Source organism: Amphibalanus amphitrite, unplaced genomic scaffold, assembly GCF_019059575.1.
Source record: "Amphibalanus amphitrite isolate SeventyFive unplaced genomic scaffold, NRLGWU_Aamphi_draft 000244F_arrow, whole genome shotgun sequence".
NCBI lineage: Eukaryota > Metazoa > Arthropoda > Thecostraca > Balanomorpha > Balanidae > Amphibalanus > Amphibalanus amphitrite.
In genome coordinates this window covers 460,674-528,145 of record NW_024881739.1, presented here as the reverse complement: position 1 = coordinate 528,145, position 67,472 = coordinate 460,674, and the positions used below count along the sequence as shown (strand labels likewise).

Sequence of the window (67,472 nt, the reverse complement as noted above, 5' to 3'; positions counted from 1 at the left end):
GCACCCGTTACTTACCTCTATTTTAGAATTAAACCATCGCATTGCCGAGGATGGAATGAGGTGCATTCTTATATGGGTACCGGGACATAGCGGTATAGCTGGAAATGTGCGAGCTGACTATTGGGCCGGGAAAGCACATGACAAACCAGAGGTTACACCGGTCGCAGTTGGTTATCGTGAATATGTCCCAGAGGTCCGACGGCGCGTTCGAGACCAATTTGCTACCTTATGGCAAGAGTTTCGGCCCACTCACCTTAAGACGATTAAGCCTACCATAGGAAGGTGGACGTCCGGCGCTCGTGACAGTCGCCAAGAAGAAGTAGTGCTGTGTCGCCTGAGACTTGGCCATACACTCCTTACGCACTCGCATGTCATGGATCGTGCTCCACCACCGTTATGTACACCTTGTCGATGCATTATCGATGTCAAACATCTCCTAATTGATTGCCCTCAATATCGCACGACACGCCAACGTTTGCGACGAACATGTGGAGATGCTGGTCTCCCGTTCACAATTGCGACTCTGCTGGGTGATACAGAACCTAATGTATTGGACGCAGTGTTTCTTTTCTTGCGCGATTGTGAGCTGCTTGACAAACTGTAAATGCGGCGGGTTCTATTGATATACCGGAATTGACAGTACTTCTAACAACTGTGTAATGTTTGATTGGCGGCTACTTACTTGCCGCCCCCACTGATGATGTTACTTTTGCCTGTTTTTGTGTGGTGATTCTAGGCTTTGGAAACTTTCTTTCGGTGTGTTTTGATTACTGATTCGTCTCTGTGGAGGTCTAATGTGAACGGTACGGGAGGTCTAAGTGAAACAACAGTGCACTCTGAGCACATGTCCTCTGTGGTTCGTGTTTTCTATTCTCTCTTTTATTTTAGTATATGGTAGTATATATAGCTAGCTCGTAGAGTGGTCTGAATTTCTCTCGCTCTCTCTTTCTCTGATTACCTGGTAACACTCTGACTAGAAGAGTATTGATCTTTCTTTCATCATTTTGTAGATTGCTGCCCAATCAAACTAACACTAACACTGCTACTCAGGTCTGTTCCTTCTGGCTTAATCCTTCCCCGGCAATTTCCTCCCCTGGCATTTGTCCTTCCCTAGGTTTTTTCCTTTTCCGGCTACCCACAACCCTGCTTAGTTACCGCTTAGTACCTACCAACCCCGACACTACATCGTGGAAGATCGGACAGTTGAATGCAAGAAACGAAGAAGTTGGACGCTAGGGCCTGACGGCTGCGCGCCCTAACCCACAAAGAAGAAGAAGTATAGGCACAGTGTATATAAATAGGTATAGGAAGGGCCCGGAAGGGCACTAAGACCTTGCCATAAAACATAATAAAGGACAATATTTGATGTTTATTATTTACACTAGTTGCCAAGGCCCATACCAATACAGGTCATACAGAGATCTTCAGGCCATTCAGAGCAAGGTCGTTTATACCTACTTTGACTTTAGGGAACAGCATTTCATTCTTGATTTTGAACGGTAGGTAGGTACCTATCTTTGCATAATAAATGCAATAAATAGGTAGGTTATGCTGGTTTCTTGCTTCAAAACTTGGTACACGTAGGTGCCTACCTACTCGACCACTTTTCTGCTGGGTTAATTTAATGGCAGACCTTTTTTTGGTTTTACTAAATATTTCCATATTAATTTGAAATAATTAACACAGGACCAGAAGACCAGGTTTCTGCATTGGGCTGTTGTACCTTTTGACGTCGCTTTCATTTTTGCGGAGACAGAGGGACGAACAACAATGAACAAGCGGCTGCCCTGCCCTCAAACGCTCGCTCGCCGACCGGCTGTTCAGTGTTCACTGTGCGGTCTCGCATCAACGGCGCGATTCAAGTGCGCGACAACTGGTCCGAGTCACTATTTATCCTCGGGAGCACGTCGCCGCTCCCTATCCCCGGAGAGGACCGAGAGGACACCGTTTCGGTGCACCAGATGACGGTAGGTCACTGGGGCCGCTCGCTCCAGTATGTGCACCGAATCGGCTGTCTCCACTCTGCGGCGTGCCAGCAGCGCCTCGCGGCGCTCTGCGCCCTGTGCCGAGAAGAGGCTGATGTGCCGGAGCAGTGCTGCTCCGGTGTCCGGCCCTCGCTGGCTCCCGCCAGCCTCGAACACACCGCTCCGCCGATTTTTTGTGGCCCCGGAACTTACGACTCCGGCCTTGATTCACAGCACGACGCTACAGTGCGCTAAGCGTATTGAGGTATTGGGTAAAACACTTACTCGGACGCTCAAACAAGGGAGAGCGTCCAAGGCCCCGGAATGCTCTGTCTGGTTGTATAGCCTTGATTGGTAGATGTGCACATGGGCTTTATATAAAAGTGGCTTATTTTTGGCACAAATAGGCACCCAATTTTTGACGCAAATCATGCAGACTTTTTAGCGCAAAATCGCTTGCGCTGAATTTCGGCGCAAGAGGGTCTCACCGCTCACGGGCGTCCGGCGTAGTGTATGGATGGTTTCCACTCTGGTATAGTGCTTCTCCTTGGCTGCAAACACAAGTGTGATGCCTGCTTCACGACTACCCTTTTTGTGCATTAGATTATCATAATTATTATTTTGTTGCTACCTACTACAGAGTACAGGTAGCTACCTACTTGCAAACCATTCCTAATTATCAGAATATGGCTCATGTATCCATGCGGTACCTACCTGTTTGTTTGTTATAAACGACAACAACATATGCCTCACACACCATGTTATAATTATTGTTTTCTTTTCAGATAGTGGTGTGGTAAGCTTCAGACATGTCTGAATCACAAGATTCTGTAGAAGGAAGTGGAAGAATGAAGGTATGATGGAAGTTGTAGATGGACTAAGTGCTTCTTAGTCACCAAAATGTTTTTTTTTTTACCTTAATGTAACTCAATTTTTACGTATCTTGCCATGCGTAACTGCAACCTGCAGCAAGATAGGTACTATGCTGATGCATCTCTTGCTCTGTTTGCCAGGGAGTGACCGTAGTGAAGCCAATCGTATATGGGAACCTGGCTCGACCCTTTGGAAAGAAGCGGGAGGAGGATGGCCACACGCACCAGTGGACCGTTTACGCCAAACCGTACAAGTATGTTGCATTACAAAACTGGTACTGATATGCTCTTAGCTTTGTTTTTTTAGGGGGTGAAGTTTCATGGTAGCAACTAGCAATCTTTCATGGTGAGTGAATGCAATAAGCTATCATTTAAACAACTGCTTACCCCCTACTTAGTACCTATCTTTTTTGTCATCAGCTCATTTACATACCTACTGACACGACACACATCTCCTGCAGCAACGAAGACATGTCTGTGTACGTGAAGAAGGTGCAGTTCAAGCTGCACGACAGCTACCCTAATGCCACCCGGGTGGTCTCCAAACCGCCGTACGAGGTCACCGAGACCGGCTGGGGGGAGTTCGAGGTCGTCATCAAAATCTACTTCGAGGACCCTAATGAGCGGCCGGTGAGTGTATGCTGCTCTTTATAACACTTGGTAACTCTTCAACAATAGATGTATACGGTAACTCAGCTGACCGTAATTTATCGTCCTGTCATAAGGCGTCCTGACCCTGTCATGTTATCGTCCGCGAGTTGCGCTTTACCAACTTTATCGTTGGCTTGGGTGTTTAATCTACAGTTCTGGCTTTGATTGAAAGTTGAAGAAAATGTTGAATATTTTCTTTTCTTTTTACAAACAGTCCTCATTTATAATATGTCCGCCGCTCATGGCATGGGGACAGACCGGAGGCTGACACCGCCCCCCCCCCCCCCGGGCAGGTGACGCTGTACCACGTGCTGAAGCTGTTCCCCTCGAGCGGCGCCCCTGCGCCCGTCGTCATGGGTCCGCTGAAGACGCTGGTCTGCGAGTACTACGACGAAATGATCTTCCAGGAGCCGTCGCTGATGATGCAGCAGCTGCTGACGTCCACTCGGCAGATCACCCTCGGCCCGTACAAACACGAGACAGACTGTGAGTCATGGTACAAACACGAGACGGACTGTGAGTGGTACAAACACGAGACGGACTGTGAATGGTACAAACACGAGACACTGTGGGTGGTGCAAACAAACATGATACAGATCACCCGCGGCCCGTACAAACACGAATACGAACAGGAGTGGCCCAAACACGTGGCACAGGCACGAGACACTGTGAGACGTGAGTGGTACGAAATTCGGGGGATTGGGGTACAGACTCGAGACGCACTGAGCACTACGGATGCAGTGCGAGTCACCGAGCGGTGCATACAAACATGGGTTGGACCGGCATGAGGGATGCAAGCATATGGGACAGTCTGACAATGGAACACACAAATACAAAAGAGAAGCTGTGCAAACACCATCTGCTATTTGGTTGTGCCTCTCATTCCTAATCACCGTCTCTGAACGGCGTTTTTGTGTGAACATTCGTCGCCCTCTGGTGCGTGCGCCTCGTGACACGCCCTCTCCCCGTTTTCCAGTTGAGGAGAAGCGGCAGAAGACTGAGGCAGCCATTAACTCTGCTCGAGACAAAGTAAAACGAGAGATTGACGACCTCAGGGACAAGCTAAAGCTGGCCAAAGAGACGATCGCGCGCTTCCGGTCGGAGATCGAGAAGTCACAGGCGATGCACTGATAGTGGTGATACTTGTGCTCTATTCAGCATCCACTTACCCTGCAACCTTCTCCAGAGAAAGTAATCCAATTGACTTTCTGGGAGGTGGGAGGCAAGGGAAAGAGAGGGTAGGAGATGTGTGGGGCCGTGTAGCGCGGTGCCGCTATCTTGACTGTCTCCCCTTGCTCATCATGTCATTTGTATATATTCATTTTTTTGTAATATATCACTTATTTTTGGCGCTGATCTTGGGCATGGTAGGTGGTGGTGAAGCTGTTTCACCCAACTATACGCTGCATGGGGACAGTCCAAGCATTGTCGGGATTGTGACGCGACCATTTCTCCGTCGTCGCATTGTGACTATTGTACGCGACGTAAACATTTTGCGGAACACGGTCCACACTCCACACTACATATTTATCCATGCCTTGTAGATAGGTAAGGTTACATGCGAACGCGTACGTAGATTCTGAGCAGGCGGAACTTCCTCACGTTAAACGGAGGTTGAAATATTTATCTCTTTGGGCACCATACCTCCCATGCATGTTTACGCATCTTCTTATGATTAAATCCAATCCTTTCATAACACACAGTTAAACAACCTGAATGTATTTGATTGAAAGCCACGTATCACTGCATTTATAAAAATAACCACAAAAAGGCATACTCGCCTACTTTTGTTCATCAAACGATGAACCGCGATCCGATAAGGATATATGTACACATTGTTAAAATATTCCTCAATAGTACGTTTACACTGCATCAGGTAAGACGTGGACGGACAACCAGGAATGGTAAAATATGTATCATCTGCGATACAACACAAGTATAAGGCAAATATACCCTTCATATGAGGCAACACGGCACGCATCGTGAAACAAAAACAACGATTGCTGGTAACACGTATTGTTCGATGATTTACAGCACATTATATTGGAAGATGTGGGATATAAAACGCCATCTTATTTCACAACGTTCAGTTCACAAGTTTTAAATATTTATAAAATTACTGCACTACTCTAATCATTCCTGTTGCAGTATCATCAGGCACTAGCGTAAATGGGGCCTGAATGTCAACGGTCGCAGGTAGGTCTGTTTTGATTCATGTTTGGCAATATTCTAACATGATAGGTAAATAATTAGCAACAACGAACTAAGTAGATTAATTGCCAAGTCCTTGCAAATGGTTCTGATCAACGTTATTATGCAGTATAAAGCGAAGTTTGGGTGACAAATAATTTATCGTAACTTTAAACTAACTCAGCTCAAAGTACAGTACCGTAACACCAGCGTAACGTCTTAATTAAATACCTTAAACATGTCAACACCTTATCTAAACAACCGATTTGTTCGAAAAACAAAAATTGCACCTGGCCACGGTAACGCTCAGCCAAAATCCCCGACTGCGTCCATACCTCGCCAACTCCTACGCATCAGTAATATGTAATAAGAAAACATTCATACCTGAAACTTGGAAGACATATTCACCCTAATATATAAATATTGAACAAACTTGACACAATTGGCCTGCGTAAAAAAACCTTGTTGGTCCTCAGTAAGACAACGTCCATGAGCAATTAGCGTCGTTTTGCCTATCAGTGTCCGTCACCCCATCAACATCTGTCACAATCTTTCCCCGCCATCTGTCACCCATCTGTCCCTCATCTGTCATCCATCTGCCCCTCAGTCTGTCGGTGCTATCGGCCGGCCTACCGGCGATCGCCCGGCTGGTGAAACCTGTGCCGGGCGTCCACGATCATGCGGAACTGATCGGGGTGCATCTGGAGTTCGGTCAGCGCCAACTGGCCGTCCCCGTCCGCGTCAGCCAGACGTATGAGACGCGCCGCGTCCCGAGACGCGTGCTCCACGTGACGGGGATCGGCGAACACCTGAGCGAGGGGAGGGGAGTCAGCTGATGCGGTGGTGGTTCATCGAGCGAGGAAAGAGCACAGTATTAGATCGGAGCTTCTCCCTCCCGGCGGGACGATAGGACATTTCTTTGAAATATCTCGGCCGGCAGTGGCACACCTTTGAGAGACATTTCTCAGTAACCGTAGTGGGATTGATAACGATTAACTAGCATTCTTCCATGCATGGTAGCCCTATCTTTCCCACCACAAGGTACATTTTGACACACTTGAATGACCACCACGGGACGAACCCCGTGCTAAAACAGAGGTATCGAAAATGTTCAGCAAACAATTCACTCCCGTTAACCTCCTAACAGCTACAGGAAATCCCCACGCTGTTGACGCGCCCCCAATCATCAACCCACAAACTGCCCTCCCCCGGCGTCTCACCAGCAGCTCGTGCTGGTCCAGTTTCTGGTCCCCGTTGGTGTCGAGCCGGGCGTGCAGTGCGCGCATCTCCGTCTCCGAGCTGACGGGAAAGTTGGCCGCCTCCTCCTCTGACGGACGGTAGGCGGGGTCGGAGAGCTGTCCGAGCTCCGAGACCGACAGCGCTCCGTCACCGTCCTCGTCTGTACGAAACGAGAGGGGGAGAGGGGAGAGAGGGAGGGTTTTATTGACTTGAGCTTCCATGACATGCAATTAATGATTGACGAACAGAACTATGTGTAACATCCCGCGGCTCTCTTCTACGTTACGCCATGAACTAAAAAAAAAAAAAAAATAATAATAATCGGCTTACTTCATATAAACACAAACTGCTTATTCAAGTGCCACTCTATCCCATTCGCCCATCACCCGTCCCTCCCGATCGTTAGCTCTTCGTCCAGCCACCCCGTCATTTTCACCCACTCTCCCCGGCAATTCAACCGTCCTCCCCGTCGGTCTCACCGAGTGTGTCGATGAGCTCGGTGACCCGCGCCAGCAGGTGGGCGTGACTCGACTCCGGGTGGCGGAATGTCAGCAGTTCGTCGATCGTCAGCTTCTCCTCGTTGCCCAGCTCCAGAAACTCGGCCCGCTCGCTCATCAGCTGCTCTGAACGCGGATAAAGGGGAGGCGAGTGAGGCCACAGAGGAAATGGCAGCAGAAGCTACAAGGCAAACAGAACAATGAATTAATGCAGCGCCGTGGATGTCATTAAGGTGTATTGACAAATAAATGTTAGGTGCGGTAGAAACAATTTTCGCAATCCCCTTGCATTCTGTTGTCCGAATTCCTTGCATCCGGTTTTTTTGTACGTTTCTAATTACCTCTGTCAGAGCGGCTGAGATCCTCCTCTGTTTTGGCGCCTCGGGATGACAGGAAAAGAGCGTCGTATTCCTCCATGCTAATCCAGCCTGAGTAAAACAATGGGTACCAAGGTCAAGATCATTAGGGTTTCTAGAACACCGCACTTTCATAAATCTACCTGAAAGACTAACTACACAGTGGAGAACTAACAAATCTGTTCGCAAAGCTCCATCCATTCCATTGTTCAAGGCTAAAAGGAGCTCTTTGACCAGTTCAATTATGCACAAAATTATTGATTAACTCACTGAATCGATTAACTATCAATGTATAGCTGAATGACAAGCACTCACCATCCTTTGGGCTTTTGTCCAGAAGGAGGAATACTTTGAAGTTGGTTTTGACCCCAACTGTGATGTGTTCTGACACCTTCATCTGAATCCATTCTGACAGTTCATCTTTGTCAAGGTAGCCATTCTTGTTGTCATCTGCCCTGATCATGGAAATGGAAATACCTTCAGGTCACATGATTGACTGCAAATGCCAAATTGCCATGAAACATTGCAGACTAATTGGTACCAGATTATTTCACATACCTTGCTAGTTTTATATACCATTCCCAGTAGGTTCTCAGTAAGGTACTGCTGTCTAATATTTATGCTAATTTTGTTATTTTCCAGTAATTCTAAGCACCTTCAACATGAAAAGTAAAAAGGAAATCAGATAAATTGTAAAAAAAAAAAACACTCAGACCTATTTGCTGAATCCCATAACTCTAATTAGCCCAAAACATGGTATTCATGCACAACTGCTGAATAGGTACAAATCAATGTACTTACTTGCCAAAAGCCTGCTGGAGCTGCTGCTGTAAAGTCCCAACTTCTAACACACGTATCTTGTCAATTTCAGCATCACTCATGTACGTTGGCAGGGCTCTTATTTTAGTTTTCACATCACTTGCTGATCGGAAAAGCATTGAAGCCAAGAAAATTATGACATATATGAGGTACACAGCAAATACCAAGTATAAGGTTAAAATGATTTTATTCCTGCTGCTCCTTATTGACATGTTTATGCATGTTTTCATGGCTTCTTCTGAAAGTCTTGAACACTTGACGAGATGACTACTGTTGAGTGCTGAATTCAAACCTGGAAAAATAAAAATCATTATACCTTGCCTTACCTTAGTTAGTTGGACATTGAGATAAGGAGAATTAAAAACACAAGGGAGCATTCTAGACTTTTCAGTTGTCTTCCTCGCTACACCCTGATCACATACCATGTCTTACTGTCTCATCTTAGGAAACTAGTATATGCTACATGTCAATTACTGTTGTGAGGCGCACATTTCCAGACAGTTTATTTATGATTGTGCTCATAGGACATTCCAGCACTACTGTTTGGCGCGCCTTATGTTTCTGGGGTTCCGTAGTCCACTCCCTGCCTCAACTTCCTAAATTGCCATTCCCTCACAGTCGGACATTGGAACCCAACCAGGTAAGTAAACCAGGTAAGATCAACTCATACTGGTTTTACTCCGTGCCTACAAGCCTACAACACACATTACAGGTAAGCTCCTTTTTTAAATATCGATGACTACTAAGTATACTTTTATTCGATCACGGTATACAGAAATGAGAAATCTATTCATTGTATTGTTCGATATCACTTTGGTCTTGGTCTTTGACCTCGTAATCTAGAACTTTGATTCCACAGTACGTAGGTGGAGAACTTTTAACTTTATTTACTTATTCTCAAGAATTTTGACCTTGATGATTCTTGATCTTTGCTGGCTTACTTCTCAGTTCTTGCTTGATTGGCTTGACTCTTGGATAAAAATAAAAAGGTGAAAAGCAAGCTTCAGCTTCTAGAGAGCGCAAAAAGCAGTTGCGTCGTTATCGTCTGTAGGGCGTCGATCAAGCTAGCTAATCAAGAGCTAAAGCTAAGAAGATATAACATTAGTTGTCTTTCATAATCCTTCATAGGTTACTTTAATATTATTGAATACCACTCAGAAAATATTAAATCCATAGTTCGTAAATAATTTAACTTTTTTATTGGGATGAATACTTAATGTATACGCTGTATACAAAAATAGCGCGCTTCTTACATCCACTGCGCACCAAACACGCGTGTCGAAAAATGGTCTGCAAGAGTGCAAGGCCATTTGCAGGACTGTATGACCGTGGCAGGACTGCAGTTTGAAGTAATGTGTCATTGAGTAGAATCAATAAGAAAAATCATGTTGTACCACAATATCTGAAACTTCTATAGGATTTACGGTATGTAAAATGTGGCGCTGCAATGCCTTGTATGTTGCAACTTGCAGAATAAACAGGTACCGGGGATGGGCTTTAAGGTTAGGTTAGACCTGAATATTTTATTATTTTTGAAGTTTGTCATCAGGTAGCAAATATTTTTCACAATGGCAGTGTTGCAATGACGTTGTTTTTACTCAGGAGATGTCACTCCATCTGTGTGCTTAGTTATGTTTAGAAGGGTTGCAAACTGCAACAGATGGTTGGTGCACAATTTGATTTATGATGTGAAATAAGGTTTAAATATGCAAATTGTATATTTGAAAAGTGAATCAGCCTTTTTCTACACATTTACCCTGTAAACCTTTATTCCAGGTTACATAATCTTTTTTAAAAGCATGGATACAAATGACATCTTCTGGAAGCTGACTCGAGGTGTCCGCTTTGGAGGTAAAGTTCGCCAAGGGTATAGCAAAAGCTCAGATGGAGTGCCCAGTAAACTACTGCTGTCACCTGGAAGCACCATAGAAGCCACACAGGAGGAGAGCAGTAAAAAGCGAAAGCTATCTACATCATCGGATGAAGATGAAGAGCAAGATTGCACTGTCAAGCAGAGCAGAAAAGCTGCAAAGGCTGGAAAGCAGCCTCCATCAGTGGTTGACCCACTAACTGCCACAGAACAGCTACGGAAGCAGCACCGACTGCACGTGCAGGGCTCTGACGTGCCAGCGCCGGCGGCCACTTTTGACGAGCTCAGCGGTCGACTGGGTGTGCGGACACAGATTGTGGACAACCTGCGGGCGGCTGGCTACTTCGAGCCGACGCCTGTGCAGATGCAGGCGGTGCCCGTGATGCTGGAGCGTCGCGAGCTGCTCGCCTGCGCGCCGACCGGCAGCGGAAAGACGGCCGCCTACCTGGTGCCGGTACTGCAGCACCTCCGCGAGCCGAGGAACGCCGGCTGCCGCGCTCTCATCCTGGCGCCCAGCCGAGAGCTGGCCAGGCAGATCGCCCTGGAGGCCTCGCGACTGGCCACCGGCACCGGTCTGCGCGTGCGCTGTCTGGACAAGGCGAAGCGCGCCGCCGACGGCACGCCGCGGCCCGTCTCGCAGAAGTACGATCTGCTGGTAAGCACGCCGAACCGTCTGATCTACCTGCTTGACGCCGAGCCTCCGCTGGTCAGTCTCCGCACCGTCGAGTGGCTGGTCGTCGACGAGTCAGACAAGCTGTTCGAGGCGGGCGAGCGTGGCTTCCGGGAGCAGCTGGGGCGCATCTACTCGGCGTGCGACTCGGCCCAGGTGCGGCGAGCGCTCTTCTCGGCCACCTTCGCCCACGATGTGGACCAGTGGTGTCGCCTGAACTTGGACAACGTCGTCACCGTGTCGGTCGGCCAAAAGAACACCGCCAGCGACGTCGTGGAGCAGGAGCTGGTGTTCGTCGGCAGTGAGTCGGGCAAGCTGTACGCCTTCCGCAACATCATGCAGAAGGGACTGACAACTCCGTGCATCATCTTCGTGCAGACCAAGGAGCGGGCGAAGGAGCTGTTCCGCGAGCTGATCTACGACGGTGTGATGGTGGATGTGATTCACGCAGACCGGACGCAGCTGCAGAGAGACAACGTGGTCAAGGCGTTCCGCGCCGGCCGCGTGTGGGTGCTCATCTGCACGGAGCTGATGGGCCGCGGTATCGACTTCAAGGGCGTCAACCTTGTGATCAACTACGACATGCCGCCGAGCACCACTAGCTACATCCACCGGATTGGCCGCACAGGTCGCGCCGGCCGGCCCGGCAAGGCCGTGTCCTTCTTCACCACCAAAGACGTGCCAAACATGCGTCAGATCGCGCACCTGGTGAAAAACTCTGGCTGCGAGGTGCCCGACTACCTGTTGCAGGTGCCGCGCAAGAGCAAGAAGGACCGCCGCGAGCTAGCTGTTCACCCGATTCGACGTGAGACCATCGATACCACGCCCAAGTATGATCGCGACAGGATAGCTCGCATCAAGGCGCTGAAAAAAGCACAGGACAAGCAGAAGCCCTCCTCTACTGAAAATGGAGGCCAGGGAGGCGGTGTTGTGACAGTCAAGCAGAAGAAAAAGGGAAAGAAGCTCAAGGGAAGCGTGAAGGTCGGAATGAAAAAGAGCAAGATAGGTAAGAAAGGGAAGGCAAAAGTGATTGGCAGTGGAAGCATGTCTGCTGATGGAAAGTGTTCGGGGAAATCGAAGAAGGGGAATAGATTGAAAGCAAATAAGACGGCGAAGGTAACTGACTAGGGCTGTTCAGTGTCCGGTGCATCGTCTTTTCATACAATACATCTACTTGAATCACCCGTGTCTGTAGCTACCTCTGGTAGATACCCTCGTAAAATACAACTCTCGCGATTTGATTGATGGCTGAGGATCGCTGCAGAGAAGGCCGGATGATGGGAATATGGTTTTCGCTGTATATATAGTTTTCGCCTTGGTTTTCGCCTTCGAGAAGAGAAGTATAAGAAGGTACACTATTATGAACTGGTTAGAGTCTTTGGATATTTATCATAGCTCAGTTTGCCTGGTGGCTATTGTTCCATTACATGGATCAAGGCAATTGCAACTTGCCAGGCCAGTAGCGGCGGAACACCTTCAGGGGCAGGGCCTCGTCTAACATGTTAACTGGGGGGGCAATTGCCTCCCCAGTGGAGCGGATTGCCCCCCCAGTGGCCAACATTTGCCCCCCCAGTCAAAACGTTAACTTCTCACAAAATTACCTTCTCCGCAATACGTTTTTGTTAGGAATCTTACATGGATTTAACGAGAAACATTAAATGATTTGTTCAATAACTGTTCAGTGTTCATGGCTACGGGAAAAGATAGGGGTTTGTGATTTTCAGAGCTGTGCCCTGTTTCACGGCACGCCGCTTCACTCCGCTTCAGCGCGCTTCACTGAAGCGGCGAGTTAAACGGAACCTCCGATGCTAAGGTAAGACGTCATCACTAAACGCCAGCACGCTGTATTATATTGCTTGCAGTAGGTATTGTTTCGCATTGAAATCAGAAATATGGCTGTTACATTTTATGTTTGTATTCCACGACATATCTCAATGCGAAGCAATCCTACAAGCAATATAATACAACACGCTGTTGTTTTGTGATGAGGTCATACCTTAGCATCGGAGGTTCCGTTTACCTCACCGCTTCAGTGAAGCGCGCTGAAGCGAAGTGAAGGGGCGTGCCGTGAAACAGGGCCCAGAGAGCGCCGAGTAGCAAATCATAAAATGGCAGCTGGCCAGCAACCCAGCTCGTGTTTGCCTCCCCCCCCCCCCACACACACAAACATACAAACTCAATGAAACGCCCAACACGGATAGTACCTATGTTTATCACTGTCTGGTGGGTCAATGTGAAGGGGTAGCACACTAATGTTAACCCTCGCCGGTATTGGCGTTTTTCCAGTCGCGAACGTATAAGGGGGGGGGGGTCCGTTGGACCCCCTTGCCGTTTCGCCCCTGATCGAGCTAGAACTTCGCGGAACAAACGACCGTGTTGCCCGTGACGAGAGGAAAACGATGATACCCAATTTCAAGATCCTTAGTCATCAGTTGACCTTCCAGGTCAGGTCAATGACCCAAAAGTCGGGGAAATCGGGACCTGTTAGAACGTCGTAAAGGGTGGCTGTTATGGTTTTTTTCGGGGTGCTGATCACGAATACCATGTTAGTTATGATAATAGATAATGTCTCCATGCATTAAGGCCAGGTCGGGTCAGATCAGGTCAGATCAACCAGTAAGGATTTTGCCGGGTATTCGGGTATTCGCAAACACCTCTGACAGCTTCGTAACATGTTGCGAAGGCACCAAAACTTCTTCGTAATTGTTCAAATGGCTGCTAAATTCGAAATCAGCTCCAAAAACTAGTCTAAAAGCGTGTTAAACTCGAAAAAGTGAACCGAGGCCATCAAAGGTCAATAACCTGACCTGACCTTTCGGAGACCTTGACACCCACCCTAATGCATGGAAGCAACATCATATTCCATGTTTAAACGCTTGAAACCACGAAAAGACTGCAAACGCTCGGCTAATGCGAGCCGACGTGGGCCGAATTGCGATTCCGGATAAACCTGGTCTCGAAAAGTAACTCACAGGTCAAAGGTCATTTGGGTCAGGGTCATGAAAGTTTCAGAGTTGGTGTGAACTTGATAAACGCGAGGGTACTGAAAGTTGTGTCGCGATCGGTCGCTTTTTGCGCGACTTATTTGCGAAAAACCGAGAGGAGTCCGTTCGACCCTCCCCCCCCCCCCACACCCTTCTGCTATGCATACGGGCGAGGGTTACGGTATGGCGCAGATCGCCTATTTTGGTTTTTGTTTTGTTTTCTTTTGTTAAAAAAAATCATGTTCTCAGGGCTGTGACGAAAAACAAGTGGCCTAAATCCGGTGAGAAAACAGGATTTGGGGGTACCCTAGGTTTGGCTCCTTCAGTCTCTGCCCCCCCAGTGAAAATTCCTTAGACGAGGCCCTGTTCAGGGGGGGGGGGGGGCACTGCCGACTTTTGGTCCCCCTCTTTCCATCAATCTTGCTTTCCATGCAACGCCCGTAGGGCTAACATCAAGGGAGGCTAACAACAAGGCTAACATCTAGGGCAACATCAAGGGAGGGCATCGTGTCTATGTACTCTGGGCATGGTGCCCCGGTGTCCCCCCCCCCCGTTCCGCCGCCTATGTGCCAGGCCCTATATGCTGGTAATTTCAAGATTCTTACAGACTTACAGATAGGTAATTTATACCCTGATGCCCTGGGTGTTGATTCCCAAAGCAAGACTGGTGGACCGGCGCTTTTAGTTTTTAATGACGTCATAAGAACGACAATTGTATCAGCCGTCTATTGCCGAGTTCTTAAACACATACGTTGGAACTGAGAACGCCCCGTTTCGATTCGTTTCCGTTGATGGGGTGGAAGAATTAGATCTCTAGAAAATTAGAAATGGTAATGCTCGGATGTTAATTCAACTACATCCATAACAGAAGCATTTTCAGAGCTCTTTTCTCCATCTACCTTGCCCTATCCCAAAGAAATAACAGTAAGTTGTGTCATTACTTTCTGTAGTGGGCTTGTGTCTCGCACCGATTTCGCCGCGATTTTTCTTGCTGTGAAATGAGGAAAAATAATATTTGTGTACTCGATGTAGGCTTATGTATATTGCACAGACTGTCAGATTCTGTACACAGGAGAGGTAAGTACCACTTCAGGGGGCTGTTCACGGGCCCTGTGTGTGGTAGGACTGCACACAGGCTCTAAGCTACGCCCACTGCCTTCCTATGTCATCCTTCCGTCACCGCACACAGTGGCCGCTGTGGTCGGTTGGGACCGGCCACCGCACGCAGCCATGCGATGTCATACCACCAACACATCCCCTACCTCCATGCCTGCTGGGCACACAGAACACACTGCACTCAGCAGTTTTGGTTTACAGTGCCTGTGAACAGCCTTCAGAGTTGCTACATTACTCAGCTGCTATTTTTAGATAAGGGCAGGCTGGGGATTGGGATAAGGCTCCTGAGTGTATAGCATGGCAATCTCCATGAGACATTGTCAGTGAGTGAGGACTGAGGCACTCATGGACTGGTTGATGGTGTGGTGCAGAACAGCTGACGGCATGGAGTGGTGTGGGCCCCAATGTGGCATAGCACTGGTGAACTGTTTTAAGTACAGGCTACAGCCCAGGTACATCATTGTCCAACAAAATGATGTATGGGGACTAAATGTGCTTGGCCAGGGGATAATTGACCTTTTATTGTGGCTTTTCATAACTCATACCAAAAGCACTAATATCTGCAATTTGTGGTAGAAGTCCAGGTCTTCCCATTATAGCCATCTTGACACCATTTTTCTTTTTTCAACCTTCTTATTTCTTATCTCCAAGCCTTCAACCTTGCAATTAATCTGGATATCCAACTCATTACACTCCGTTTTTATCTATGCACATAAGCAAACATTAAGCTTTGTATGAAGAGTCCTCTGCCCTTGCAAATCTCCATTCCAAATCCCAAAGTTTGTCCATTCCAAACCAACACACCTGAGCACTGCTCGTTTTCCTTGTTTATCAGTATGCATTGGTTTTCCTAGCTTTTCATTGGTGACATCTAATTTTGAACTGTTTTCACAAGCCTTTAGATGGTTGTTACCTAAATGTTTCCCATTTGAAGCTGAAATGTTTGCAGCCTGCTGATACATTCTCATATTGTAGATACTTAATCCATGGTACGCACTCCTCTCTCTCTGTTTCAGATGCATTTTATGCTCCTCTTCAGCAGACAAGGCAAGCTCAGGCTTCAAAAATGGTATTGTGCATACCCAGAGAAGCAGAAGAAGAAAACAACACGAGAGCTGATAGCAACAGTGCTTTCAAGAAAAGCAAAGATGTGCAGCTTTTTGGAGTGGAAAGACTTGAAGATTGTGTATAAGAGGTTTGTTTTTCTGCTTTTTCATGAAGGCATTGTTTGCAATTCATGTGTCACATGTCAAGTCTTGTCTCAATGAGTGTCACACCTCGTGGTAGCTACTTTTCTGTTGCTCTTTCCCAGATGTCTGACCCTGTTCTGACCTCTGCTCCATCGCCGTCTCGGCAGGTATGCGTCTCTGTACTTCTGCTGCGCTATCGACAGCGACGACAACGAGCTGCTTACGCTGGAGATTATACACCGATACGTGGAGCTGCTCGACAAGTACTTCGGCTCGGTATGACACAGCTCCGCTCGCACTCGCCGCACAGTGACGGTGTAGCTTTGGTTGTCGCCCGTGTGGTATCTGATGAGAATCGTCTTTTTACGTAAATGATGTATTTTCAACTTTTCAATGCCTTTTGCTTGCCGATTCCATCTGATTTTAAGTTGATGACTATTGCCAATGAGCGAGAGAAAGCAGTCAATTTGGTGCTACCCAGAGTTTCGAATGCAAAAAAAACCTGCCATGTCATTGCATGTGAAGACATTCGCGATTGACATCGCCCGATAAAAATCACAGCTGTATAGATAAGAGAACAGCTGGTGTATCGTATCACTACTTGTTGCTTCCTTTCGGAATCCGCTTCCGACAGGTATGCGAGCTGGACATTATCTTCAACTTCGAGAAGGCGTTCTTCATGCTGGACGAGCTGCTGCTCGGCGGCGAGATCCAGGAGACCAGCAAGAAGAACGTGCTGAAGGCCATCACGGCACAGGACCTGCTCCAGGAGGTCAGTCACGATGCTGATCCGTATGAGCTGTAGCGCTTGCTGCTGCCGCCGCCGCCGCATGAGCGCCGCCGTGTCAGCGATTGGTCGCCGCTCGCGGCGTGCTTTGCGCTGATTGGTCGTCGCGTGCCGTCGCTGCGATGTGATTGGTCAGTGTCGCCTGAAGCGCTCTGTGGTGTCTGTCCGTCCGTCCGATGGTTGGGAGATGAGCCGGGGCGGCTCGGTCCGACTGCAAGGCTTGTGCTGCAGTTACTGAGTCGGTAGCGTACTGGGACGAGGAGGAGTGACGTATGGGGTTATTTTGGCTGCTAGTTATCAGCCTGCATTGTTATGTTCGATTTGTTTGGTAGTAGTAGTTACCATGTATGTAGCTAGAATTTTTGGGTGTCGTGAGAAATGTGATTATTGAGCCATGCGATCAACACTACTTATATGATCACGGGTCCCCAGCGCTACCAGTAGCTGATTTTATTGGGCCCGTATCACAAAAGAAAATGGACTTATTAATGCATTTAGCTGTACTTCACAACACCATTCCGTTTATCTGAAGTTTGTGCGAGACATTCCCCTGGGAACAAAAGTTTTTTTGCAGTCTTTGAAGTTTATAAACTATTCTTTGTGCACTGACTCACAGAAATCCTTTGTGAGCAGTTAACGTCCATAAAATCTTGGAACTAATTTCTGTTCCGTCTAAGCTCCGAGCACGCTCGACACCAACTGTTATCTCTGTGGCATGCTGTGCTTCTGGTGCTTCCTGCATGTTCGCCGCTCGGGGCCCGCCGGTCCGGCCCGCGTCTGTGTCAGCTGCCGGTGCGGATCGCCGACCGGGATCGCGGCGGCTGAGCTGTCCCCGCGGAGCCGGGTCATTGTCGGGGGCATGTGGGGAGTTCCGCCGGCGGACGGGCCGCCGTCTGTGTGGTGCTGTCCGCGCCTCTGCCGCGCACGGAGGGGCGGGCCCAGACGCGGCAATGGAATCAGACCCGTCAGTGGCTACCCGTGACCCGAACAGCTAGAGCCCACAGGAGGCCGGGTGGATAGGAAAACTGACGGGGCTCGTTAGATATGGGTCATCGCAGGATGAACAAGACATCGCCGTTGACCTGTCGCTGATGGTCAAAGATTGCTGCAGCTCATGAGGTTCGATTTGTAAAGCGTCGCTTAGTCACAAAGTAGCTGAAAATTATAACAGGGTTAGTGACATGCTCAATGTTTGTGGGTGATGTTTTGTTAGGTGTTCAAGATGCACGAAAGTAGATAGCTAGATGGAAAGGCGATTATTGTTCAGAATCTCAAAATTTGGATGGATTTGCAGGAGTCAAGTTTCTGCGAACTCACTGTCATTAACAATGTCTTTATTTAGGCCTGCTAAGAAAAAACGTCTCGAAACCAGACCGTAATACTGTGCTCATGGATGAAAGATACATCTTTCATCCATGCTGCGGCATATTTCAGTTTCATAGTTTTCACCGATAAGTTCACTTTAGTTTCGTTTTTGTTTTTGTCCGTGCACACTGTGCGCCGTCCTCACCTGTGACGTGATCGCTCGCTGGCCGCCTGCGTCTGCGCACTGGCTGTCTCCCCTGTGACTGACCCCGGCGCGCGGGAGCGCGCCCCGCCCCGTCCCGCCCCGCCCCGCTCGGCGCGGCGCTCATGCTGCCCGTCTGTTTCTAGGACGAGGTCCTTGAGGACGCCCTGCGATCTGTCGGGCTGACTTAGGTACCGCACTCAGCGTAAGACCGAGCCCTCTCTATATGCATTCTCAGTTGGCTGTCGTTACTAGAGCTGCGCGCCGCGCCAATCGCTCGCCCGCTCTCTGTCTCTATCTCGCTCTCTCCGCTCGCTCGTTGGCTCGCTCGTTATGTATCTCTCTCCCTCTCTTTCTATTAGCCTGAGGCGGCACTCGCCGCCGCTCGCCCGCGTGTTGCCCGACTGTGTATCTGGCTGTTTCTGTCGGTTTCCGCCGCGAGTCCGCTCGCAGCGCGCTGCTCAGATTGGCTCTACTCTCCGTGTCGGTGCTGCTGCCGCGCCCTGCAGCTGCCGCTCGGCAGATCGCATGCGGGCGGGCCGGAAGGGAGGTGGTTCGGGGAATAGCGTACCTCCTTGAGCGATGTGGATCACCGGAAGTTCCTTACTGTCAGCGGTAGCCTCTGAGGCGATTGATGGATGCGTTTTTACTTTCCCTTCATGTGGAATGTGTCACGTTAGTCTTTTCTAAAATTGGTAAATGCGTGATAAATTTACTGCATTTCAGCATGATTTCTTAAATAAAACATTTACTATCATTTAAATGGCAAGTCACAGACTGCTTAGCAGTTCAACTAGATAGATCAGACCTGGGATAACCAGCGATCTATTTGATAAAGTGATTCAGTGTTCCGTTATTTTTGCTGTATCGGAAAATAGTACAGTCGTTAGTTATTCAGTTGTCCCACCGTCTCCAAATGTCTGCGAACCTCTCGGGTGTTATTGCCGCCTCTGCTTTCTAGTTTTTGCCCGCTAGAGTAGTTCCGCTCCGTGTCGATGGACGTCCCCGGCGTCGCGTAGTTGCTCGGCTGACCGTGGAGTAGTGTCCGGTGTGCGGGTGAACCGGGCGCGGGGCGGCGCGGCGGCCCGCTGAGCCCGGTCGGCGCGCGCTCTGTGCAGTGTGCACGCCCGTGACTGGCCGCGGCTCACTCGTCCCTCCCTCCCCGTGTCTGTGTGCCGCGCTCAGAGGAGTCACGTGGACCCGGCGGCCTTTGTGCGCCATATACCGTGTGAGTGCGGCCGAGGCGCGGCCGGCCCGCCCCCGTCGCCACGCGCACCGTCCGCCCCGCCCCGCGCACGGCCGGACCCCACCGCTTGCATGCACGGGGCCCTCGGGTCGCACGGGACACCCTGCTTAGCACACGGGGAGCTTGGGTACGTGTGGAAGGGGCGTTTGAGCAGATTTGTGTGAATCTGCGCAAACACTTCCTTCTGTCTCTGTACTTCGGTGGTCAAGATACTTGGTTTGGAGCCCGCATAATGCACAATGCTTCTTTTTATATGCCTTGATCACGTTTTGGTACTTCGGTTGCCTATATTGTTTGTCAAGTGGCCTACACATGCTAAGAAATAAGATGGTTTTGAAGTATTCTTGGCAAACTAAAGTTATTTCACCTATCTGGCTTCTGGTGGATGGGCAGTAATTTTGTGCTCGGCACATATTTTGATCATGAACTAAAAATTAAATATGCCGAATCGTTTGACCTGTTTTGTTGTTTCCTAGGAGGACGCGGCGGACAATATAATGAACGACTTAGGCATTATTTAGGCTCCTGCCGGGGGCTGTGTTTCGCAGTGTAATGTCTTCACGTTTTGTGAACGCTGATACGCGGGCGAACCCGTCTGTTCTTATTCCCGCACTGCGCACGAATACATTCCCTGCCGCTGCTGCTGTCTCGCCTAGTGCCGGCTTTTCTCTCTGTCGCGCCTGCTCTTCGCTGTGTGGACGTTCATTATTGAGTTGTTTTGGCCATCAATATCTACATGTAGTGTATCTTCTAATTGCATGGTATTCATATTAACTACCTGTTTTCCTTGGAATATAGCGCACGGATATGGACTCTGTTTTATTTACTGGTTGCAAGCTGTACTAATATGTTGTTATGCAGTACCTGTATATCAGCATGCATTTATCATGATAGGGTGCTATACAAGTGACACTTGGTGTTGAGACTTTACCTGCGTAGAAACAGGCTGTCTACAAACGAGCTGTGCCGTCTTCATACGAGCCAAAAATGCATGCCACGCTACTGTGTAAGTCTCAGCATAGAATTTCGTTTCGTAGTTTGTACCATTTTCTTCGATCTATCGTGGCGAGCAATAAAGCATGTCCAGTTTACCTTGTCTCTCGCTGTTTGCTGGCTGTTTTCGGGCGAACAACCTCATCTCGGGGGGCACTGGGCGGGATGGGGCGGGACGCGGTCGTGCAGAACACCAGTAGCCAGAAGTGGCGAGAGGGCAGTCGCCTGCCACGCCACTGACCTTTGACCTGTTCCTGCAGGAGGAGACGCCTCAGGGCTTCTTTGATGACCACGGGCTCGGCTAGCGGTCCGGTCGGCGGCGCGGGCCGCGTGGGTCGGGTCGGACGTGCGCCGGGGCGGTGGTGGCGGTCGTGCAGCGGTGCGCTGTGGCTGAGCGGACCGCCGAACGGTGTGCTGCTGTGCGGAGGCACTCGCGAGAGGCATTCCATGCGGCGTGTGGTGGCGTGGGTGTTTCAATCTGATCAAGTCTATCCGTGCGGCCATCTTTGATGGACTCTCGGCAGCCTCTGTTGTGATTTGATGTGCACTTGGTATATTCTCACTTTTTGTTTTCAGTTAAAGATATGCCCGTAGTGTTTGTAATCATGACAGTTTTTGTCCAGGACTGTGAAGTGGTGGCATGCTCTGTTGTTTATGGTTGAAAAGTGATTTTTGGGCTGCCATCGGTAATTCACTTCTCTAATGATTGTTTCACTAGGCGTAATGAATAATAAATAAACTGTATTATTGATGTCATAACGTGTCGTCTTTTAATTCAAACTGAGGGCATGTGTCAGATAGTTATTTCCGTGAGTCACGAATTCAGCGGAGTGCGGCTGTCAAGTCTTTTTTTGTCGCTGTTACTAAAATGCTCAATTTCGCCGCGTCATAGGGGAGCTGGCCGCCCACCATTGGAAGCACTAACCGCGAGGCTCTGTTGGCATGTGTATGTGTATGCTCGGAAAATGTCTGCATGGACATGCGGTCCTAAATGATGTACGGAGCCACGGTTCGAGTAGGTGGTTCGAGCACCGTGAGATCGGTGGGGACCGCCGACGAATTATCCCGCCAGTCTAGGCACGTTACACGTTTGCCTGGTGATAAAGCCGGCACCAGTCATCAGTGGTTGCACGGACACTGAACGCTCGGTGTGCAATCATTACAATCAAGGCCCTAAAAACAATCATAATCATCACAGGCACGGGTATTAGGACAGCACATGATGGCTGACGCCTGACGGAGCTTCGAATGGTACTATCATCACGGGCGGATTGTCAACAAACAAGTCAACACATCTTCAATGGGTCGACATATTCAGCATCTGCTGACTAGAATCCGGATACGAGTGAAAAGCAACACCCAATGCGAGATGGTGGACAAATCGATCACGAACCCGGGATTCATACAGGTCGGTAGGTACTAAAGAAAGCGATATTTGACCAGCCGAGATGCTAAATTCTCTAAACCATGGAGTGGTCTGGTTTACCGGCGGGCTTGAGCCGGGAGAGGGGGCGTAGACCGTGGCTTTGAACATTTGTGTTTGTGGCAGTGCAAGAAAAACATATCCATCAATTTTTACGGCTGCCCTCCTCCCCCTTGCTCCGGGCTGTCACAGCCAGGCCAGTGCAGTGGTCTCCGCTTTGGGGACAATTGGAGACTGGAGAGACAAGGTAGAGAAGAGAGAGATAGAAGCTAGAGACCACGGTGACTCTAGAGACAAGATAGAGTACTGGAAAGAAAGCGCCCAGTGTAATCAACCGCTGTTCATACTTGTACTGAAGGGCTGGACTCTATACACAAAGCAAAGCCTATACCTACTGGTGTCCGAATACCGTGAACTGGTGCTGAAGTTTAATGGGGGAACGCAAATCTGCCTTTTACTATTTCCATTTTATACATGCCGATACATACACTTCGTTTTAGTGGCGACTTCTAAATTGAGGATGACCGGATTATTTCCACTTCATATTCTTCTCCAAAATTTCTGATCCTAACTGACGTCACAAAAAGCGAGCTGCTATTGGAGCAAACTGCGATGATTTTGAGCTGGATCTGTAAATAATGCTAGAATTTTGTTTTGAATTTAGAAGACTATCATGACAACTCTTTGGATTATTCATGTTTGATGTTTTTCTTTTTAGATAAAAATCAAGCTTACTTTATAACCGCACCGCAGGTGTCTCCGTTTGCTTGCCATGAACTCTCACAATTCTTAGACGTCATTTTTCCTGTAGGGGGTTGACTTCGACTGTGCGCTTTTGGCTTTGGCCTTGGCTTTTATCAGCTGACGAGGCACCTAGCGAGAGGAGAGAGTAGTGTTGGTGTGTGGGAGGCAAAACAAAAGTTTATCGGAGTTGTTTTGGGGGCCTTTGTCCTCGGGTGGCTCATAATTCGCGCATTCTGCCTATTCGGGTTGTTTGTGGATATTTTTGTATTTTGCCGTTATCTTGTAATCTTCTAGGTCCTGCCCGTTCAGCATTTTATCACACGACCTCGAAACTATCGAGCTCAAACTTCGGCTTGAGGAGTCTTAGTTCAGAATCCCTTCATAAATTTGGAAGCATTGGTATTAGGTGAGTTTAGTTGTTTTTTCATCTCAAACTTAAAAGGTGCTAGTTTCAGGGGGTAATGGGCTCACTCCGACTCTTTGAGCATTATCACCAAATTATCACCAGTATTGGTATAACAGTCGGGGAAACTATGGTAAAATCTGCTATTTTTAGCAGTCTGCTATTTTTAGCAGAAATCTGCTAAAAATGGGTACGCATGTGACGTCATCGTACCCAAATATAGCAGATTTGGGTACGGCCCCATTCAAAAGCAGATCTGCACCCTAATTGAAGCAAATGCGCATCAAATGCCTGGCAGATTCATGATGAGAATAGTGCTGAGAGTGATCTCTGCTATTTTTGTTCAGATCCGACTATTTTCAAATTCATTATTTGAAAATAGTCGGATTTGAACAAAAATATCAGAGGACATTCTCAGCACTGTTCTAATCATAGGGGTGTTCACGGGCACCGCACACTGCTGCGTGCGGTGTGTGCGGTGCGTCCAGCAGGCGTGGGGGTAGGGGATGGGTAGGCGGTTCTGACGTCACGGCTGCGTGCGGTGGACGGTCCGCTGTGGCCAGTCCCGACCGGCCACAGCGATCGCTGTGTGCGGTGACGGAAGGCTGACGTAGGGACGAAGTGGGCGGAGCTCCGAGGCTGTGTGCGGTCCGACCGCACACAGGGTCCGTGAACAGCCCTCATGAATCTGCCAGGCATTTGATGCGCATTTGCTTCAATTAGGGTGCAGATCTGCTTTTGTATGGGGCCGTACCCAAATCTGCTATATTTGGGTACGATGACGTCACATGCGTACCCATTTTTAGCAGATTTCTGCTAAAAATAGCAGACTGCTAAAAATAGCAGATTTTACCATAGTTTCCCCGACTGATAACGCCTTTTGGGGCGACTAAGGGAGTGAGCGAGAGGGTGGGCCTTGCACATGCAAAATTGTGAGGGGGTACCTCCAACTGACTTGTGCACAGCACCCTACTAACCGGTCCCTAGCAATGTGCCAAATTTAAACACAATCGGCCCAGCCGTTCTCGAGATCTTGAAGCGGCACCCTGCGGTCTGCACGTGTGAACATGTGAAATGGATCCCAACTGACTTTTGCACTGCACCTTACCAACAGGTCCCTAATGGCGTATCAAATTTGAGCGCAATCTGTCCAGCCGTTCTCGAGATCTGGCACCCCTACTTTGGCACATGCAAATGCATTGCCTAGTGGGTGCTTACCTACATGCCAAGTTTCAGCACAATCGACCCATTAGTTACCGAGATATTGCAATTGTTACAAAAACTGACACCTCCTCATTTTGCACATGGCACATGTATAAGGGGTCACCCACAATACATGCATCGGGAATAGTCCAATAGGTACTTGGTAGAAGAAACAAAGCTATCCTACAAAAATTGCCACAAGTAAATCTGTCAAGTGGTTGCTGAGATATAAGCCTCTCAAAAGCATCCACAACCACACCTCATGCTTAGAAATTTCCGTTAATCCTGTTTAAGTGATGTGTTCCATCCAAATTATAGCAGAAATCAAGTGGCCCATGCCACAACAATTGCCTAAATGCATCAAGAGTACTCTATTTCAAGGTGGAAGGGATGGCTCTACCTAATAAAAAGGACCCCAGGTCAATCGACTCAGTGGTTGCTGAGACATGATCAAGTAAAAAGTGTTACAGGAGGTCATGCCGCTCATTCTGATGTTTTTCAGTTTTGTTGAAAAGACTGGCTTTGCACAAAGCAAAAGTGCTTGCTCATAGTTAAAGAATGGTACTTCCCAAAGTACAAAGTATGATATACATTTGTTGATATTATTATTGTTTTGACTGACTAGCATCTGACATTTATTTTATGTTGTGCACAATGCCAGCAGCCATCTGCTGACTGTCCTTCACCCCACCACCGTCGCCATCCGCAGGCAGTCTCTGTCCGCGACCACGATGCACCCGGAGCCGATTGTGGCCGCCGAGTTCCCTGTGGCGGGTCTGGTACCCAAGCGGGAGACGGGCGTCAGCAGCCTGCACCAGCTGTACCCGGAGCTGGACGGCAGGGGCGTCACCATCGCCATCTTCGACAGCGCCATCGACCCGGCCGCGCCCGGACTGCAGGTGAGTCTGAGGGGTCGCCCCCGGGCCTGTGGGTGGGCTCGGCGCGGTCTCCCCGGGCCTCGGGCCTGTGGGTAAGCCCGGCCTGGTCTCTCGGCTGCCGCTCACGATGGCTGAACCCGGCTGGGATCGGTGCGGTTCTAGACCGTTCCAGGCTTGCAGGTGAAACCACACCGACCAATCCGACCGGCGTAGTAAAGAGTTCCACTACATACACCAGTCCACTGAACTAAGGTATAGTTGGAGAGAGATAGCTCATCAGCTCTACTGATTCTGTGAATGCTGAGTGGGCTTTTAGGAGCACAAAGCTCAAAGACTGGAAATTGCTTCACTTGCTGATATTGTGGTGACTGCCGTGAATCCTAGAGCTGGCTTCTGTGCTACATTGGTTATGTAATCAGCCATGGTTCTGTCGACATGAGCTGGCAAAGATCAAGAACGATTGATGTAGGAGTTACATCTGATCCGTACACAATTCGTTATTTATTTCCTTCGCTGAGTCCACTTAAGTCCCGTTTGATAAGCTTTCTGCTCTTGTTCCGTAATCCGATTCCGGAATAGAATGCCTGCCCTTACTGTATAAAACCGCGCTCAAACTTCTTGAGCGTTATTGGTAGACGTCGAAATTCTTCTATCTCTGCTAAGACGGCTTTTCCTTCGTGATACGAGCCGTCCTTATGTAGAGATGTTGGTTTTGACATCCATTTGGGAAGTTTTTTTTCCTTCTGGAGCTGGAGCTGTTGACCTGAAATCAATTTTAATAGCGTGTTATAATAAAAGCTATTTTTTTTTTCTTGTGATGCTGCAGCTCTGTTTGTTTTTCAAGGTTTCGCCTATTCATCCAAAACTGTCAGAATCGTTAAAATTTGGCCTTTGATAAACTATGAACATCTGGTCGACCTGACATTTGACGAGACCGAAATGAGACTGGATAACATGCTTGCTTGTATGATGACCTTTGAATATAACGACCTTTCGGAGCTCGTTTGTTACTGCTACGTACTGTATCTGAAGGCCACGGGATACGTTTCATATTGCCGCGTAGCCTAGGAGCCGATTGCGAGGGGGAGCGTTCAAGCGCTTAGCGCCCCCTCTCCAGCAAGGCGTGGAAATACTGATAGAATTCTCGTTGGCAAGCTGGGGTCTCAGCGTGGCGGTTTGCGGCTCAAGTCATGTAATAATAAAACATCGGAAAGGCTAGCGGTGAGAACGAGGTCGCGTTCTGTTGCGGGGTACAGCTAGCTTGTTTGCCTGTTTACCAAGTCCTAACAAAGGCAGTTGTACCTACTTGTATCTGGAGCTCCAGTTGCATTCGGAGCTACGATAGTGACTCACCTACAATTGCTGAAATGTTTTCCCGTCTTTTGCGGGGCTCATGTCCATTATCCCCGTTTATGTTAACTCTTCAGTCCAGTCATTCGTGTTAGCAATCGCTAATCTGGGACAACTGCACCGTTTCCAGCCCAGACGTCCATCGCTGCTGCTTTTATACCGCGTCCGCCGCGCCGGCCGGGGTGGTATTTAGATCGGACACTGGTCTGCTTACGTAACCGAACCCCGTAGTTGTGCCGTGGGGAGGCGCACATGACGCGAATGCGCGGCCGTTGCATCAGCTTTGTGAACTCGCTTTGGTGTTGGACGTGATCCAAGGTTGACTGCGCCGTGCCTGACTCAAGCTACTGTATGCGGCGGCTGATAGTAACTATCAAGGAAGTTCCCACCTATGTTATCCTCAGAAAAGTGCTTGTTGCCTTGAGCGGAGTCTCCGTAGTTTATCGATTACATGACGTGACATTTCGTTATCGAATATGCAAGAGATTAGGTGGCAGTCAATAGAAGCAGACCTTATCTTTCTTGTGTAACCGGAAATACGTGATCAGCTGTACAACGAATATTAATGCACTGGTGACCTTTAGGTATACTTTCTTAATTGGTTCTAGTTTTTGTATGGGTTGATTAGCAGGATTATGGGTGCTTTTGGCGTCCATCGTCTCAGTTGTTAAGATGTCCAGGAGACATCACACTTACAGTGCAAAGGCTCCTGAATCCAGCAATCTGAGGTGAAGTATTTCATAACCTTATCAACAGTGAGAAATGACTCTCATTTATGGGCGTCGATGACCCCTGAAGCCCGGGCGCCGTAAAATCACAAATCATCTCCTCAATTTATTCTGGGCTCTGGAATCACCACAAGGCGCTCACGAGTCCATGGGAACACGTTCGCTTTTACCAACTCCAAACAATCGATCGTTAATAAGGATTACAAGAAGATCTGTCGTCACTCTCGCTCGCCTGTTCTTCGCCTTGTACCACGCTCCCCTCCCCCCCCCCCTATTCCCCGGACCCCGTGGGCCGTGGTTGTGGTTGTTGATCACTGAAACCACAATGACTGTGATTGACACGCCTGTTTCCAGCGCACCTCTGACGGCCGTCCGAAGGTGGTAGACCTGATCGACGCCACCGGTGCTGGGGACGTGGACACGACCCACGTGGCGGAGCTGCGCGACGGAGTGCTCACCGGCCTGTCGGGCAGACGGCTCAAGGTGGGTCCAACGGCGCAGGGGGGCCGGCCAGCTGGGAACCGGGTTATATGTAGTTAGAACACGGTATGTGCATGATGATGTATCCGGATGTATGTGGGAGATGAATGGATGGATGTTACAGGCCATGTGCGAGTTGGTCCTATTTTGGTAGGATTTGTTGTGTGCGAACGACGCTGTATTTTTCCCGAGCTAGGTTTGGCGCTTGTCATCTGGATAAGCTATCAGCCGTAGCCCTTTATTCATGTCGGGAAACATGCGATTTGTCTTATCAGACATTCGTCCCGTATCAGTTAACACAAATATTTGGAGTGGAGGCTCGGGTGGCCAAGAAACTGGGAACATTCCTGGCCTGGGCCAACGGAGTCGGCTGTGCTGTGGGCTGACCGACCGTCGGGCTGTGCTATCAGGACACAGTGCCGTTATGGCCCCCTCAGGACGCGGTACCCCATACCAGGACACGATACCGGTATGGCCCCTCTTAGGACACGATGTTCTCTCTCAGGACACGATTTCGTGCCTGGCAGAGCTCTGAGGACACAGTAGACGAAACTGGGCGGTTTCGTGTCAACTCCACCCATGGCCCAGCCCCCTCTCAGGACACGATACCGTCATGACCCCCTCTCAGGACACGGTACCTCCTCTGACGGCACGGTACCCCCTCCCAGTACATGGCACTCCCTCTCAGGACACCACACTGCGCCATCCCCTCTGAGGATACCATGCCGTGCTGCTCCCTTTGAGGACACGGCGCCTTCCCGGCTGCCTGTCCGGTGACGAGCAGTCGGCGCTGAGCGGCTCCGAACCGGTCCTGCCGCGCGCCGTTTGCCTGTCCGGCGTTTTCCTCGACGGGAAAGGGCACGGAACCGGCGGCCCCACATGGATGGTCGGTGGGGAGGGGGAGGGGAGGGGCTGGCCGCTACACGCGGTCTACCAATGCGCCGAGGTGGGGATATGGGGTAATGAAACGCGTCGCCAAACCTGGCTTTGTGTATGACGCCGTTTGTTTTCTAAGATGACAAAAACAGGCTTTGGATGTTTTGTATTGCACAGAAGGTAAACATGCGTCACGGTGGAAGGACTGAGCCGTTGTCAAGCCCGTGCTTGTTTGTTTGCCCTTTGTTTTTGCGGTCGTAGCGAGGTCTCGTAGTCCGTGAGGCGTGGAAAGTCGCTCACTGGTCTTCACGAGTTTAGACACAGAGGAAAATAACATCTCGCCTATTAATGTGCCTTGTCATCGTAGCTGGCTGTCAGAGATGCAATGAAATAACCAATTTATCACTCTCAGCAGGCAATCCGGAGCCGCCGTAATCCTAAAATCGTCGTACAATTACCATTTAGATATATCAGTCATTCAAGCCAAGTCCATTCCACCGAGTGCTGTCTCGGCGATAGCATTTATCGCGTGACACCTCGTTGAAAACCGTTTTTATTGCTCGCCATAAACAGTCGTGATTTTATTGTTTCTGATCACGCTCAAGACGTCAGCTGCTGCATTTGTACATATTCCCACGTGTTCAGTGAATTGGTGACAGGGCGAGTGTAAAGCACCTTACTTTAGATCTACCGGGGACGACTTCGCAACGGTGGGACACCCGTGTTCGCTATATTTCACGTGGTGATAATAACTATTATTGCTCTCCCCCCTCACCAAACATATACCGTGTCTGACTCGTCATTACTCCGAAATGTAACATTTGTTCACCTCAGGTACCGGCGGGATGGGAATGTCCCACGGGCAAGTTTCACCTGGGCGTGAAGCCTCTGTACGAGCTGTATCCGGAGAAGCTGCGTAAGCGCGTGCAGGCAGAGTACAAGGACAAGCACTGGGTCAAGTACCAGGCGGCCGCTCTGGCAGAGGCCCTCAGTCGACAGCAGGTGAGTGGGTTCACACCGCGCGGCTCGCGGTCGGGGTGTCTTAACGTGGGAGTGATTGGTTGGGCTAGGACGTATGGAACGCATATTGATGGTTGGGTATTTCGTGAGGGAGTTGAATTTAGCAAGGTGTGGGTTGGGCAAAACTTCCTGCTGTCGTGCTAGCTCGAAGTTGCACCTCCGCTGTTTTGCTCGCAGTAGCAACGGCGAGGTGATATCAGTGGAAGCGTGCGAATCGATAGGCGAGCGGTATCAGATATCTTATCGAAGAAAATACAAGGCCTGCGGCTTACGGGCAATCGCACTCATTACCCAACTTTTCTCTGAAACTGACAACATATCACTTTACCGTAGCAGCTATGTGGCAATATTATCTTTTTCTGTTAATGTTATGTGCTAGGTTGGTTGGTTTTCCGTCACTAGATACAAACGAAGATCACTCGTCGTCGGGATTGAAGTAAAGCGCAACAATAGAAGTTCTACACACCCTAACTGATCCATAGCAGTAAAATGGCGGCACTGGGAACGTCCCGTGTAGGTACGAGTATATCGTGCTCAGCTTGCTGTTCTGATGACTCTCTCTCTCTCTCTCTCTCTCTCTCTCTCTCTCTCTCTCTCTCTCTCTCTCTCTCTCTCTCTCTCTCTCTCTCTCTTCCCTCTCTCTCTCTCCCAGGAGCACGAGCAGGCGCACCCGAACCCCACCGGTCTGGATAAACAGGACAGGGATGACCTGGACGCGCGTCTGGAGGCGCTCGCTGCTGCCGACAAGGCCTTCAAGGATGTCGGCCCCGTGCTCGACTGTGTGGTCTTCCATGACGGTAGCACCTGGAGGTGAGACGCTCGCGCTAGTGCGGCACATGCTGGGGTGGATGAGGATGGTTGTAGCTGGCGTTGAGGTGCGTTTAGATGCAGCGATGAGGAGACACATTGTTGCGAGATTTTGGTTTATCTGCACTGGTCTTATAGGTACACAAATGAGGTTTTCATCTTAACTCGAGATTTAGCCTTGACATGATTTATCAGTCTCCGCACGGTTTGCCCGCTAATCCCTCTACCTCCCTCAGAGTGTGCGTGGACACCTCGCTAGAAGGTAACCTAGGCCAGTGTCCTCTAACACCTCCCTCCTACCCTCAGAGTGTGTGTGGACACCTCGCTGGAGGGTAACCTGGGCCAGTGTCCTCTGCTGGGCAACTTCCGCGAGACGCTGCAACACGGCTACCTCAGTCGGCGCTGCATGATGGCGTTCGGTGTCAACGTCTACAGCGACGGCAACCTGCTCTCCATCGTCACACCGTCCTGTGAGTAGTCGCCGAGTCACGGCAGTGGAGCTGGGCTGGGGTTGCAGTAGCCATTTTGTGTTTATAAGTTTGCTCTAAGGCGGTATGAAGGACGAGACAGACATACCTACAAGCCTTTGCTTAGATGTTTGGGTGCTGTTTTTGCACGTGACTGGCGTATAGTTGACACAGCTGTCACAGACCTGGCATTGGGCAAGCTGGCGTCTCATGACTCATGACATTTTAAGGGGGGATGCATTTTCAAAGCGGATTGTTATCTACACCATAAACTGGTAAACATACCATAAAGTTTGCGTTTGACCGAGCCCCCTTCGTCCGCCCACAGCCAGTCACGGCACCCACGTGTCTGCCATCGCGGCCGCCTGCTTCCCGGACGCCCCGGAGAAGAACGGCATGGCCCCCGGCGCCCAGATCGTCTCCATCAACATAGGTATGGAGCGCTGCTGTCGGTCGCCGGACTGCAAGGGTGACGAGAGAATCTAGAGAGAAGAGTGGGTGGTTTGGGGAGTGGTGTTAGTGGGTTAAAGATAGATTGGTGCGATGTTCTTTATGTTTAGACGTGCTCAGTGTTGCGAATATGGGAGTAGACTGCTGGACGTAACAGCTGGAGATTAGTGGCTATTTTTTAGATGATCGCTGATTACGAGCGAGCGAGCGCAGCGAGCGAAGTGAGTCTTTTCAATATAACGGAAAAATCTCAGTATGAGCGGCCCGGCCCGGCCCGGCCCGGCCCGGCCCGGCCCGGCCCGGCCCGGCCCGGCCCGGCCCGGCCCGGCCTGTAACGCTTTTGAGAGGCTTATATCTCAGCAACCGCTGGACCGATTGGCCTGCGGTCTTTTTTGTTGGGTAGCCCCATCCCTTCTACCCCGTAATTGACTACTTTTGATACATCTCAGCGACCGCCGTGGCACGTGCCACGTGAAAAGTCAAGGGTGTTCAAGCAGTTTTGCAAAAGTAATGATTTTGAGAGGCCCATATCTCAGCAGCGGCTTGAGCGATTGTCTTGCGGTCATTTTTATAGGGTAGCTGCATCCTTTCTACCAAAGGTCGGATACTCTTCATCTATGTGAGTGACCCCCACTGCACGTGCAAAATACAACAATAAGAGGTGCCAAATTTGTTCCCATTTCAGTAGCTCGGTAATTACTGGGGCGATTTCTCTGAAACTTGGCATACAGGTAGGCACCCACCAGGCAATGCATTCCCATGTGTTGCGGTTAGGGTGCTACTGCACGTGCGCACGTGCAGGGGGCGTTTCCAGATCTCGAGAACGGCTGGGCCGATTGCGCTCAAATTTGGTACACGGTTGGGGACCAGTTAGTAGGGTGCCGTGCAAAAGTCATTTTGGACCCCGTTTGCACGTGCGCACGTGCAGAATGCCGCTTCCAGATCTCAGGAACGGCTGGGCCGATTGCGTTCAAATTTGGCACACCGCTAGCGACCGGTTAGAAGGATGCTTTGCACAAGCCCGTTGGAAGCACCCTCTCGCCCTTCCGCACGTGCAGGGCTCACTATCTCGCTCGCTCGTTCTTCGCCCAAAAGGCGTTTTACTGGTATTGTAAAGATATGAGTAGCGGATGAGGTGCTAGACGACTATTTGCTTTTGACTCTGTATACCAATGACGTCATTGTTCGTCCAGGTGACGGCCGCGTGGGAACCATGGAGACCGGTACGGCCATCGTGCGTGCCATGTCCCACCTGATGACGTGTTCGGCCCACTACACCGTGGACCTCATCAATATGAGCTACGGAGAACACTCGCGCTGGAGCGACTCAGGGTCAGTTACAGTGTGGGGGCTTTGTGGAATATGTCTGCCTGTGTCTGCATTATAGTGAAATCTGTTGAGATTGCGTGGGGTGATTTTAATTTCAATGAGTTGTTCCTATGGGGTTGCCTTAATCACGGTTGATATCGCTTTTAGCATTGGGGCCTGAGTCTTGAGATGAACGCTAAGACTGTTTGTCTTTTAGAGACGGTGAATCGTTCGTTATTGACTATACTGAACTGCGATTACACATTCCTTTAGATGTCATCACCGCCTGTGCCTGTACTAACGCCCCTCTCGCCTCTCTGTAGCCGTCTGGGTGAGCTGGCCAACGAGCTGGTCAACAAGCACGGCGTTATCTGGTGCGCGTCCGCCGGTAACGCCGGCCCGGCGCTCAACACCATCGGAGCGCCGCCCAACCTGCCGGCGGCCACCCCCGGAACCATACTAGGTATGGAGTTGTCGGGAGAGACAGGGAGTAGTGTGTGTTTCTGATGGAGGGAGGGGTCAATGGCGCGTGATGGCCTGAGCGTGGTGGTAATTACGGTTCTTTGCGCTGCGTTCACATGCGTAATGCGTATTCATATTTAACGTCTTATCGTTCGTCTATCTATGTTTTAAACATGTAAATGTTGATAACATCTGTCGCACTGTTTTTTTCCAGCGTCATTTTATTTTTGCAATTGGGATAGTATGTCCATCGGCTTCGCAGATCTATCATTTTGACTTCAAGTCCACCTCGACACTCTTTCATCTCGCTCATTTTGTTCAAACAATGCTAAAATGTCATCCGTTTCTTCCCTATAAACCCACCACCATGCCCAGTGCCACCCCTCTGACCTTTCTTTCCCATCCCTTTCTGACGTCTGCCCTGTATTAGTCGTGTCAATTTCAGAAAACGTATGTCCAAAGTCCGTCCAGTGTCCAATGCTTGCGTCGATTGTCCGTCCAAAAGTGTCCAAGCCAGCCATTTGTCCAAAGATGTCCGACACCTACGCAATAGTTTACACTCAACACTGTTATTTAATTTGCTTTTCATGTACCGTTACAAGCTCAAAGGTGTTAATCACATCGAAAGCTGAGCTTTCTAATAGCCAATCAATGTTAAACACGACTACTTTTTAAAAATGTTGAGGTGTAGCAAGCGATTGTCCAAAGTTGTCCAAAGCCTGCTGCCATTGTCCAACCGAATTCCGAATTGGACATTGGACAAAATCGGAATTCCAAAGATTCAAGTTCCGATTGACACCACTACCCTGTATGCGCCATCAGGAATCGGCGCGTATGTGACGCCACCGATGATGGAGGCGTGCTACGGCATGCGCCAGTGTGTGTCCACCATGCCCTACACGTGGACATCGCGCGACCCGTCCGGATCGTCCGGTAAGAGCGGGGCGTGGTGACGGGTCCACTGAGGGAGAAGGTGCTATAGTTTGGGACTCTTAACTGTCTGATGTTATTCTCTTGACCTTGGATTGGCTCTGGAACTTCTTGAATTCCATACGGCTGCAGCTCAGTCTCCCCTTGATGTCATTCGTGTTTGTGTAATACATCTTTCTGACTTGCCATGCTTCAGGTGCACTGACTTTTTCTGTCCGTGTATGCCCCTACAGGCAGTCTTTACATATTCGTTTGCACCGGCTGACCCCTTCTGCCGAACTACATTGACCCCTTCTTTCCGTGTCCCCTCAGATGGTTGGTATATCACGGTCTGCGCTCCCGGCTGCGCCATCTCACCAGTGTGCTCTGACCTCCTCTCTCTGTTCTGTCTCAGGGGGTCGTTACATCACGGTGTGCGCGCCCGGCTGCGCCATTACCAGTGTGCCCAACTACACACTGCAGGGCTGTGAGCAGATGAACGGGACCAGCATGGCGGCGCCCAATGCCACCGGATCCATCGGTGAGCGGAGAGGGGTGGGAGGAGGATGGGAGTGAGACGGGAGGGGTTCTTACCTCTGGAAGCTGGCCGGATGGTCAGGAAGAAGGAAAAGGACTGGGCATTGGAGAGGTCAGGAAACGAATGTGATGGGAAAGGGCAATTATTACATGATGCCTGGCAAAGTGCTTGATTACCGATTAGTGATGTTCCGTTCATATGCTAAACACATTCAATCATTTTTACGAAGTTCGCTCATTTCAGACTGGTTATACCGGCTTGTCGATCATGATACGTGGTCAAGGATTTTTTTTTAACGTTTGCACTCTCCTTTGTTCCAGCGACGCTTCTCTCGTGTCTGAAGGGTCTGGGCATGGAGTACTCGGTGTACAGCGTGCGGCGGGCCATCATGGCCACGGCCGAGACCATGAACACGCCCGGAGCCGACCCATTCGCTGTCGGCAGCGGCATGCTACGGGTGAGCGAATGATGTGCGCGCGGCAGACTCGTCAACGGGAGAGGTGTCACTGCTGTGTCAATGGTCGGTGGTGTTGCTGCTAATTTGCTGCTGCAAGTGGGCTTTTCTGATTCATGCAAACACTAGCAGTATCTGGGCCCTCAGCACTGGCTGCACTGGATAACGAATTACAAACTTGCACGCAGTGTCGAATCTTTGCTTAAGCGATAGATGAGGTTTGATTTGTCCTTGTTTGAAGTCGCTGAAACTCTTAACTTTTATTGTGCCTTGTGTTTAAACTAACCATAATGGATGCTTACAAAATATTTAATTCACCACGTTGGCCCCTAAAATATTGGTACTGGTATGGTGCTTTATGATGAGTTGTGTGCGCCGAGTTGTGATCGACTAAACTTCACAATACTCTACAAGTTTCTGATGAATGCAAATATTCATATTTCTGATGTTTTGTTTGTTTTGTGCCAGGTGGACAAGGCGCTGGAGCATCTGAAGCAGCACCACTGCAGCATAGACAAGGACGTCACCTTCATAGCCACAGTCGGTAAGTTGATAGTTAAGTATTTTTCTTAGGCTTCTTGCTACTCATGCCTCGATTCGGAAGACAATAGTCAATGAAATGACGTGTCATCTTATGGGGAATGTTACCTGAAGTTTGAGTAGATCATCTAAAATTACCTGCGAAGGAAATACAGAGGTAATTCCTTATCGTGACCTTATTGAAATATCGATGTTTTTATCACCCTAGTAACACTCCTTGCGATGGGACCTGACCTCCTCCTCCCTTTCCGTCCGTGCAGCTCCGAACGAGGCTCACGGCATCTACCTGCGGGACGGTGTGGACCTGCGCAGTCGCGTCATTGAGCGCGCCGTCTCCGTGAAGACGCAGTTCGTGAACCAGGACGCCGCTGGTGAGTGTCTGTCTCATCTCCTACCTCCCTCCCCCTCACTGGGATGGGGGGATGTGGTCAGTGTAATGACCGAGCTGAGGCCTAGGGGTAGCGGAACTGGGAGATAGAGTGGCGTGACGATAACGAGGCTATGTTTTTATGCTTTTCCGACCGTGGGCAGATTGTTTATGATTCCGATTGATGGATGACGTGAAGAAGATAAAGAGAGTTTTTCAAGACGATGTTTCCTCTCAAACTCGAAGTGTGCTACATATGTTATTGTTTTGAACATCTTTCGTCTGTGTCGACGTCGTACATATTATTTTGATGAGAGCAAGGGATAGTATTATTAGCGAATGAACACTAGTCACTAAGAACACTACCTTAGTCTGAATGTCCAAAAGCTATAGCCTATGAGAAAACATGACCTTCTACACCAGTTACAGTTGTCAGCTGACACCAGAGACTAGGCACAAGACATTATACATCCCTCCTTTTTTCACCTCCCTGCCCTGTTGTCGTCAGATCCGGTGAAGCAAATCAACTTCTCTCTGCGCTGCGTGCTTACCTGCGAGGCTAGCTGGGTGCAGGTGGCCAAATACGTGCAGCACATGAACTCGACACGCAACTTTGCCGTCAAGGTGGACGCGCGCAGTCTGCCCGAGGGCGTGCACGCTACCAGGTGGGTCCGGCGGCGGCGATAGGCGGAGACTTGGGTGGGGGTGGGAGTGAAGGTTGCTGGAGGGTATGAGGGACTGAATGAGAGGGTGAGAGGGATGACGGAGTGAAAGTTGACGGGATAGAGCCATGAGGGACGATATCGGAGGGTGTAAGGGTTTCCAGGTCGGTATGAGGAGCAGTTCGGGTTGGTGCTACGGTGGAAGAATAGGTAAAAAAGTCTTTCAGTAGATATATTGCTATGCGAGACAGTTTACTTACAGTTCACGATAAAAAAGACCGTTCTGGTTTTTAACAACACCTTACACCCAATATCACATATCACGATAGGCCGCTGGCTAGAGTTGTCCGTGCAGAATGTGCGCCGGCTGGTGTGACTACACAGGGCCCGAGCGGGTGTCTTTCAGTTAATAATGTTGAACATAATGTTAGCTGATGATTATGCTCTGTAACTGCGCCATGGGTGTGGTGCACTGAGCCGTACAGTGGGTCTATTTAAGATCTCCAGAGCCACCACGTGGCGCTACGGTCGGGGTAGGGCGAGTCCAAATCCCGAGGGAAGTGAGGTCACCGGTCATTGTGGGGGAAGGAGGGAGGGGGAGTGACGCGGTATCACGGCGCATGGGACGTGCGTAGCGCCGGGAGTGGGCCGCCCAGGGCCGCCCGCCACTGCGCCGAGGCTGAGGGGAGGGGATGATGGTTGCGGGTGCGTTCACTCCGGTATGTTGGTATCCTGTTCATGTGGAACCAGCAAGAATGCGACTGAAGGGAATCATTCTCAAACAAACGGGCAAGCCAGAGGCAGCGTCAGTTCCAGCCAAAATGTTGAACAATGATAATTGAAATCTAGGACGTATTCATAGCATGCAACTACTATACAGTCGATAGTTGCATGATGCTTTTCATGATACATGATGAGGCTTTTCCAAACTGTTATTTGAGTTCGATATTTTTCATTTGGCACGCTCAGTTTTGGTGGGTTTTATCGGGTCGAAAAGATTCAGAAAAGAAAAAAGAGTTGAAATGGCTCCATCGACAAATGAACAAAAATATTTTCTTAAAAAATTAAACTTAGCTGAATATTTACAAGCGATAATTTTGACTTTTTGAGAGGATATTGAGGAAAGATATTGGGGAAAGATGTCACCGTGCTTATCTGTGTTGCAGTAGAAGGAAAGGTTTTGGTTCGTGTCTAGATAAAACCAGACCCGGGAGTGGGGCTCGAACCCACGACATCGCACTCAGCTCACAGGTTACCCAACCTCAACGCTACGAGCACCTATCGCCCTGCTCAGCTTGCTCAGTCTTTGGGCTAAAGTTCGGCCAAAGTGTCTGACGTCTGTCATGTCACGAGGCGAAACCCCAAGGAAGATAATTGTCCGTCCCGGTAGCTCAGTCGGTAGAGCGTTGGACTCCATGCGCTATGTTGTGAGAGCGCACGTCCCGGTTGCGGAAGTCCGGGTTCAAAACGCGACGTGTGCTTGACGTTTTTGAGCCTCCTGACGTATGGTTGTGGTTGGTGGCAGGCCGCTGCCAGGCAAAGTCAGTGAGGGGACCGGCCGTGCGCGGCTATGTGCGCACGTTAAAATTTGGACTCTAAAGTCTAAATTCTGCCATAGACCAGGAATTGCTTGATCGGAGGGTAGAGAGCAGGGTCAACGCAACAAGCTCAGCTTAGCGGGGACTCTGGTCCTTGTGATTCCTTTCATTTAAAAGGTTCGGGCCAAATCTATATTAAAAAAGGGGAGCCGAACCAGGTTGGGTCGGGTTGAACCCGGTTGGACCGATGTCTTGCACGCCATCATGGTCAGACAAAACAGAGGCTAATTTCGGGTCAAATATCTTTATTAACTGATCTTATTGTTGTAAGCTTACACGTATAAAAACTTTTAGCTTTTTTTAACTCGAGACTTAATGAACAAAAATGTGGTATTCGTCCACTTTTCCTCATCTTCTCTTAGCGACTTGATTTGACCTAAAAGGCCCATCTTACCAGCAAAAAAAAAAAAAACACCTGCGTGATGATTATTTGTCAAAGGGCGCTCTACGCAAGAAACGCCAGCCGGTCAAAAAACTGGCGGACGATGAGATCTTCCTATTGCCTGAATTAAATTCAATGAAAATTTCAGGAGACATAAATAATCTTAATCCTTATAGCTACTGGGCTCCCGGAGCATTCGCTGGCATTCCATTGCCAGCTGCATTACCAACACCACATTTGCATTACTTTGGGTTCATCATAGTTGACAGTAGATCAACCGGCCACAGCAAACCCATGCCTCATTATCCTTTCCTTCCAAGCAGCCAAATGCCAAGCTAACCGGCCGCCCGGCCCACCACCGCGATATGGAACAACGCTGGAGAGCGCCATTTGCCTGCGGCAGTGTCCCACCGCGCCGGGGCTGTTTGACAGGTCACCCGCACCGTGACCTCGCCACCCGCCCCCCCCCCCTGCCCACCTCCCCATCGGGCCCCCAGCTCGGTAGTGACCTCTCCTTGAATCTCACATGGACTCGACTGAGGCTCAACGCCATCTAGTTTCGTCTGGAGATCCTTACTAGATCCACTGTACATATGGGACTCGTATAACAGAGCTCGTTTTTTTTTGTGTCGGCGAACTGTGTGTACTGTTATTTGACAATGTCCATAGTGCACCATTCTCAGATTGTGTCCTTGTTCCGTGTTTTTCATTGAAATTTTTTTAGCATCTTATCGGTATTACTATTATCTAGGTGATCTGTCATAAAAGCGTATCTGACTCGCTTCTGTCTGTCTCTTGGTTATGTCCTGGTGAAAGTGGCATAGCTTAAAGATAGGAGTTGTCGATGAAAAGAAAAGCTGGAGGGGGGGGGGGGAGACGCATGTTGAAATGCTGCCTGAAAGGCTTACGCAATACGAAACGGGATTTATATGCTGTTAAAAAGAAATTATTTGCTGTAGACAATCGTTGTGTAACTTTTGGAGGGTGCGGGAACTTCTAGCAAATCTTGAATTGTATCGAATTTACCCGCAATCTTGGTGCGGTAAAGTCCCTTCCTAGACTTTTTTATTAGTCTTACCGCACCATTGACTTTAATTCTAAACGTCTTTTACCGCGGTTCCTTTGACCTCCGGCCGTCTGCTCCACCCAACCGTCAATCATCCCGTCCGTCCGTCTGTCAAACCTGTCCGACTGTCGACTTTCCGTCCGTCTGACCTCCAACATGCCGCACCACTCCGTCGATATCCGCGCGTCCATCTGACATCCGCCGTTCTTTCCGTCAGTATCCGGGCGTTCGATGCCGACCAGCCGGAGCGCGGCGCCCTGTTCGAGGTACCGGTGACGGTGGTGGTACCCATCCAGCTGGACGCCGCTGACCCGCAGCTGGAGAGGACGCTCTCTCTGCAGCCCGGGCAGCTGCAGAGGCTGTTCATCCAGGTGCCCGACGCGGCCAGCTCGGCAGGTGAGAGAGCGGGGAGGAAGGAAGGCGGCAAGAGGGAGAAGGGAGGGGAGGAGGTGGGATGACTAGGTGGGCGAGGCAGGGAAGGAGAGACAACTGAGAGACAGTGAGGACAGGTATGGAGAAACGCATGAGGAGGGAGAAAAACTCTGCTGGGAAGGCAGCATACAGGGATGGAGATACGGAGATACATGGCGTGACACCTTCCTTCCCTGCTCGTTACAGCTGTGACGCTCAAGTCGCTGGAGCAGGAGAAGGACCACCGGTTCGTGATCCACGCGCTGCAGGCCGTCCCCCACATGTCCAGCAAGAGCTGCGAGTTCTACAAGATGGCCGGACTCGCGCCCGGCACCTCCTACAGCGAGACATTCAAAATCGAGGTCAGTGCGAGCTCGTCGCGTCGTGTGTCGATTGTAGAGCGTGTTTCAAGACTTGTGGATAACTTGATGTGATAATGGTGGTACTGAAGAGTGTTTCGTGTCAGCTTCAGCTGCAAAGTTGTGCAATGTGCTCTTGTTAACTAGTTATGATGCTGGTTTGACATAAACGCGAGAGTCAGAGTAGCCATTTGATCGCCATTCTTTACATAGCTACTTTCTTTGAAGTCATTCGCATAACCATGCCCGACGTGTAATTTCTACCCACTCCTTCAACTAAACCGACCATCCCCATGCCTACAGGGTGGCCACATTCTGGAGGTGGTGGTCTGTAAGTACTGGACCAGTCTGGGCTCTGCCGACGTCAGTCTGACCGTCAGTCTGGACGGCCTGCGCCCGTCGGCGCCCACCCTGGCAATGACGGCCGCCGAGGTGCTGCGACTGGACGTGTCGGACGCGCTGCGGGCCACAGAGATGGCGGCCCCCAGCGTCATACTGAAGGGGCAACTGTGCACCTACAGGTACGGCGGTTAGAGGAGGCAATAGGGGTGGTCATGGTGGTGGGGAAAAGGGTATGAGTGATTTGCAGCTGAAGTTGAGCTTGCACATCATTCGTGAGCTCTACCAGCTCTACAAGACAGTTGATTTCAGTCTTGTAGAGCTGGTTAAAAACTACACTCACGCAAACATTTTGGTTGGAACATTCACCACATCCTGCAATATTCGTTTAACAATTCATTGAATTCGTGCTTACCGTGTTTATTTCCTGCTCTTGTGCTAATGCTCTCATCTGTAGTTCCCCGTCCTCTTCTCTCACTTCCTGTCCCGCTCCGTCGTCAGGCCGTCGTCGGCCAAGGTGGCGCCGCTGGTGGACGACCGCGACAAGCTGCCCGACGGACGCGTTATCTACGGACTGACGCTCACCTACGGGTTCAACGTGGCCAAAGGCGGAGAGGTCACACCCGACTTGTGAGTACGAGAGAGACGGGCTGCGGTCATTGCGATCTACTGGCCGAGACGCCGGGCTGGGTGTGCTGGCGAGGGATATTTGGGAGAGAGATTGAGATTGAGGTAGGGATCAGGGCATTAGGGGATTCTGCGACCTGCCAGTGATTATTAATTAATATGAACGGCATGCTGTCGCAACTAGCATGGAATGTGTGTCGTCGTTCCCGGATTACACGCTGCACAAGTGTTTACCACGTATATGTCTGTCCGCGTTTACAGCCAGTTCCTGAGTGACACCCTGTACGAGTCCGAGTTCGAGTCGCAGATGTGGATGCTGTTTGACTCTAACAAGCAGTTCATCGCGGCTGGAGACGCCTATCCGTCCAAGGTCAGTCGCTGGCTATCTCATATCTGTATTCTCTGGTTGAGGTTTGAACACTGCAAACTAGATGTATAATTGATAACACCGAAAATCGAAAGAGGTCTTATTGCAAGGCGTTTAAAAAGAAACTACACGCTTTTGTCCCGCTAGAACAGTAATACAGTTGCTAATATTGTCGCTTGTCTGTCTCCAGTTGTCTGTGTCAGCAGAGGACTAAGTGTAGGATAATCCGTTACAATGTTTCCCCCAATACCGGAGTATTACTTACCGGCAATTTCATTGTCTCTGCTCTCAGTACTCTGTCCGGGTAGATAAGGGGAGTACACTCTGCTAATATACCGCTCCTCTGCCCCCAGTACTCTGTCCGAGTAGATAAGGGTGAGTACACTCTGCTGATGCGGATCCGCCACGAGAAGAGAGAGCTGTTGGAGAAACTGAGCGACCTCTCGCTGCAGATCACCTTCAAACTCTCCAGCGAACTCAAGGTCAGTTTGTCATTGAGACTGAAACTCCTCAGTCTACGACCGCGGCTCTACATAGTCGCCGTCTTTCACTTAGGTTTGGATATTGAACTGTGACATGAAAACTTTTGATGGTATAATCTTGTGTCTTAGATACATTTTCATTTTTTCGCTTACGACAGTCTTTCCGCATTTTACTCTTGGTCCTTGTGTTTTGTCGCTTTTGTTCAAACCCATCATCGCCTCTAAAATCCTTTCACATCCAACTCACCTATAGTTGTGCCATGTCTAACGCTCTGTCCCGACCGTCGTCAGCTGGACACGTACTACCGGTACAACGACGCTCTGACGGGCACCCGTCGGGCGGGCACGGCCCAGATGCGGCCCGGCCTCCGGCTGCCGCTCTACGTGGCGCCCTTGCCACTCAGCAACAACAACCGGTGAGAAACGACGGGCTAGAGGACTTAATAGGAGGGCCCGTATCTGGTCTTCATCGGTCGGCATATCCGGTAGTAGCATCTGATTTTCTTCTACGGGTCGTATCAGCTAGCCGTGTGTTTGTACAGATCTCATACGACTGTTTCTTCACGAGCAGGCCGTCCCTCACGGTGTGTCTACGGGCTGGATTTGGTCTTATGCCGCACGCATTGTACTTGACTTTTATACGAACGTATTGCCATACAGATCGTTTTCGACTGTCTGTGCGAGTTGTATTTGACGACCCTCCCGTGCCTTTGCAGGACGTCGAAGCTGTCTCTCTCGGCCGGTCACGTGCTGGTGGGCAACCTGACGCTGCAGCCGACCCGCGCCGCCAACGACAAGGCGGTACGAGCCCGGACGGCGCCGCGCCGCGTCAAGCGGCCCCTTCCGCAACTGGTGTGCCACCCTCACCCCCCTCTGTCTATCTCTCTGTCTCTGTCGCTCTCTCACCGGGCGCGGCGGTGGGCCGGAGTGCTGGCAGCGGCTCGGTGGAGTGACATACCTCGGCTGGCTGGTGGCGGCTGCTGGCTCAGAGTCACGGAAATAAGTGCGCCAGAAGGAAGGCGACTGCCTCCGATTCCCGAGGACTGCTGGTCCTGGTGTAAACAAACGACAGAGCTCTGGCTAGCCATGCTCCTGAAGGATAACGCATAAAACCACACCTGCCTGCAGACCTTCAGTTTACATAAATTAACTCTGGATAATCGGGCTGAACATAGCGCTTGGTCAAGGGCAAAGGGCTTGGTGGGAACTACGTAGTTTGCAATGAATTTTGTGGATACCCGTTCCACGATCACCCAATAGCCGTTATAGTTAACAACTTTTTTTTTTGTTTCTCAAATGAAGTCAGTTGCAGATTGCATGCCCCACTGCATCGTGAACGTGACCTGACCTTTTTGAACCTGAAGATTTTCCCCATAATTTACTCGACAATTCCGGGTATTAGTTTACGTCCTCCTCTTCGCCTTTCAGCATGCACATGGCACACCCCTTACTCGCGGATCCTCCTAAATGCACACATGGGCAGTTGTCCACGATGTCAGTTGTTGATATATGCGAAGTCACTTTACCGACTTTTGGAAGTGTGCTTACAGCACTTATCGCAGCTTCGCTGGTGGCGCTGCTTCATCACCGCGTAATGCTTCAGAGCTGCAGCCTCAGCTTCATTTCTTGCTGATTAATTTTGTCACCGAAACAATGAGTTAACGTAGCTTAATTTTGAATATGTATTTTTCCAACACTTTTCGCGCTTAGTCATCAGGTAGACGCAAACATCGAAGCAGATTTCATGGCATAGAGTAAATGATTTTAGGGCAAGACGTTACATCTGCGGAACATATCATTGCAGTCAGTTATGTCCTGTTTTGCATTCTATTTTCTTTCTACACATTATTTTCACCAGTCAGTGTATTCGCCATTCGGTATACGGCAAGCAGAGTATTTTGTTGAAATGCACCTGCACAGCGAACACTGCTCTGGATAGTCTGTAATCTGTATAGTGTGTATAGCCCGTTCGCCCACACACCATCATCACCCCCTCCCCTCGTCCGTCTGTCCCCGCAGGGTCAGTTTCCATTCCGCTACATGATTCCGGACGTGCCGCGCAAGAGCGGCGCCTCGAAGCCCGACAAGGAGAAGACCTCCAAGCAGGACGAGTACCAGAACGCCCTCAAGGACTTCAAGATCATGTGGATCGGCCGGCTCGGAGCCGGTGAGACGACGGCGCTGTCTTTTAACACATTTAGTTTGATTAGCCATCGTAGCTGAACTAATCGACTGAATTGTTTCGTGAAACTTAATAGCATCGCATGCCGTTGTCTGATCTTCTTTGGTGAAAATTGCAGATGTTGCGTGGTTCACAGACACGCTTTTGAAGACCCGAAGTGGCTCTTTTAGACAAGGCCCCGCCCCTTTTCTGAAGCATCAGCAATGTGTCCCTACCTAGCTAAGTCTAGGGAGCCCGTACGTCCCAAAATTTGCCAGTTTGGGTGGGAAGCGACACCCAAATCAAAATAATTTTCCACTCTCATCTCCAATTTTCCAGAGCGATTTTTCACTCCCCTGTTTTACCAATCAGGAGCATCTGCGTGTACCTTTTACCTCTCTATATTTTATTGAATCATCCTATAACGCAGCTCCCGCACCCTCCCCAACATTCACAAATAAATTGTTGATCTCTGTTTTCCGCTCCTTTTGTGCCTTCCTGACTGGCAATTTTCCACTCTCAGCCCTCTTTGTAGTGACGAATATTCCCCTCCGACACCCAATCCAAAATATATTTTTGGTACACTGTCTCCCACCGCTTACTTCTGGCATCAGTCCCACGCTCTACTCGCATCACCCGTATAACACTTGTTCTCTAACCGGTATCAGGCGGCGGCGACACGGCGACCGCCTTGCTGGAGGAGGTGCTGGCTAATGGAGAGCGGCTGGACCGGATTCTGGCCAACAGCGCCAAACTGCAGACGCTAGATACGATGCAGGTGAGGACGGAGGCAGTAGTGAGGGGAGGGTGGTAGTCGGGACGACTGAGATGCGGTGTGGGGAGGACGGTGTCTGGTACGCGTTTGAGTTTGATCGGTGTCCGATTGACACGATTGAGTCATCCACGAACCGCTATATTTTTCATATCGATATTGTACAAACACTTACCCTGATAACATAATGCTTCCCACGGATATCAACATCAAAAGCTCTTGATGCGTCTAGAATCCTGAGCTTGCTTCTGACAGGCCTCCGTGGACTCCTGATGTCATCCTCCCCCTGGGCCTGTGCTACTGCGTCCCTTTGACGACCCCTCCCCCTCCCCCAGGAGAAGGACGCGGCCGAGATCGTCCGCCGCGCGGACGCCGTCATTCAGGACGTGGACCGGGCCCGTCTGCTCACCTACTACGGTCGAAAGAACGCCAGCACGGAGGATCAGTCCGTCAAAAAGTACGACGGTGGGCGAAGGGAGATGATTGGGCCGGGAAGAAACTGTCATGGTATGCTCATACATACGTGCATACATGCAATTTACTTTGGTGTAACATTCAACTTAGTTTTTACAGCCCCTCAGACATTTATACTGGCATCCACATATCAAGGCCATCCAGGCTTTGAACCATGTAGGGTAAGGGCGGGTAAGAGTACGCGGGCGATAAGAGTACGCATCAGCTGTTTCGGTTGCTTAGCAACGCGGGTTTGTCGAGTTCATGAAGTGACATGAAGCCGCCAGTGCGTGCATGTCACCAACGGAACGTGGGCGTTGAGCGGTGACGCTGTTGAGTTTAAGGCGATGAATATTATTTTCGAGCGTTATGATATTATTATGATATGGTACAATAATTTTGATACTTGGCAGTTGAGATAAGGTACATTTCCGTGATTGTTGTGGGAAACTTGTGAGGTTATCTGGGGAAATACTGTACAGTGCAATATTCTGTTTGCGAAGTTTTGCACAACGTTTCGGGGTTGTTTTGTGCGCGAATTGATGTACGGTAAGAGGACGCACTGTTCAGGAGGGTAAGAGTACGCAGAATTATACATTAAATCGAATATACAGAAATATAGAATTATTAATCTATCGCTCAATGACGTTTGTTTTGTAGGTATATCATCAATGGAGCACTGTGATGCAGATGCGTACCCGAAATTCTTCCAAATACGAGCTATTCTCCTTTTTGATTGTGCATTTTTTTTTAAGAAACACGCGACATGATTATTTCCTGATTTATAGACTTGAAAGATTTATTTTATGTTTTTCTTTTTGGATACTAGAATTAACTTAAATGCCTTCTGAGTTTGAAGTTAAGCATTTGGACAGTGCAAGCTGCATAGGTGTGTTTTCATATGCTTGCGTACTCCACCCGCCTGGCGTGCGTACTCTTACACACCCCATATGGTAAGAGTACGCAAGTGCAACGGTTCAGAAAATGTCAGTTTTAGACCACTTCCATTTACGCTGAAGGATTGTTGCCCCATGGGTTGATGGCTAATTCAATGAACTTTAATATTCCCTATTTGCGATTTCTTTCCTTCAAATATTAAACAAATGAGAGCAAGAAATCCACTAAGTGCGTACTCTTATACGACTTCACCCTACACACACTTGCACACCATTGTCGGTTTCTTACGTACAACTGTTTGTATGATCCATCCCTAATACCCATCCGTAATACACATGACGTGGTATCCCACATTATCTTGTCCCCACCCGCCGTCACCGATGACCACCTTAGCCTGTGCGCCCTGAACCCCAACTCACCCCCTCCCCCCCCCCTCCGCAGTGACATGGAGAGGGAGCGGTCGGCTCTGCTGGACGCCATCTCCCGCAAGGGAGTCGTGCTGTGCGAGTGCGCTGAGCGCAAGCAGCCTGCTGACGTGTTCTCCATGGCCACGCTGGCCAACATTCAGGATCTGATGAACTCGGCACTCGAGTTCGCCGACCCGACAGATGCCAAGGTGAGGATGGGGAGTGGGGAGAAGGAGAGAGGGCGTAGAGAGAGTGAGAGTGGTTAGACAGATGGGCGGAAAGAGAGATCGTTAGGTATGATATAACGTATTAGACGTTAGTATTATATCTTTTCAATGTTTGTGGAATAACAAAGCGAGGGATGGGACGATTGCGTTCGCGGCTGATGACTGATTAGGCAATTGTACTCACATCGCGCCATTAAATTATGAATGCTGATAATGGCAAATGTGGTTGTTGGTTGGCAATGTTTTCCCTATGTGACCTGGTATTTCGAAGCGTTGCCCTCGCTGACCCTCTGCCCCCTCCCTTCCCCCCCCCCCCCCCCAGCTGCTGCCGTTTTCGGTCCGTCACGCGGTGGCGCACGGCCGGTTCGGCCTGGCACTGCGCTACCAGCAGAAGATCGCCGACGATAGGCCGTCGGTCGACAACGAACAGAAGGTCTGCGAGCTGTACAACAAGCTCGGCTGGAGCTTCCTGTCGGACCACCTGGCACGCAGTCGCACGGTGCGCTTCCCCGCCCAGTACCGGCCCATGTAGACTGGCGGCGCCGCCGTCCGGGCAGCCAGGTTGGGTGGCGGCTGAGCGGGCGTCACTCCGGCGGCCCGGAGGCGCCGGCCGAACGAGGCGTGGTCTGTGGGTCCGTCCTTCGAGTCCAGAGAGGCGACTTGGCGGTACAATCCCGTGTCGAGCGGCATTGCTGAGTGCCGGGCTCACCCTCACCGGTCGCCAGGTTCCGTCGGAAGGGTCGGTGGCTGGCGACCTGAGCGACCCGTGCCGCCGGCGGATGTACTGACCGCCGGATGTGGCGACGCGCAGACATTGGTTGTAACCGGGGAGGGTTCGTCCGTTCAGATCTGGTTCACACTGTGCTCGGACCGTGGCGATACCGAACGGAACTGGAGGGAGCACGACAGGAGGTGGCAGGGCGGCCGGCGCTGGCCGAACTTTCGAGTATTTTATTCTGGAGGGATGGTCCTACCATGCCGGCGCGTCTGTGTGTGGGTGTGAATGTGGTGCGGTGGTCGCGAGGTGCCGGGGTTTGTCGATGTTTTCAGCATGGGACGATCTGTTCGAGCGATTGTGTTCGTTTAAGATACTTACGACAGTGGTTTTTTAGCTGTTGATGCGGTCGGCAGTGGAAGTCGAGTGCTATTGTACGCGAATTTCGCGCGCTGGGCGGTGCCGCCCGCTATAGGAAATATTATCTGCTTCTTTCTGGGCGCTCTACGCGAGTGATTATTATAATCCGTCTAATGACAGACCAGGGCATCTCACTCTGAGGGACTGCCCCGCGGTCGCCAGCAGAGCGGGCGCCGGTGACCGAGGCTCTGGGCTGGAGCTCAGACCCGTGGCCGCGCCTGGAGAAAAGATCAGAACCCAGAACATTCATACTACATGACACTGAACATGGTGCCGTGCCGTTCAAATGTTGCCTGTGTATAGACTGAATAAAGCTGAGGCATACCAAACTGAGGTGTTCGGGCGACCTGTTCAGAATAATCCTGGGAAACTAAAACGAATAATTATAGGTTCATTTAGGTGGCCTAGGTATTGCGGGTATTTATCATTTAATATCCACTACGTTCAAGATGTGATCATCGTCACTGGATGCACACGAGAAGAAACTCGTGCCGTGTACCTACTTTAGCATATGATTTCAAACAAAAGCATTTTTCCATGGTTTATTAACACTGTGCTAGATCATAGACCTTTAATCGTCGATACCGGTCACCAATTCGTCCCAGCCGACCTGCCCCGCCCTCCCGCGGCCCGTCACCGCCGTTTGTAGAGGCAGGGCTTCAGCGTGATCTCCGGCAACTCCTTCCGCCGCTTCCTGTCCACATTTGCCACCTTCTTCAGGCTGAACATGTAGAAGTACTTGTGCGACAGGTCCTGACTGATAAAGTGGAAGCCATAGGCCTGCAGCGACTTCACGAAGTCGTCGACTGAGTCGAACCGGCTGGCCACCTCTGCTATCCGCAGCTGGCCGCTGGAAAAGAGTAGGACACCGTCATGATTGGCTGCCGATTGGAGACCGCCGGCACGTGATATACGTGGATTCGAAAGCCGAGGAAGAACGCCGCTAAACGCCACATGTGTGAGAGGAAGTACACCATACTCGAGGGCAGCGCTTTTCGAGGAGCACTGCGGCCCGAAGGTTTGGACTTTGAATTGTGAAAAACGACCACCCACCGCAAAACGCAAACACCGCAAAACGCACGCCCGAAACGCCAACGCAAACGTCGCAAAGAAAAACAATAAACAAACGCACGCCTGCCGCAACAAATACGTAATTGACGCTACCAACAGTACTCACCCCATCTTGAGGATGCGATTCGTCTCCATGACGAAATCCACCAGGTTTGTTCCCATCAGCGCCAGACACAGCACCGCCACGTTGGCGGCACCATCCTCCAGCGGTAGGTGGGCCATGTCGCAGGCGGTCACCCGCTCATTGGTAGCCACCAGGTCATAGGAGAGCACGCGCTGCCTAACGCTGGTCGCCAGCCGGGCGTCCCCGCAGCCCAGGTCCACCACCAGGTGACTGGGGGGCCTGAGGGGGGGGGGGTCAGGGTCGTGGCCCCCAGTCAACGATCGCACGCGGATAGGGCCGAACATTACGGGTGGAGGCTGACGTAACTGCAGTCTTTAAAAACGAAAACGGGGTATAAACAAATGAATGGGATCTGCGATATCCGATACACGATACTGAGATAGAAATGGGTAATATCATCAGAGAGGAATAACTAAATAGTGGTAAAAGGAATGACACTAAGAAGCTTTACCAGACTATTACATTATTTGGTGGCTATCATGTACTTTCAATGCCACTGCGGCGCCTTACATTTTGTTGACGTTCTTGATAATGAGGTCGAGCGGGTTGACGGGCCACTTGGCCACCTGGTTGCGGAAGCCCTGGTGGTAGGCGTCAAACGACTCCCGGTCGCGCGAGAACATCTTCAGCGCCTCGAACCCGGTCCTCGTGTACAGCTGCTCGTTCAGGTACCTGGTGAGTGGTGAGGGCAATAGGTCGGGTCACATCCCGCGTATTTGCGCATTAGTGCCGACAAGAGAAATTAAAAAGGCCGTTCCACGGCCCATTTATGCAATGACTCATCCCATCAAGTCTGCCCTCTTCCCCTACTCCCCAAGAGTGAACTCGTGACCCGTGGCTGACCTGAACCGAGCCGATTCCAGTTTGGCCCCCGGAGTCTCCGCGGCGGCCAGCAGTTCCTCCCTCCGCAGTTTCCGCTTCGCCAGCTTCATCTTCCGCCGTTTCTTCTTGCCGCGAGCGGCGGTCTGCGGCTCCGGGGCGCCATCTGCGTCACCGCCGTCCCCGGCGTCCTCCGGGACCGGAGGGGGAAGGAATGCCTGCCGCTCGGCGCGCGGCTTCTTCAGCGGCGGTGGTGCCGCCGCCGGGGACGGGGAGGGGGCGGAGGGGCTGCTAGGTGCCGCGGCAGCCTGCGCCACTGGCCGGACGGGCTTCAGCTGGTGGATGTGGCTCAGAATCTCATTGACACGGCCTGATGCCTCAACTGGTACAACAGATTTTACCACAGGTGCCTGGGATGATTTCTTGCTTCTCTTCTTGCCCTTCTGCTTTTTAGTTTTGAATATCTTGGGAGCATTGTGCTTAAGAGGCTTCTTAGAGGGTCCGATTTTTGATGCTTTGCCCTTTTTCACTTTCATGTTGTAGCCCTTGCTTGGTTTTCCCCTGAAAGATGTTTTGTAAATATCAAGACACACAAATGACAGGTCATTGTCATGGAGTGAAGAATACTCCACACCACTGCTTACATTTTGAACACAGAAATATGAGTTAATAAATAAATAAATAAATGCTCATTATAGAATATTTCAAATTCAATGTAAAGTGATGAAAAACAAAACTGAAAGGCATGAAGTAGGTACCTAGTTAGTTGTCCAACAAAATGCCTGGTGTAGCGCGTAGTGCGCTTACGTCATGTGACTACCTCGCCCGGTCGCCACTAGAGGCGCTTGTGTTGAAATACACTCAGTTGACCGCTACATCTGGTGGCAGCGGGTGGGCCGCTCCGCAGTCTGAGCCCCACACCATGGATGGTGAAAGTGATACGAGAGTGCAAGTGCTTGTACCGCCGCAGCCTAAAACCGAACAGTGCACGATCACCGATTACATCGACTACTTTGAGGCTGTGGCGACGGCCAACGCGTGGGACGATACTGTGAAAGCCAGGATTTTTCCTGCGCTGCTCGGTATGGGCAATACTGTGCTGACAGACTGCCCGGAGGCTGACAAGAAGAGCTTTGCCAAAATCAAAACGTATCTCACTAAAGTTGGAGAGCCGTACCGTGATGCGTTTATGCTCGATTTGTTTCGTGTTCGAATGGCTGACCTTGAACCGGTCGAGAAGTACCGTGACCGTGTGGTGACTTTAGTTGAACAAGTTTACCCGCGGTTTGCAGCGAGCAATAAGGCAGCTCTTGCTCGTGATTTTTTTGTCTGTGGACTGCCAGATCCTATGAGGGCAGCAGTGTTGAACTCTGGCTCCTGCCGTAAGCTGGAAGAGGCTGTCAACTCAGCGCTGATGTGCTTCAGCCTCAGCGGCCGGCTCGGGTCGCGCGGCTCTGGAGGCGCTGCCGGTGGTGATCACGTGACCTGGCGCACGGTGCGTTCGCCGGCCGCTCCGAGGGGAGGAGTGAGGAGCGGCGACCCGGCGCGGTCTGGCCCGAGGGCGGTATGCTGGCGCTGCGGTATTGCTGGTCATGTGCGTGCACAGTGCCGCGCTCCCGGCGACGGACTGGCTGGTAGACGGATGGAGGGCATCGCGGTTTCACCCGTCTCCGATGATGGCCGTGTCTACGTCGACATCGACATCGATGGCTGTCCGATGCAGCTTCTGGCAGATAGCGGTGCCACCGTCAGCTGTCTGCCCACTTCTTTCCGGCCCAACTCCATGGCTAAAGACGACTATGTTATCGCTGCCAATGGGTCGAGAATGCCTGTGTATGGTCTGCTGAACTGCTCTGTCTCGCTCAGTGGCGCCACGCTGATGCACGACTTCATCGTCACCGACGTGCAGCGCGGCGTGGTGGGGGCAGACCTTCTGCAGAAGTTCGGCGCGTCCATCGACTTCGACCGTGGAGCTGTGCTTGTCGGTGTGAATCGACACCCAGCTGGCGCGGCCGACAGTGTGACGTCACCTGGCTCCGGTGGCGCCTGCGTCGGAGGGACGGTCGTCGCGCCGGTGGCGCCATCTCTGGGCTACGTTGAGACTGCTCAGAGTGGGGCGCCGCCTGCGCCTCCCTCCGCTCCGGTGGCGCCATCTGCGACTCCCTCCGCTCCGGTGGCGCCATCTGCGAGACACAGCGTGAAGGAAGATACTGCCGCCGGTGAGGCGCCGCTGCTGGACTGGGAGGAGGGATGCTTCCACGAGGTCGGGATGCTGGCTACCGGTGAGGACTTACTGAGCGAGTGTGACTTTGATGATAGCAGCGATGCTTCGTGTAACGGACTTGAAAAGCTTAAGAGCCAGTTTGCGGACGTGTTCAATGGTCTCGGGCGCACCAGTTTGATAGAGCATAAGATAGAAACAACATGTGACCAGCCCATAGTGTGTCGCCCTCATAAACTGCCAGCGGCATATATGTCTCGAGCTCAAAGTGCAATCGATCAAATGCTTCGTGATGGGGTGCTAGAACAAAGTGACAGTGACTACATGAACCCCGTGGTGCTTGTTAAAAAGAAAAGCGGCGACATACGTGTCTGTATTGATTTCAGGAAACTGAATGAGGTGACGGTGAAAGATCGTCAGCCTGTGCCGCTGGTGTCAGACGTCATCGGGAAGCTGGCGGAGTCGACAGTGTTCTCAGTGCTCGATGCTCGCTCGGGATACTATCAGATCCCTCTCAGGGAACAGGACAGAAAGAAGACGGCCTTCCAGTTTAATGGCCAGCTACTGCAATTTCGTACAATGCCGTTCGGTCTCTGCAACGGTCCCAGTACGTTCAACCGTCTGGTGCAGAGGCTGACACAAGACCTGCCATGTGTGGCAGCGTATTTCGATGACTGGTGCATCCACAGCCGGGACGAGTCGTCACATTTGGAGGATCTGCGCTCTGTCTTGCAGAGACTACGAGAAGCTGGACTGACGCTGAACGGCGAGAAGTGCCGGTTTCTGCTGACATCCCTGGAGTCGTTCCTTGGCTTCAGCATCGAGGGTGGTATGATTCGACCGACGAAGGAGCACATCAGAGCTGTTGAGGCGATACCGCGGCCTGGCGATCAGACAGCTCTCAGGAAGTTCCTGGGCCTGTGCGGCTTCTATAGGTCGCACATCGCGGAATTCAGCTTGATTGCGAGGCCGTTGCACGATCTTTTGCAGAAGGGGAAGTCATTCCTCTGGGATGGCGCGCACGAGACAGCGTTTCGTCGGCTGAAGGCCCTGCTGGCTGAACGTCCGGCTCTGAAGATTCCTACGGAATCGTCACAGCTATCAGTGCGGACCGACGCCAGCGAGAATGGCTTCGGCTGCGTACTAGAGGCAGACGGCCAGCCTGTGGAGTTCAGCAGCAGAGCATTCAACAAGTCACAGCGACACTACTCCGTAATAGAAAAAGAAGCATGCGCGATTGTACACGCTTTGAAGAGATGGCGTCACCTGCTGGTGGGACGGCCGGTACGTCTGTTCACGGATCACAAGCCTCTTCAGTGGTTGCGCTCCAAGAAGGATCTGACTGGTCGGCTGGGTCGCTGGGCGCTACTACTGGAGGAGTTCGACATCAGCATTCATCACGTCGCAGGATCTGAACATGTCGTCCCGGACGTGCTCAGCCGGTCGTTCCCGGAGCAGCCGCAGTGTGTCGCTAGTGTCGCTGACTGGCGCTCTGAGCTGGCGACTGATGACGGCGTGCGCCAGCTGCAGGACAGGAAGCCGGACGAGTTCCGAGTGAACGGGCGTGGTGCGCTCTGCCATGTGCATCCGGTCTTCGGAGAACAGCTGGTGGTACCGCGGTCCCAACGCGACGGCATCATCAAGTTGCTTCATGATGACCCATTGGCGGGTCACGCCGGATCCAAGAAGACCGTTCGGCGTGTACAGGAGCGTTATTTTTGGCCGAGAATGACCAGGGATATAAAACAACATGTAAAAGGATGTATCGTGTGCTGCACTGTGAAAGATAACCCTGTTCCGACGGCGCCATTGACACCGGTAGACACGTCTGCCCTGAACGTGTGGGAAAAAGTCTCTGTAGACATTGTTGGCCCGATCTTACCGGTGACAGAGAGCGGTGCTAGATTTATCGTGGTTTGTCAGGACTATTTTTCGAAGTGGCCCGAGATGACAGCCCTACCGTCGACTGAGACGGAGGTCATTCAGAGCTGGCTGTTTGATCATGTTTTCTGTCGTCATGGGTTTCCGTCTGAGATAGTAACTGACCAGGGGACGCAATGGATGAGTGCTTCGTTTAAACAGTTTTGTGAAAAACTAGGCATTAAGCATAGGACGACTTCTCCGTATCACCCACAGTCTGACATGGTCGAGCGTTTTAACAGAACACTGCTCAATATGATACGGTCGTATGTGGGAGAACACAAGGCGAGTTGGGATCAGAACTTACAGTCGTTGGCCTTTGCTTACCGGACCGCCGTGTGTGAGACAACTCAGTCAACGCCGTTCGAGTTGCTGTTTTGTAGACGCGCGCAGTTGCCGATTGACACGCTCCACTCGAGTATGCGCGAGGTGACGAGCTCGGGTCTCATGGCTCGGCTGTCTGATGTGAGGGCTACGGCTCGTGATGTGTCGAAGCGAGCAGCGGCGAAACGAGCAGACGGGTACAATTCGGCGAAACATGTCAAAGTTCGTGAGCTCAAAGTGGGCGATGATGTATTTTGGAAACGGCCTATTCGCAAGGTGGGTGTCTCGCCGAAACTGCAGCCGATCTGGTCTGGCCCGTTTACTGTCACCCACAGAACGTCTGATGTAAACTATCGCATCCGAGACTCTGATGGGAAATCGGTCGTTGTGCATGTAAATAACCTGAAAACCTGTCACGTGCCGCATGTCGCTGGACGCGGTGTCATTCGTACGAGAGGCAGGCCGCCGCTGAAGACGCAGTAGGCATAGTGTCTGTGTCTCCGTGCTCGTGCCACAAGTGTCGTTAGAAGCTTGTTTTTTTTTGTGGGGGGGAGGTGTGTGTTGAACTTGGTGGGGAGGTGTAGCGCGTAGTGCGCTTACGTCATGTGACTACCTCGCCCGGTCGCCACTAGAGGCGCTTGTGTTGAAATACACTCAGTTGACCGCTACACTGGTGATAATAGGGTGATAAAATAATTCAGCATCAGTCATCACTCATCAATCATGCCATACCAATACTGATATCAATATAACCTAACCTAACCAATACTGATATAGATATGGCAAAAGTCAATTATTCAAAATAATTTATATCAGGACCAATAGCAATGATATTGATATGGTAGGAAATGGCCCAGCCCAACGCAAGGAACACTGAAGTTGACCAAACACTGACATGAGGAGTAATCCAGAACCTGAATCAGCCTGAGCCTCACCCAAGGCTATATCAATATAAAACCGCCTCACCTGAGTTTGAACTTTGAATCCAACCTTTTCAGAAAAACTCAAAGCATGTAATGATTGTGATTGATATCAATGCGTGAAGGAGCCTGCAGCTCTGCTCTTGAATTTAAAGCAAACTCAAAGATGCTTTATGAATCAACATGTGTTTTCACAGGAACGCGACCACGTGCCATGAATGAATTACTTTCAATATCAATAAAACAAAGATCACTGCTTCTTTTAATGTTTTTAATGTAACGGAAGTTAGCAGGGATTCAGCAGGGGTTCAGCAGGGATTCAGCAGGGATCGACGGCCCCTACGATTACGCTGAATTTTGGTGGAGAGGTGCAGAATGGTGTCCTCTATCGAAAATCCTAGTGCCAAAATGCGGGGAATCCATCAGGGGGGCCACAAATCCCAAAAAACAGTATGCCCTCAGGGCACAATCGACGAACTTTGAAAACCCTACTTCTAGCCGTCAAAACAGCTAAAAATGCACGTCATTCGAAAGAGGACAAAAGTTTACGTGCAACGGTACCAAATTTAGGGGGCTAGCGCCCCCCTGAACCGAACAAAACAGCTTCAAATATATGGGCCCGGGAGTATGCCCTCGGGGCATAAATAAACGTTTTCAACAATTTCAGGCCTATAACATCGACAAAATCCAGCAATATGCACATCATTGGAAAGAGCGTAATTTCCCAAACAAAAAACCCAAGTAACATTTTTCGATGGGGCCCACCTGGGGCCCACGGGACCCAATTGAAATTTGGGGCCCAATGGGGCGGCCCCTACGATTTTCTTCCAAATTTGCACAGACACTCTCCTGGGCCCCCTCTTCAATCTGGCTGAAGAAACCTACCGGGGAATCCAAAGGAAGGGGCCCAAAGAGGGCCCCAAAGAGGCCCTTTCTAAGTATTGCCCCTAATTTCGCGACCAACCCGGGCAATATGCACATCATTGGAAAGAGCGTAATTTCCCAAACAAAAAACCCAAGTAATATTTTTCGATGGGGCCCACCTGGGGCCCACGGGACCCAATTGAAATTTGGGGCCCAATGGGGCGGCCCCTACGATTTTCTTCAAAATTTGCACAGACACTCTCCTGGGCCCCCTCTTCAATCTGGCTGAAGAAACCTACCGGGGAATCCAAAGGAAGGGGCCCAAAGAGGGCCCCAAAGAGGCCCTTTCTAAGTATTGCCCCTAATTTCGCGACCAACCCCGGCAATATGCACATCATTGGAAAGAGCGTAATTTCCCAAACAAAAAACCCAAGTAACATTTTTCGATGGGGCCCACCTGGGGCCCACGGGACCCAATTGAAATTTGGGGCCCAATGGGGCGGCCCCTACGATTTTCTTCCAAATTTGCACAGACACTCTCCTGGGCCCCCTCTTCAATCTGGCTGAAGAAACCTACCGGGGAATCCAAAGGAAGGGGCCCAAAGAGGGCCCCAAAGAGGCCCTTTCTAAGTATTGCCCCTAATTTCGCGACCAACCCGGGCAATATGCACATCATTGGAAAGAGCGTAATTTCCCAAACAAAAAACCCAAGTAATATTTTTCGATGGGGCCCACCTGGGGCCCACGGGACCCAATTGAAATTTGGGGCCCAATGGGGCGGCCCCTACGATTTTCTTCAAAATTTGCACAGACACTCTCCTGGGCCCCCTCTTCAATCTGGCTGAAGAAACCTACCGGGGAATCCAAAGGAAGGGGCCCAAAGAGGGCCCCAAAGAGGCCCTTTCTAAGTATTGCCCCTAATTTCGCGACCAACCCCGGCAATATGCACATCATTGGAAAGAGCGTAATTTCCCAAACAAAAAACCCAAGTAACATTTTTCGATGGGGCCCACCTGGGGCCCACGGGACCCAATTGAAATTTGGGGCCCAATGGGGCGGCCCCTACGATTTTCTTCAAAATTTGCACAGACACTCTCCTGGGCCCCCTCTTCAATCTGGCTGAAGAAACCTACCGGGGAATCCAAAGGAAGGGGCCCAAAGAGGGCCCCAAAGAGGCCCTTTCTAAGTATTGCCCCTAATTTCGCGACCAACCCCGGCAATATGCACATCATTGGAAAGAGCGTAATTTCCCAAACAAAAAACCCAAGTAACATTTTTCGATGGGGCCCACCTGGGGCCCACGGGACCCAATTGAAATTTGGGGCCCAATGGGGCGGCCCCTACGATTTTCTTCAAAATTTGCACAGACACTCTCCTGGGCCCCCTCTTCAATCTGGCTGAAGAAACCTACCGGGGAATCCAAAGGAAGGGGCCCAAAGAGGGCCCCAAAGAGGCCCTTTCTAAGTATTGCCCCTAATTTCGCGACCAACCCCGGCAATATGCACATCATTGGAAAGAGCGTAATTTCCCAAACAAAAAACCCAAGTAACATTTTTCGATGGGGCCCACCTGGGGCCCACGGGACCCAATTGAAATTTGGGGCCCAATGGGGCGGCCCCTACGATTTTCTTCAAAATTTGCACACACACTCTCCTGGGCCCCCTCTTCAATCTGGCTGAAGAAACCTACCGGGGAATCCAAAGGAAGGGGCCCAAAGAGGGCCCCAAAGAGGCCCTTTCTAAGTATTGCCCCTAATTTCGCGACCAACCCCGGCAATATGCACATCATTGGAAAGAGCGTAATTTCCCAAACAAAAAACCCAAGTAACATTTTTCGATGGGGCCCACCTGGGGCCCACGGGACCCAATTGAAATTTGGGGCCCAATGGGGCGGCCCCTACGATTTTCTTCAAAATTTGCACAGACACTCTCCTGGGCCCCCTCTTCAATCTGGCTGAAGAAACCTACCGGGGAATCCAAAGGAAAGGGCCCAAAGAGGGCCCCAAAGAGGCCCTTTCTAAGTATTGCCCCTAATTTCGCGACCAACCCCGGCAATATGCACATCATTGGAAAGAGCGTAATTTCCCAAACAAAAAACCCAAGTAACATTTTTCGATGGGGCCCACCTGGGGCCCACGGGACCCAATTGAAATTTGGGGCCCAATGGGGCGGCCCCTACGATTTTCTTCAAAATTTGCACAGACACTCTCCTGGGCCCCCTCTTCAATCTGGCTGAAGAAACCTACCGGGGAATCCAAAGGAAGGGGCCCAAAGAGGGCCCCAAAGAGGCCCTTTCTAAGTATTGCCCCTAATTTCGCGACGAACCCCGGCAATATGCACATCATTGGAAAGAGCGTAATTTCCCAAACAAAAAACCCAAGTAATATTTTTCGATGGGGCCCACCTGGGGCCCACGGGACCCAATTGAAATTTGTGGCCCAATGGGGCGGCCCCTACGATTTTCTTCAAAATTTGCACAGACACTCTCCTGGGCCCCCTCTTCAATCTGGCTGAAGAAACCTACCGGGGAATCCAAAGGAAGGGGCCCAAAGAGGGCCCCAAAGAGGCCCTTTCTAAGTATTGCCCCTAATTTCGCGACCAACCCCGGCAATATGCACATCATTGGAAAGAGCGTAATTTCCCAAACAAAAAACCCAAGTAACATTTTTCGATGGGGCCCACCTGGGGCCCACGGGACCCAATTGAAATTTGGGGCCCAATGGGGCGGCCCCTACGATTTTCTTCAAAATTTGCACAGACACTCTCCTGGGCCCCCTCTTCAATCTGGCTGAAGAAACCTACCGGGGAATCCAAAGGAAGGGGCCCAAAGAGGGCCCCAAAGAGGCCCTTTCTAAGTATTGCCCCTAATTTCGCGACCAACCCCGGCAATATGCACATCATTGGAAAGAGCGTAATTTCCCAAACAAAAAAACCAAGTAACATTTTTCGATGGGGCCCACCTGGGGCCCACGGGACCCAATTGAAATTTGGGGCCCAATGGGGCGGCCCCTACGATTTTCTTCAAAATTTGCACAGACACTCTCCTGGGCCCCCTCTTCAATCTGGCTGAAGAAACCTACCGGGGAATCCAAAGGAAGGGGCCCAAAGAGGGCCCCAAAGAGGCCCTTTCTAAGTATTGCCCCTAATTTCGCGACCAACCCCGGCAATATGCACATCATTGGAAAGAGCGTAATTTCCCAAACAAAAAATCCAAGTAACATTTTTCGATGGGGCCCACCTGGGGCCCACGGGACCCAATTGAAATTTGGGGCCCAATGGGGCGGCCCCTACGATTTTCTTCAAAATTTGCACAGACACTCTCCTGGGCCCCCTCTTCAATCTGGCTGAAGAAACCTACCGGGGAATCCAAAGGAAGGGGCCCAAAGAGGGCCCCAAAGAGGCCCTTTCTAAGTATTGCCCCTAATTTCGCGACCAACCCCGGCAATATGCACATCATTGGAAAGAGCGTAATTTCCCAAACAAAAAACCCAAGTAACATTTTTCGATGGGGCCCACCTGGGGCCCACGGGACCCAATTGAAATTTGGGGCCCAATGGGGCGGCCCCTACGATTTTCTTCAAAATTTGCACAGACACTCTCCTGGGCCCCCTCTTCAATCTGGCTGAAGAAACCTACCGGGGAATCCAAAGGAAGGGGCCCAAAGAGGGCCCCAAAGAGGCCCTTTCTAAGTATTGCCCCTAATTTCGCGACCAACCCCGGCAATATGCACATCATTGGAAAGAGCGTAATTTCCCAAACAAAAAACCCAAGTAACATTTTTCGATGGGGCCCACCTGGGGCCCACGGGACCCAATTGAAATTTGGGGGTAGGTTTCTTCAGCCAGATTGAAGAGGGGGCCCAGGAGAGTGTCTGTGCAATTTTTGAAGAAAATCGTAGGGGCCGCCCCATTGGGCCCCAAATTTCAATTGGGTCCCGTGAGCCCCAGGTGGGCCCCATCGAAAAATGTTACTTGGGTTTTTTGTTTGGGAAATTACGCTCTTTCCAATGATGTGCATATTGCCGGGGTTGGTCGCGAAATTAGGGGCAATACTTAGAAAGGGCCTCTTTGGGGCCCTCTTTGGGCCCCTTCCTTTGGATTCCCCGGTAGGTTTCTTCAGCCAGATTGAAGAGGGGGCCCAGGAGAGTGTCTGTGCAAATTTTGAAGAAAATCGTAGGGGCCGCCCCATTGGGCCCCAAATTTCAATTGGGTCCCGTGGGCCCCAGGTGGGCCCCATCGAAAAATGTTACTTGGGTTTTTTGTTTGGGAAATTACGCTCTTTCCAATGATGTGCATATTGCCGGGGTTGGTCGCGAAATTAGGGGCAATACTTAGAAAGGGCCTCTTTGGGGCCCTCTTTGGGCCCCTTCCTTTGGATTCCCCGGTAGGTTTCTTCAGCCAGATTGAAGAGGGGGCCCAGGAGAGTGTGTGTGCAAATTTTGAAGAAAATCGTAGGGGCCGCCCCATTGGGCCCCAAATTTCAATTGGGTCCCGTGGGCCCCAGGTGGGCCCCATCGAAAAATGTTACTTGGGTTTTTTGTTTGGGAAATTACGCTCTTTCCAATGATGTGCATATTGCCGGGGTTGGTCGCGAAATTAGGGGCAATACTTAGAAAGGGCCTCTTTGGGGCCCTCTTTGGGCCCCTTCCTTTGGATTCCCCGGTAGGTTTCTTCAGCCAGATTGAAGAGGGGGCCCAGGAGAGTGTCTGTGCAAATTTTGAAGAAAATCGTAGGGGCCGCCCCATTGGGCCCCAAATTTCAATTGGGTCCCGTGGGCCCCAGGTGGGCCCCATCGAAAAATGTTACTTGGGTTTTTTGTTTGGGAAATTACGCTCTTTCCAATGATGTGCATATTGCCGGGGTTGGTCGCGAAATTAGGGGCAATACTTAGAAAGGGCCTCTTTGGGGCCCTCTTTGGGCCCCTTCCTTTGGATTCCCCGGTAGGTTTCTTCAGCCAGATTGAAGAGGGGGCCCAGGAGAGTGTCTGTGCAAATTTGGAAGAAAATCGTAGGGGCCGCCCCATTGGGCCCCAAATTTCAATTGGGTCCCGTGGGCCCCAGGTGGGCCCCATCGAAAAATATTACTTGGGTTTTTTGTTTGGGAAATTACGCTCTTTCCAATGATGTGCATATTGCCGGGGTTGGTCGCGAAATTAGGGGCAATACTTAGAAAGGGCCTCTTTGGGGCCCTCTTTGGGCCCCTTCCTTTGGATTCCCCGGTAGGTTTCTTCAGCCAGATTGAAGAGGGGGCCCAGGAGAGTGTGTGTGCAAATTTTGAAGAAAATCGTAGGGGCCGCCCCATTGGGCCCCAAATTTCAATTGGGTCCCGTGGGCCCCAGGTGGGCCCCATCGAAAAATGTTACTTGGGTTTTTTGTTTGGGAAGTTACGCTCTTTCCAATGATGTGCATATTGCCGGGGTTGGTCGCGAAATTAGGGGCAATACTTAGAAAGGGCCTCTTTGGGTCCCTCTTTGGGCCCCTTCCTTTGGATTCCCCGGTAGGTTTCTTCAGCCAGATTGAAGAGGGGGTCCAGGAGAGTGTGTGTGCAAATTTTGAAGAAAATCGTAGGGGCCGCCCCATTGGGCCCCAAATTTCAATCGGGTCCCGTGGGCCCCAGGTGGGCCCCATCGAAAAATGTTACTTGGATTTTTTGTTTGGGAAATTACGCTCTTTCCAATGATGTGCATATTGCCGGGGTTGGTCGCGAAATTAGGGGCAATACTTAGAAAGGGCCTCTTTGGGGCCCTCTTTGGGCCCCTTCCTTTGGATTCCCCGGTAGGTTTCTTCAGCCAGATTGAAGAGGGGGCCCAGGAGAGTGTCTGTGCAAATTTTGAAGAAAATCGTAGGGGCCGCCCCATTGGGCCCCAAATTTCAATTGGGTCCCGCGGGCCCCAGGTGGGCCCCATCGAAAAATATTACTTGGGTTTTTTGTTTGGGAAATTACGCTCTTTCCAATGATGTGCATATTGCCGGGGTTGGTCGCGAAATTAGGGGCAATACTTAGAAAGGGCCTCTTTGGGGCCCTCTTTGGGCCCCTTCCTTTGGATTCCCCGGTAGGTTTCTTCAGCCAGATTGAAGAGGGGGCCCAGGAGAGTGTCTGTGCAAATTTTGAAGAAAATCGTAGGGGCCGCCCCATTGGGCCCCAAATTTCAATTGGGTCCCGTGGGCCCCAGGTGGGCCCCATCGAAAAATGTTACTTGGGTTTTTTGTTTGGGAAATTACGCTCTTTCCAATGATGTGCATATTGCCGGGGTTGGTCGCGAAATTAGGGGCAATACTTAGAAAGGGCCTCTTTGGGGCCCTCTTTGGGCCCCTTCCTTTGGATTCCCCGGTAGGTTTCTTCAGCCAGATTGAAGAGGGGGCCCAGGAGAGTGTCTGTGCAAATTTTGAAGAAAATCGTAGGGGCCGCCCCATTGGGCCCCAAATTTCAATTGGGTCCCGTGGGCCCCAGGTGGGCCCCATCGAAAAATGTTACTTGGGTTTTTTGTTTGGGAAATTACGCTCTTTCCAATGATGTGCATATTGCCGGGGTTGGTCGCGAAATTAGGGGCAATACTTAGAAAGGGCCTCTTTGGGGCCCTCTTTGGGCCCCTTCCTTTGGATTCCCCGGTAGGTTTCTTCAGCCAGATTGAAGAGGGGGCCCAGGAGAGTGTCTGTGCAAATTTTGAAGAAAATCGTAGGGGCCGCCCCATTGGGCCCCAAATTTCAATTGGGTCCCGTGGGCCCCAGGTGGGCCCCATCGAAAAATGTTACTTGGATTTTTTGTTTGCAGCCCATAGCTTACGACTTCGACACCAACATGGCGCCAAACACCCTGAACGACATCATCTTTCGGCTTGAGAAGATCGGCCTCAAAGTAATGGCAGCTGTTAGCGATATGGCGTCTCCCAACGAGAGTCTGTGGACCAAACTTGGGATCACCAGTGCGTTCGGTGATGGGCCTCTGCGCACCTGGTTCTCGAACCCAGTGGACCCGCTCAGGTATGTTCTCGTCATCATCATCTAATCAAATCGTCGTTGCTCTTTCGCGTCAGTCACATTTTACTTGTGTAAGAGATTTTTACGAGCCGTGTTCAGTTATGCACAGTTTCATCTACGTGAAAGGAACTGTGCTATTTTGACCACAACGATTAAATTGTATGGGGCTTTCAGTGTTATACAACAGCTATAAATCTATTGATCAAACTGTATTAACAGCATCATTTTACCTGTTTTATATGAAACAACAACGAAATGCCCTAATTATTCTGTTTCAGGAAAGTGTGGGTCTTCGCTGATTCACCGCACCTCTTGAAGCTGGTGAGGACACATGTGCTTGGCAAGGGCCTAGAGCTCCCCGACGGCACTGTCCTCGATGCCGGCTTCTTTGAGGAGGTTTGGAGGATCGACAACGCCGGAGCCGGGGTCCCTCCGAACAGCTCCGGCCGGGACGCATCCACGAGTACCGGGAGCACTCAACGCGACTCATCGGTGCCATCGAGACCCTCTGCTCTGGCCAGTGATGGGCAGTTGAGGCTGTGCCCACGGCTGGGTCGTGGCCACATTGACGTAATTATCCATCTCTGACATAATTGTCTGTCCGCCTGGTTGTGCCTGTTTGTCTTTGGCTCTGTCTGTCTGTCTGCCTGTCTGCCTGTATCTCCCTCTCATTTTCACATGAAAGCACTACGATTTGACATTACCCGAACACCGCTTAAACTTCTATCACCTCTCCATTCACTCTATAATATCTATGGTCCTCTCGTTGCCGGCTCCCTTGACCATTTCTCGTGAAATATTTTCTATCATTTCTCAGCACGAAACCATTATTACGTAGCGCCTTCGTAATCGATAACAATTATTCAATAACATTATTCAATTATTTAATTCATTATCAGCCTCGAAACCATATTGATATTTCCTATAGCTCTTGGAAAGAGTATTCCCTATTTTCTGAGATTACGGTCCTGACATCGTTTAATGTTTAGCTTGTATGTATAAACATACTATCATTGGCTAGTTTTAAATGTATGCATCTGCAGTTCCTTCCGCTATTAACAATGAAAATCGTGCCGAATGACGATTGACGAGTCGATTAATGTTGTATTTACTTTCACCAATTATTGTCTGTGCATTATTGCCGTCCTTTCGTTGGACAGCTTTGGGTGGTGGTATTGGTGTACCACGCTCTAACATAGTTTTTTTCGATTTGGTTTCAGGCCCGCGGTCAGACCAGCCAGAGAGTGTACCTCGCGGTCCAGCTACTCTCCGAGAGCGTGGCTGCAGCGGCCGAACTCTACCTCCCTCACCGAGCCAGTGAGGCACGAGCGGTGCGCATCTGCGATCGATGGTTTGATGTCCTGAACAGCCGGTGTAAATCTGACGTCAAGGCCGAGCGGTGTGCCTTTGGCGTTCAGCCTGCCATCGAAGAGCAGCAGCGTGATGCTCTTCACAGCATGGAGGCTCTCATGCGAGGCACGGTGAAAGTGGGACAGCACCGCGACGACGCACAGCCAAGGAAGAAGTCGCGCAGACCGAGCTCCAAGCTGCCATTCCAAGACGGAATCATCCGGAACTGCCGCTCCCTGCCAGGCCTGCTGTCAGACGTCCGTGACCTTGGAGTGACGTACCTGAAAACGGCGCGGGTAAACCAGGACCTGGTGGAGAACTGCTTTTCACAGCTTCGCGCCATGTCCGGCGCTAACACCCACCCCAACGCCGTGGAGATGCAGACGCGCCTACGGTACCTGATGATGGCGCCGCAGCCTCTCATCGCGGTGAGGACGGGCTCTGCGAGCAGCACGCCCGTCCAAATGGAACAGCCGGACCGCCAGCGGGCTCAGTTCCTCACTGGGCAGACCCTGAACCTCGGCCCCTCTGCCCAGGAGAGGCCGACGGCAACGCAGCCTGGGGACACCGCGCCATTCCTATCGGACGAGGCTATGGCTGCCCTGGGTGCGCCTCAAGAGGAAGTGGTCCACGCCGTCGATGATCTGGAGATTGTTTTTGAGGATCTCGAGTCGCTTCCCTGCGACCCGATGGACGACCAGGCCTCCAAGGATCCTGGCATCCCCGGAGAGCCACTGGAGGAGGCGCTGTCCTTCGTGGCGGGCTACGTGGCTGCCAAGTGCCACCGTTTCGACCCCACGCTGGGCAGTAAAACTTCTGTGGCGCCAGTGTCCACTGGGTCTCAGCCAGCTGCCTGGATTCGAACTCTGAGCCGCGGAAACCTCACCATCCCCAGCGAGACTTGGTATGCCACCGCTCGGCAGCTGGAGAAGATGTTCCGGGAGGAAATGGGAGATCGGTACTCCAGCAGGAACGGACTGAAGTCCTACCTGACAGCCTGTGTGGAGGCCTGCTCTCCCGGACTGCACAGGCGCGTGGCACAGAAGTATGTGAGCACTCGTATGTGGCTGCGCATCCGGTGGCTCAATGAGGGGAAGAAAGCTGAGGCGGTGCTGCGTCGTGCTGCAAGGCAGCTCCGGCAGCATGCCAGCTCCACCCTGTAGAATGTAGATCAATGAGCGAGCCTCGCGCAATGGGTGATTGGCGAACAGACAGTGGTGGTGATCGCTCCTGGAATACTAATTGGGATCGTTGCACGTTTTTTATTTGCTTTTTCAGAAAGTGGTTACCTTTAGTTCTCTTGCGCTTTGCCGTGTTTAAGCGTGTATTTTGTTTTGTGTTTTGTTTGTTTGTTATTTAGCTTTCACGAGCTGCCCGAGCTTTACAATATGTCATTCACAATGCTGCGGTTTAAGTTACTTGCCTTGTCGGCCATAAAACCTCAGGCTCAGTTTGTCGTGATGTCGTGATCGTGATTTGGATGATACAACCGAGTAACAGACACTAATGACGTGTATACTGTATGAGATGATGAACATTCACAAGAACCAACGATTCCTGTAGCCTGCTCGTTACTGGAACAGATTCCGAACTTGATCCGCCCATGCCTGCCGCTCGCCGTAGGCCTATTCGGCAGCGGTGATGGTCGCTACCGTAATTTTGAAACCGATGCAACTTGAGTTGGCCTTAATGGCAATGGATGGGTTAAGAGTCATAGATCTTAACGGGGTTGTGATCCGCCACACACCATTCTCAGACGGGTCTCGGTGGGGGATTCAATGCCCATGGTGGGGAATGGGGGACACCCATGATAATATGATATAGACCTACACCCGGGACTCTGATGGCGCCATATCGATCCATGATGGACCTACACTGTTGACTGTACCCTGATTGGTCTAAAGACCTCTCTGATTGACATTAATGGGACATTAATGAGCCTAATTGGGTCTAACTGGTCCCTGGCCAGCCTAAAATGTCCTATGCCCCCGAAATTATTTCACACCAGATTATTGTACTTCTTGACCGGCCCTTATCGATCTTCACCGGCCCCTTATTGCCCAATTCGGACTCTGATGGGGCTACGCCGGCCCCATATCGGCCTTTTTCGGTTCCCGATGGGCCTACATTTGGCCTACATGAACCTCGTACGACCATATACCGGCATATATGACCCCAATC

The 67,472-nt window shown here is 50.7% G+C and overlaps 8 protein-coding genes across 30 annotated transcripts in view; 6 read left to right on the top strand and 2 right to left on the bottom strand.

The window, feature by feature from the left end:
* The window catches only part of LOC122386246, a 6,224-nt gene extending 4,948 nt beyond the window's left edge, over positions 1-1,276 (top strand). The window contains exon 2 of the mRNA XM_043375271.1: positions 1,051-1,276. The gene's annotated coding sequence lies outside the window, so the exon portion shown is untranslated. The remainder of the gene's footprint in view (positions 1-1,050) is intronic.
* LOC122386248 (YEATS domain-containing protein 4-like) overlaps positions 1-4,838 on the top strand; it is a 9,954-nt gene extending 5,116 nt beyond the window's left edge. For 4 of the 7 annotated variants that reach the window (XM_043375279.1, XM_043375281.1, XM_043375280.1 and 1 more), the window contains exons 2-6: positions 2,750-2,818; positions 2,978-3,090; positions 3,298-3,466; positions 3,781-3,973; positions 4,464-4,838. In XM_043375279.1, coding sequence (XP_043231214.1) covers positions 2,774-2,818; positions 2,978-3,090; positions 3,298-3,466; positions 3,781-3,973; positions 4,464-4,618 — 675 coding nt within the window. In that variant the 5' untranslated portion in view covers positions 2,750-2,773 and the 3' untranslated portion in view covers positions 4,619-4,838. Of the gene's footprint in view, positions 1-636; positions 1,302-1,819; positions 2,230-2,749; positions 2,819-2,977; positions 3,091-3,297; positions 3,467-3,780; positions 3,974-4,463 lie in introns of those variants that run through there. The other 3 variants (XM_043375277.1, XM_043375276.1, XM_043375278.1) reach the window with 3 other exon arrangements.
* A 352-nt stretch (positions 4,839-5,190) lies between these two features.
* LOC122386245 (45 kDa calcium-binding protein-like) lies at positions 5,191-9,614 on the bottom strand. Of its 4 annotated transcripts, none has more exons than XM_043375269.1 (7): positions 9,530-9,614; positions 8,571-8,880; positions 8,085-8,224; positions 7,755-7,841; positions 7,396-7,539; positions 6,898-7,076; positions 5,191-6,486 (listed from the first exon to the last, which is right to left on the bottom strand). In XM_043375269.1, the coding sequence occupies exons 2-7, from the start codon at positions 8,816-8,818 to the stop codon at positions 6,307-6,309; spliced, it is 978 nt and encodes a 325-aa protein (XP_043231204.1). In that variant the 5' UTR covers positions 8,819-8,880; positions 9,530-9,614; the 3' UTR covers positions 5,191-6,306. The 4 variants fall into 4 exon arrangements, with proteins under 4 accessions (XP_043231204.1, XP_043231205.1, XP_043231202.1 ...); XM_043375270.1 differs by having other exon boundaries at positions 9,480-9,613; XM_043375267.1 differs by having other exon boundaries at positions 9,500-9,597.
* LOC122386244 (probable ATP-dependent RNA helicase DDX52) lies at positions 9,614-12,310 on the top strand. 2 transcript variants are annotated; one of them, XM_043375264.1, is made up of 2 exons: positions 9,614-10,013; positions 10,365-12,310. In XM_043375264.1, the coding sequence occupies exon 2, from the start codon at positions 10,388-10,390 to the stop codon at positions 12,254-12,256; it is 1,869 nt and encodes a 622-aa protein (XP_043231199.1). In that variant the 5' UTR covers positions 9,614-10,013; positions 10,365-10,387; the 3' UTR covers positions 12,257-12,310. The 2 variants fall into 2 exon arrangements, with proteins under 2 accessions (XP_043231199.1, XP_043231200.1); XM_043375265.1 differs by having other exon boundaries at positions 9,862-10,069.
* A 2,549-nt stretch (positions 12,311-14,859) lies between these two features.
* Positions 14,860-21,710, top strand: LOC122386242 (AP-1 complex subunit sigma-2-like). 8 transcript variants are annotated; one of them, XM_043375262.1, is made up of 6 exons: positions 14,860-15,036; positions 16,245-16,423; positions 16,586-16,694; positions 17,053-17,190; positions 18,859-18,917; positions 21,212-21,710. In XM_043375262.1, the coding sequence occupies exons 2-5, from the start codon at positions 16,245-16,247 to the stop codon at positions 18,901-18,903; spliced, it is 471 nt and encodes a 156-aa protein (XP_043231197.1). In that variant the 5' UTR covers positions 14,860-15,036; the 3' UTR covers positions 18,904-18,917; positions 21,212-21,710. The 8 variants fall into 8 exon arrangements, with proteins under 8 accessions (XP_043231197.1, XP_043231198.1, XP_043231195.1 ...); XM_043375257.1 differs by having other exon boundaries at positions 14,869-14,942; positions 18,859-18,903; XM_043375255.1 differs by having other exon boundaries at positions 14,869-14,942.
* A 1,491-nt stretch (positions 21,711-23,201) lies between these two features.
* Positions 23,202-49,032, top strand: LOC122386240 (tripeptidyl-peptidase 2-like). 4 transcript variants are annotated; one of them, XM_043375251.1, is made up of 28 exons: positions 23,202-23,524; positions 25,434-25,623; positions 28,035-28,163; positions 29,871-30,038; positions 30,709-30,866; positions 31,170-31,333; positions 31,659-31,763; positions 32,974-33,112; positions 33,412-33,551; positions 34,373-34,483; positions 34,875-35,000; positions 35,318-35,454; positions 35,920-35,995; positions 36,252-36,362; positions 36,867-37,023; positions 40,284-40,462; positions 40,685-40,839; positions 41,140-41,357; positions 41,677-41,805; positions 42,064-42,172; positions 42,523-42,651; positions 42,943-43,067; positions 43,368-43,452; positions 44,671-44,818; positions 45,481-45,590; positions 45,920-46,041; positions 47,376-47,550; positions 47,891-49,032. In XM_043375251.1, exons 2-28 carry the CDS (start codon positions 25,456-25,458, stop codon positions 48,098-48,100), a joined length of 3,783 nt encoding a protein of 1,260 aa, XP_043231186.1. In that variant the 5' UTR covers positions 23,202-23,524; positions 25,434-25,455; the 3' UTR covers positions 48,101-49,032. The 4 variants fall into 4 exon arrangements, with proteins under 4 accessions (XP_043231186.1, XP_043231187.1, XP_043231188.1 ...); XM_043375252.1 differs by having other exon boundaries at positions 23,224-23,272; XM_043375253.1 differs by having other exon boundaries at positions 23,234-23,268.
* A 200-nt stretch (positions 49,033-49,232) lies between these two features.
* LOC122386239 (ribosomal RNA-processing protein 8-like) lies at positions 49,233-56,690 on the bottom strand. Of its 3 annotated transcripts, none has more exons than XM_043375248.1 (5): positions 56,149-56,690; positions 50,742-51,278; positions 50,409-50,570; positions 49,881-50,117; positions 49,233-49,553 (listed from the first exon to the last, which is right to left on the bottom strand). In XM_043375248.1, the coding sequence occupies exons 2-5, from the start codon at positions 51,251-51,253 to the stop codon at positions 49,337-49,339; spliced, it is 1,128 nt and encodes a 375-aa protein (XP_043231183.1). In that variant the 5' UTR covers positions 51,254-51,278; positions 56,149-56,690; the 3' UTR covers positions 49,233-49,336. The 3 variants fall into 3 exon arrangements, with proteins under 3 accessions (XP_043231183.1, XP_043231185.1, XP_043231184.1); XM_043375250.1 differs by having other exon boundaries at positions 56,330-56,376; XM_043375249.1 differs by having other exon boundaries at positions 56,267-56,285.
* On the top strand, positions 51,529-55,625 carry LOC122386238. Its single transcript, XM_043375247.1, has 2 exons — positions 51,529-52,999; positions 53,325-55,625. The coding sequence occupies exons 1-2, from the start codon at positions 51,640-51,642 to the stop codon at positions 53,330-53,332; spliced, it is 1,368 nt and encodes a 455-aa protein (XP_043231182.1). The 5' UTR covers positions 51,529-51,639; the 3' UTR covers positions 53,333-55,625.
* Positions 56,691-67,472: the final 10,782 nt, after the last annotated feature.

Bases quoted from the DNA above. Each gene is read 5' to 3' on its own strand.
- LOC122386244 (XM_043375264.1), top strand. From the start codon at position 10,388: ATGGATACAAATGACATCTTCTGGAAGCTGACTCGAGGTGTCCGCTTT.
- LOC122386245 (XM_043375266.1), bottom strand. From the start codon at position 8,965: ATGCTCCCTTGTGTTTTTAATTCTCCTTATCTCAATGTCCAACTAACT. The intron at 7,540-7,754 runs GTAATTAGAAAC...ATCCGCGTTCAG, and splicing joins TCTCAGCCGCTCTGACAGAG to AGCAGCTGATGAGCGAGCGG. The intron at 7,077-7,395 runs GTGAGACCGACG...CGTTTCGTACAG, and splicing joins CGAGCTCATCGACACACTCG to ACGAGGACGGTGACGGAGCG.
- LOC122386238 (XM_043375247.1), top strand. From the start codon at position 51,640: ATGGATGGTGAAAGTGATACGAGAGTGCAAGTGCTTGTACCGCCGCAG.
- LOC122386242 (XM_043375261.1), top strand. The intron at 16,424-16,585 runs GTTTGTTTTTCT...CCGTCTCGGCAG, and splicing joins TTGAAGATTGTGTATAAGAG to GTATGCGTCTCTGTACTTCT. The intron at 17,191-21,211 runs GTCAGTCACGAT...CTGTTCCTGCAG, and splicing joins CACAGGACCTGCTCCAGGAG to GAGGAGACGCCTCAGGGCTT.
- LOC122386240 (XM_043375251.1), top strand. From the start codon at position 25,456: ATGCACCCGGAGCCGATTGTGGCCGCCGAGTTCCCTGTGGCGGGTCTG. The intron at 36,363-36,866 runs GTGAGTGTCTGT...TGTTGTCGTCAG, and splicing joins CGTGAACCAGGACGCCGCTG to ATCCGGTGAAGCAAATCAAC. The intron at 44,819-45,480 runs GTGAGACGACGG...AACCGGTATCAG, and splicing joins GATCGGCCGGCTCGGAGCCG to GCGGCGGCGACACGGCGACC.
- LOC122386239 (XM_043375248.1), bottom strand. From the start codon at position 51,253: ATGAAAGTGAAAAAGGGCAAAGCATCAAAAATCGGACCCTCTAAGAAG. The intron at 50,118-50,408 runs GTAAGGCGCCGC...CCCCCCCCTCAG, and splicing joins ATCAAGAACGTCAACAAAAT to GCCCCCCAGTCACCTGGTGG. The intron at 49,554-49,880 runs GTGAGTACTGTT...ACTCTTTTCCAG, and splicing joins AATCGCATCCTCAAGATGGG to CGGCCAGCTGCGGATAGCAG.